The sequence below is a fragment of the Bufo bufo genome, chromosome 1 (genome assembly GCF_905171765.1).
Source record: "Bufo bufo chromosome 1, aBufBuf1.1, whole genome shotgun sequence".
Lineage (NCBI taxonomy): Eukaryota > Metazoa > Chordata > Amphibia > Anura > Bufonidae > Bufo > Bufo bufo.
In genome coordinates, this window is record NC_053389.1 from 144,164,905 (window position 1) to 144,236,993 (window position 72,089).

The window sequence follows — 72,089 nt, forward strand, 5'->3', positions numbered from 1 at the left end:
GGAAAGTTTGGTGTGGAACGGAGGCATGAAACCCCACAGAAGCACTACGGAATGCTTCCGAGTGGTCTCTCTCCGTGCTTCCGCACCACAAAAAAGTAGGGCATGCGCTATTTTTTTGCGGTATAAATGGATCACGGACCCGTTCGAGTTGAATGAGTCTGGATCCGCCTGAAGAATCCGCACAGATGTTGGCTGTGCATTGGGGACTGCAAATTGCGGTCCCCAATGTACGGAATGGCTGAGCAAAGGCCATGTGCATGAGGCCTTATTCACACAGCGTTCAGTTAGTGATTTACATCTGTGATTTTTGACCCAAATCCAGGTGCGGCTCTGAACACAGAACAGGTGCAGATCTTTCCCTTATACCTTATGTCTGTGGAGGCTCCAATCCTGGTTTTAGATCACATCTACTTTTGTAAATCACTGACCAAAACACTGACGTGTGAATGAGGCCTTAGGCTGCGTTCACATGGGCGAGATTTCCGCGCGGGTGCAATGCGGTAGGTGAACGCATTGCACCCGCACTGAATCTGGACCCATTCATTTCAATGGGGCTGTTCAGATGAGCGATGATTTTCACGCATCACTTATGCGTTGCGTGAAAATCGCAGCATGCTCTATATTCTGCATTTTTCGCGCAACGCAGGCCCCATAGAAGTGAATGGGGTTGCGTGAAAATCGCAAGCATCCGCAAGCAAGTGCGGATGCGGTGCGATTTTCACGCATGGTTGCTAGGTGACAGTCTATAAACTGTATTATTTTCCCTTATAACATGGTTATAAGGGAAAATAATAGCATTCTGAATACAGAATGCATAGTAGGTGGTCAATTGAGGGTTAAAAAAAATTAAAAAAATTAACTCACCTTCTCCTCTTGTTCGCGTAGTTCTCCCGGTCTTTAGTTCTTTAAAAGATGAACTATGGGCTAAAGGACCTTTGGTGACGTCAGATCACATGCTCCAATCACATGGTACATCACCGTGGTGATGGACCATGTGATTGGAGCATGTGATCTGACATCACCAAAGGTCCTTTAGCCCATAGTTCATCTTTTAAAGAACTAAAGACTGGGAGAACCACGCGAACAAGAGGAGAAGGTGAGTTAATTTTTTTTATTTTTTTTAACCCTCAATTGACCACCTACTAAGCATTCTGTTTTCAGAATGCTATTATTTTCCCTTATAGCTATGTTATAAGGGAAAATAATAACATCTACACAACACCGAACCCAAACCTGAACTTCTGTGAAGAAGTTCGGGTCTGGGTACCACAGTCGGTTTTTTATTACGCGCGTGCAAAACACATTGCACCCGCGCGATAAAAACTGAACATCGGAACGCAATCGCAGTCAAAACTGACTGCAATTGCATTCCTACTCGCGCGGGTTTGCCGCAACACACCGGGACGCATCCGGAACTAATCCGGACACGCTCGTGTGAACCCAGCCTTACTCGTAGCTGCTGTTTAGGAAATCAAAGCCAACTGAATTTACCGTACTTCAAAACAAATTTCAGGACAAATTCAATTTGCTGCGAAGCTGAATTTCCTCGCATTTCATGGTAAAGAATCTATTTTTCCTGAAATGGTGGTGAAAAAAAAAAAACATTCTCACCTCACCCAATCAATTTGTTTGCATAGAGGCTGAGGCAATATTGATTGAGGATATAGCACAAAATCTTGTGCGAGGTGACATTACTACACTAGCGTGCTGGCCAAGTGCTCACAGTAGCACCATCTGAGGATTTTAAAGGCAAAGTTCCAAAGAAATACAACTTCTGGGATCTATAGTAACTAGACTGTGAGTGCAACAATGTTAAAAGTGCATGATATTATATGTTGTTTGAGTAATAACTTCCTCTTAAAATTATATTCATCTGTCATCTTTAGCCTTGAGATAGTCTGCAGAGCATCTGCAGACTATCTAGTCATGATTCTGGGAAGCACACCAGTTCTGGACCTGCAGCCAAAGAGTGAACAAGGAGACAACATAGATTAGGATGAGGGGAGTACAAGGGATCACCCCCCTTCTTTACCAATCAGTGTAAGGCTCCATTCACACATCCGCAATTTCATTCCGCATTTTGCGGAACGGAATTGCGGACCCATTCATTTCGCGGCCCCGATCCGGAATTGCGGACCCACACTTCCGGGTCCGCAATTCCGATCCTGAAAAAAATAGAACATGTCCTATTCTTGTCCGCAATAGCGGACAAGAATAGGCATATTCTATCAGTGCCAGCAATGTGCGGTCCGCAAAATGAGGAACACACATAGCCGCTGTATCCGTGGATCCGCAAAACACACACAGATGTGTGAATGGACCCTAAGGCTCCATTCACACGTCCGCAAAATGGGTCCGCATCCTTTCCGCAATTTTGCGGAAAGGGTGCGGACCCATTCATTCTCTATGGGGACGGAATGGTTGCGGACAGCACACAGTGTGCTGTCTGCAGCCGCAATTGCGGAGCGCGGCCCCGATTTTGGGTCCACAGCTCCGCAAAAAGATAGAGCATGTCCTATTCTTGTCCGCAGCTTGCGGACAAGAATAGGCATTTCTATGGGGGTGACGGGCTGGTGTGTTGCGGACCCGCAATTTGCGGGTCCGCAACACACCACAGACGTGTGAATGGATCCTAAATGTCAAATGTTATATTTATGGTTTATGAAGGTTGGCATGTATCTGCCAACGTTATCTGTAAGTATTATGTAATTTTACACCCTGCTTCATTAAAGTGGAATCATCTTGTTGGACACATACTGATTATGCCTCAAGTTATTCTCCGAGCTCGTAACTCTACTAATTAGAATTTCACATAATAATCAGTGGAACCTGATTAAGGTTTGATAACATGGACTCTACTCAAGCAAAAGGTTTCTCTATAAATTATTTTGGTAAATAAGATTATAGAAGAAATCCTGGTTCATTAATAAAGAGAATCTGTCACCTTGTTGCTATTTGGGAATAGCAAAAGCTGGTAAAATGTTTGGTCATTTAATTTGTTTAACCAAATAATTTTCAAAAAATTAAAAGAACCTCCATATGTGACAAGTGCTGGAAACTTGATATTCTTCTGCTCTACCTGGCCTGTCCCCTGCCCACAATTGATTGCTCTCTTTATATAGTGTGAATAGGAAAAACGCTGTCAACTAGTGGTGGTTGATGAGGAGAGCTGAGAGGTCCTCCTGAATACAAGGACTCCTTAAACTGTCTAAAGGAGACTTCATCACTTGACTTGCACTGAAGACGTCTAATAGACATTTTAAGAAAAACACATGCTGAAAACAAGTAAGTGCCCCATCGTTTAAACTAACATCTCTGTCGGCAGTTAATGCTTCTCTCAGAAAGGCCAGCATAAAATTGGTGACAGATTCTTTTTAATCCTGGTTTAAAGCTTTACATACACTGTATGCTCTTGACATAAAGACTTAAGCCTCATTCACACGTCAGTATTTCGATCAGTGATTTCCATCAGTGAATGTGAGCCAAAACAAGGATTGGAGCCTCCACAGATATAAGGTATAAGGGCTTATTCATACGGCCGTAGTGTTTTGTGTTCCGCAAATTGCGGATCCGCAAAACAAGGATATCGGCCGTGTGCGTTCCGAATTTTGCGGACCCCACATGGCCAACACTATGATAGAAATGCCTATTATTGTCTGCAGTAGGACATGCTCTATCTGTTTTGCCTGAGAGCGGAACAGAACTACGGATGTGGACCGCACATGGTTCAGTCCCCATCTTTTGTGGCCCCATTGAAATGAATGGGTATGGGTACGCACCCCTTCCACAAAATTGGGGAACAGATGCCGACCCATTCATATGGTTGTCTGAATGAGGCCTAAGGGAAAGATCTGCACCTGCTCTGTGTTTAGAGCTGCACCTGGTTTTGGCTCACAATCACTGACCAAAACACTGAAACGTGAATGAGGCATTAGGAGCACAGCCTCTACATAATTTCGTCCTATCCACCACCTGATTCTAAATGTAAGGCAGTTTCCTTGCAGTCTTTCATTTAAACCATTTTCTATGACTAAACCAGGCGTAGAAAATGATAAATGAGACAGGCCGGCCTTCCTACCCACATCATGCCCACTTTTTGAGACCTGGCGTGAATGGGGAAGAAGTTGCAGATTCTGTTGCAGCAAGGCGTGCGACAGAATCTGCACAAGATATACGCCACAAAAGTCGTTTATTTCGGTTCCTTAAATCGTACGTTTCTACTCAGCTCTACTGCTCCTTGTGAGCTACAATGAATATTGTGCCCTTATAGTCAGTAAGGTCACTAACAGCTGTTCTTTCCTTAACCTTACAACAATCAATAACAAAGCCTGCTCCCTCTACAGCCTCCCTGGCAAACCTCTCATTAGAGTTGAATATATGGAACCTGTCTTTGTTATTTGTGAAAAATGTTGCATCTACAATCCCAAATAATATGAGGTGTCCTCCAGGTTTTAGTAAACCCGACAACTTCGAGAGACATCTGATGTAATCTTCTTGCTCTTTGCAGACAACATCCAGGAGCCAAGCGCTGATGATACAATCTGCTGGTGGTAAGACTATCAGACCTGTGATATTTGGCTTCTCAAGGTCACATTTTACTATTTGATGAATTGCTGATTTCAAGTTTTCATTCATCTCCTGTAATTCATCACTGCAAAAAATGTGAGAAAGTAAGACATTTAATAGCCCAGGGCCTAAATTAATAGGACATCATTTAAGTAGTTTAATGGTTATTCCCATCTGTACATTTAGGGCATATGCACATGATATGTCATAAATGTCCAATAGGTGCGGGTTCTTCCTTTTGAAACCACACCTATCACTAGAAAAGGACCTCATGTACATTGCACCAAATGGAGTCATAGCCGCTCTTGTATGTTTCTTTCTAACTGCTATGGAATTTCTGAAAATAGCTGGGTATGCTTAGGCTACTTTCACACTCACCTTTGGTGCGGATCCGTCATGGATCTGCACAAACGCGTTCAGATAATACAACCGCATGCATCCGTCCAGAACGGATCCGTTTGTATTATCTTTAACATAGCCAAATGGATCTGTCTTGAACACCTTTGATAGTCATTTGGGGACGGATCCGTTTTCTATTGTGCAATATTGTGTCAGTGAAAACGGATCTGTCCCCATTGACTTACATTGTGTGTCAGTGAAATCCGTTTGGCTCAGTTTCGTCAGACGGACACCAAAACGCTGCAAGCAGCGTTTTGGTGTCCGCCTCCAAAGTGGAATGGAGGCGGAACGGAGCCAAACTGATGCATTCTGAGCGGATCCTTATACATTCAGAATGCATTAAGGGAAAAACCGTTTTGAACCGCTTGTGAGATCCCTGAACGGATCTCACAAACTGAAGCCAAAACGCCAGTGTGAAAGTAGCCTTACTCGGTTATATTTGGAAGTACTGTAGTACTGAATGGAGAGAGCAATGCATGCATGTGGTGGGGTCCTGTTCTTGAGATAGGAGCTAAACATTTAAGGCATATCTTGTGGATATTCAATAAATGTCCAGATGAGTCAACCCTTTTAAATATGAATTATTGTTTTCCAGTCCAAGGGAAAGACTTGAATCCATGCCTGGCTTATGTACTTATGCTCAATTTGCATCAGCTTTGGCCATTTATGACTGAAATATATATTTTTTTAACAAGGAATGCATGCAGGACTTTAATGGCCTCTTTCAAATGGTCGCTATTTAGTCAGTATTTTGCATCAGTATTTGTAAGTCAAAAACTGGAGTGGGTCCAAAACAAAGGTGAAATGTAATGGAAATATTTGCATCTCATCTGTGTCTTGAACCCACTCCCTTTTGGCCTGTATAAGTCTGACCAAATACTGATACAAAATACTGACTGTGTGAAAGAGGACCTACAGATGCTCAAAATACAGGATCCTTTCATTAATTAATTTTTTTCTGCTACTTTCACACTAGCGTTTTAGTTTTCCGGTATTGAGATCTGTCATAGGGGCTCAATACCGGAAAAAAACGCTTCAGTTTTGTCCCCATTCATTGACAAACCTGAACAGAACGGAATGCACCAAAATGCATTCCGTTCCGTTTCGTTGCTTTCCCATACTGGACCGCAAAATGCAAAATGTTGTAGTTTGCTTTCCGTCCTGGGATGCGGAGCAAGACGAATCCGGCATGACCCCCAATGCAAGTCAATGGGGACAGATCTGTTTTCTCTGCCACAATAGAAAACGGATCCGTCCTCCGCTGACTTTCAATTGAGTTCATGATGGATCCGTCTTGGCAATGTGAAGATAATACAACCGGATCCGTTCATAACGGATGCAGATGGTTGTATTATCAGTAACGGAAGTGTTTTTGCTGAACCCGGCCAGATCCAGTAAAAACACTAGTGTGAAAGTAGCCTAAGAAGAACAGAAAAATAAACGGTAATGTAACAGGGACAATAGTGTACCCATAACAGAGTGGGGATGAGGGCCAACAGCAGTGGCAGTAACCGGGACAATAGTGGCCCCATAACAGAGTGGGGATGAGGGCCAACAGCAGTGGCAGTAACCGGGACAATAGTGGCCCCATAACAGAGTGGGGATGAGGGCCAACAGCAGTGGCAGGTACAGGAACAATAGTGGCCCCATAACAGAGTGGGGATGAGGGCCAACAGCAGTGGCAGTAACCGGGACAATAGTGGCCCCATAACAGAGTGGGGATGAGGGCCAACAGCAGTGGCAGTAACAGGGACAATAGTGTACCCATAACAGAGTGGGGATGAGGGCCAACAGCAGTGGCAGTAACCGGGACAATAGTGGCCCCATAACAGAGTGGGGATGAGGGCCAACAGCAGTGGCAGTAACTGGGACAATAGAGGCCCCATAGAGTGGGGATAGGGATCAACAGCAGTGGCAGTAACAGGGACAATAGTGGCCCCAAAACAGAATAGGGAGTGGGGGCAACAGCAGCAGCATACAGCACAAGATGGTGGCAAATAACAGTAGTAGAAAAATCCAAAAAAAGCTGTGAGATAACAAGGCCCATTGGCATGCATATCCTTTAAACATTTAACATGTACATATTAGTAGGCCAAGAAGCCCAATTGTAAGAATGGCAGTAGAGGTATCAGGCGGGTGGCAGCTTCAGAATAGTGGCTGCAGGATGTGGCCAGTAGAGATGGCCCATTTTGCAGAATATAACGGTGTGGCAGCACACTACAGTATGATCATTAGTCATCAAAGAATTATTTATTTTGTTGCATCAGGCATCGGCGTCTAGAAATCCTGGTTGATCCACACCTGATTCATCCCCCTGCCACACTGAACACCTTCTCTGATGCCACGCTAGTGGCCGGGCAGGAAAGCATGCCCATGGCAATCTTGGCCAATTGCGGCCACATTTAAAGTTTTCATGTATAGGACATCTTGAATCATGGTGGACAGGGTGCAGTCCAAGTATGCCACCACCTGCTGGTTGAGGATCTGCTGCATCTCCTGTTGCTGCTGGGTGGTTTCTTCAGTAGGCGGCTAAAGAAAACGTCTCATCATAGAATCCAGACTGAAGTCGCTGCGTTTGTAGCTGGTACTGCTCCTGCCCTCCACCCCAGTCATGACCTTGGAGTATGAACGCAGAGGGTCCCTCCAGTCAGACCTTCATGAGGACGGGTGATGGTGCTTGTAGGCATTAGTGTTGAGCGGCATAGGCAATATTCGTTTTCGCAATATTTCGCTCATTTTTTGCATAACATTCACAATAAATTCGCGAATTATAGAAGTCGTGTTCTCCAGTCATTATTTTCGCGATTGCGCAAATCAGTACCAAAGATGCGCATATTTTTTGTGTAATACATGCAAATTCACATTTCATCAGGTCTGAGTAGATATTACTGATTGGTGCAATAAGTATTGTGACATCACAGCACTATGTCTGTAGCATGTGTGTATGGAGAGTAGAGAAACAGTAATTTCCACTTCACCACCATGACGGCCCAGAGAGATTGACCCCTGACCTCTGTAGGGGCAGGAACAGAGATAGGTTTAAAAGGACCCCTCCCACCACCATTCACCAGTGTGTTCCTGCCCCTATAGCGGCCAGGACAGAGAAAAGTCCTCTCTGGCTTCAGGGAGGTGAAGTGGACCTCATTTTTTATTTTCTAAGGTACCTGGGTGACCGCATCGGCTGTCCTTGTGGCCTCCCTTACAGGTCCATCATCCTGGAAAGCGTCCCCTGCTCTCCGGCGGACTAGTTCCAAAGCTGGCAGGGTGATGCCGGGGTCACGCTCCCTACGGAGGGAAGCCTGCCCTGAGCTGCCGCAGGTCGCCTACCTCCCTGTGGGGGAGCCGACCGGAAGGACGTTCTGCGCAGCCGCGCGCGTCTGACGTCACTTCCGGGTTGCCGGCAAAACCCGGAAGTAGACGGGGCCTCTACAAAAATGCTCCCTGCACTCTTCCCCGCTGCGCTCTCTGCATCGCTCGCCCACCGGACATGTCGGACCAGGAGAGGGAGAAAGAGCCGCAGCAAAAGGAGCCGCAGCTGAAGGAGCAGACCGCTTCAGAGCGCCCCTGCGTGAGTAGCCCACCTGGGCAGCCGGCAGCTTCACAGACAGGGGGAGGGGGGGGGTGTATGTAGGTGTGCACACCCTAGTGTATTCACTGTTCCCTCCCCCTGGGGGTCTGCGGGTATGCTCCTATACCTGACTGGCATAATTTAATGGACTGCCTCTCTCACTTTAGGCCAAATTACCTTTAAAAAAGTCAAAGAAGACCACCAGATGCATCCAGTGCTCCATCCGGCCTCCTGATGACTATACAAAAAAAAACTTTGCATGGATTGCATCGCTAAATTAGTGAGAGGAACAGCCCTCAATTATGCAGGAGTTCAGATCCATGATTCAGGAAGAGGTTAAGTCTTCCCTGGCCTCCCTCCGTGAGGATATCCGGGGGTCTCGCCCACCTAAACGGCCCAGGATGGCGGATATTTCTGACTCCGAGGATTTAGAAGACGATGCCTCATCCTCTAAAAATGAGGACGACGACCCCCTATCTGAGGGCGAGATCGTCGAGGACACTAGGAAATATTTCTTTACCTCCAGTGAGATGAGTGACCATTTAAAGGCTGTCAGGGATACCATGGGGGTGGAGGATATCCAGCGACCCCATACGGTTCAGGAGGAGATGTTTGGTGGATTGAAGATCAAACGCTCCAGGGTCTTCCCCATAAATGAAAACATTAAGGAAATGGTGATGGATGAATGGGCCCATCCTGAAAAGAAACTGGGTATTTCCAAAGAGTTCAGGAACTGCCTTGTGTTTGACCCGTCAGATTTTAAGATTTTTGATGAGGTTCCTAGAATTGACGTCCAGCTGGCCAAGGTCAATAAAAAAACCTCGCTTCCATTTGAGGATTCCTGTCAGTTAAGGGACACTATGGAAAGGAAGGCTGACAGTTTATTAAAAAAGTCTTGGGAGGCTGCCATGTTTAGCGTCAAGACAAACATAGCTGCTACTTCAGTCGCCAGGTCTATGTACCTATGGCTGAATGAATTAGAAGGTCATATAGTTAACAAGACATCTAGGGACCAGATACTCGATACTATTCCCCTACTAAAATCCGCCACAGGTTTTCTAGCGGACGCCTCTGCAGAGACAATTAGGTTCTCAGCCAAGGACGCCGCTTTGTCCAATGCTGCCCGACGGGCATTTTGGATGAAATCTTGGTCGGGCGACATCTCTTCCAAGATGAAGTTATGTTCTATAGCCTTCTCAGGGGAATATGTGTTTGGTCCTGTACTGGACAGGATCCTTGAGAAGGCTACAGATAAAAAGAAAGGGTTCCCTGAAGAGAAGACCGCTAAAAGGAAAACTTCCTTTCGTAGTCAATTTTCCCAAAATAGCTCCTTTCGTGGTAGGGGTAAATCCGGACGTTGGAGTTACCCAAAAGGGGGGAGGGGTAGAGGTTTCCTCCTTAATCCCCAAAACAAGGGAGGTGACAAACAGTGACGCTAGGATGGGGGGGAAGACTATCCCAGTTTTTTGCTCAGTGGCAACAGACTTCTCCCAGCCTCTGGGCTCAAAATCTTGTCAGAAACGGTTACAGGATAGAGTTATCTTCCCCCCCTCCAAATGTGTTTCTGGTTTCTCACCACCCATCTCCTTGTCAGCACAGCCAGATCTGGAGGGAGGTTCAGAACCTCCGGGACTTGGGAGTGGTAATTCCTGTTCCCTCCCGGGGGCAGGGTTTCTACTCCAGCCTTTTCTTAGTAAAGAAACCGGGGGGTTCCTTCCGTATGATCATAAACCTCAAAAGGCTAAACAAATTTGTTACCTACAAAAAATTCAAGATAGAATCTCTAAATTCCACCATTCCTTTAATTCAAAAGGATGCGTCCCTCTGTACAATCGACCTAAAGGACGCATACTATCATGTTCCTATTCACTTCCAGTCTCAAAGGTTCCTGCGGTTTGCAATAAGAGATCACAGAGGGTCTGTTCACCACTTCCAGTTCGTGGCTCTCCGCTTCGGGCTGGCCTCAGCCCCAAGGATTTTCACAAAGCTGGTGGTAGAGATGGTCGCCTCCCTGAGGTCTCGGGGTGTGACGGTCGTTCCTTACCTAGACTACTTTCTACTAATTTCCAACTCGGTAGATCAGTCTATAGCAGACAGAGACATCTTCTGCTCCCTTCTGACATCTCTGGGGTGGGTGATAAATCTAAAAAAGTCATCCCTAGTTCCAAATACCAGGGTAAAATTCCTGGGGGTTCTGTTAGATTCAGAAAAATTAACAACCTTTCTTCCAGCAGAAAGACTTCAGAGCCTGCAGTCAGCTATCAGGGCCTTCCTGGGACGTCGATCCTTCTCGTGCAGAGAAGCGATGAGTCTCTTAGGTCAGATGACAGCCTGCATAGTAGCAGTCCCTTGGTGCCAGGCCCATTACAGAGCCCTTCAGTCCTGGCTTTTAAGGAAGTGGGACAAAAATCTATCCTCTTTGGACAGGAAAATCCTGATCCCGGGCCACATAAAATCCTCAGTACGGTGGTGGCTTCAAACAAAAAACTTAACGAAGGGCATGGTCTGGTTCAGATCCCCAGCAGTGCTTATTCATACCGACGCCAGCGTGAAGGGGTGGGGCACAAAAATTTCTTCCGATCCCTACCAGGGAGACTGGCCTCAAAGTATTGCAGCTCAGTCTTCAAACTACAGGGAGCTCAGGGCAGTTTGACAATACAGGTAGCCGCTCCAAAATTAAGAAACCAACATATAAAAGGTCTATTCAGACAATGTAACGACCGTGTCCTACCTCAAACTTCAGGGGGCACACGGTCTCAGAAACTAGAGGGTCTGTCCAAAAAGAACGTAAGGTGGATATCTGCGATTCATTTAAAAGGAAGCCTAAACTGTGCAGCGGACTTCCTCAGCAGGACTACCATAGACTAGGGGGATGGTCTTTAAACAGGGACGTCTTCAATCTGATCGTCCAGAGGTGGGGCCTCCCTCTGGTAGACCTATTTGCTACAAGAATAAACGCAAAGGTATCAACCCTTTGCTCCCTAAACCCAAGGGACAGGCCCCTAGCGATCGACGCCTTCTCCCTACACTGGAACTGGGACATTGCATATACCTTCCCTCCGTTCCCATTAATCCCAAGGGTTCTCCAGAAAATCATCAGGGACAGAGCCCAGGGGCGTTGCTAGGGTCTAAAGACATCCGGGGCACGAGCCCACATGAAGCCACGTCCCCGCCCCACGAAGCCATGCCCTTATCGGCATCGGGGGCCTTCACAGTAGTTATTAACCCCTTTCCTTGGGTAACTGCTGAAAGGGATTAATAACTACTGTGAAGGGCCTAGCCGTCTGGGCAACCCCACAGATCATCCTAACCTATGGTCAGCCTAATTTAAAATGAAGCAAACCCCCCCAACTATAAACTAATCACAGAAGTTGTAACCCATCAACCCCCCCTTGTACTTGTTCCGCTACTTGCATGCTGCGCGGGAATGAGTTCAGATTTTCAGACCGAAGTGACAGAAGTTTTGAACTCATTTTCAAACTTACCCGTATTTTTCGCCCTATAAGACGCTCCGGCCCATAAGATGCACCTAGGTTTTAGAGGGGGACGATAAGAAAAAAAAATTTTTCATTACACCCGAGGTCAGACCACCAATTAGACCCCCACTGTTAATTAGACCTCAGCTGACAGCCCCAATAAGACCCCCAATGTTAATAAGACCACAATAAGACCTCAGATCAGACCCCAATGTGAATGACCCCCAATCAAACCTCAGATAAGAGCCCCAGTGCCTCATATTAGCCCCCCAGTGCCTCATATCAGCCCCCCAGTGCCTCATATCAGCCCCCCAGTGCCTCATATCAGCCCCCCAGTGCCTCATATCAGCCCCCCAGTGCCTCATATCAGCCCCCCAGTGCCTCATATCAGCCCCCCAGTGCCTCATATCAGCCCCCCAGTGCCTCATATCAGCCCCCCAGTGCCTCATATCAGCCCCCCAGTGCCTCATATCAGCCCCCCAGTGCCTCATATCAGCCCCCCAGTGCCTCATATCAGCCCCCCAGTGCCTCATATCAGCCCCCCAGTGCCTCATATCAGCTCCCAGCAGCCTCTCTTAAACCACCCAGTGCCTCACATCAGCCTTCAATGCCCCTATTCAGCCCCCCAGTGCCTCATATCTGCCCCCAGCAGCCTCTCTTCAGCCCCCCAGCAGCCTCACATCAGCCCCCAAGTGCCTCACATCAGCCCCCCAATGCCCCATATCAGCCCCCCAGCAGCCTCTTTTCAGCCCCCAGTGCCCCTCTTCATCCCCCAGTGCCTCCATCAGCCCCTAAATAAAATAAAATAAACAAACACTTACAGTTCCTGCTCCGGATGCTGCTGCTCTTCACCACTCGGTAATCCTCCTGTATAGTCTGCTGTGCAGCCTTCACAGTGGAGCGCCGAGGACCAGGAAGTAAAAGGTGAGTATAGCTCTTCCCGGCCAGCATAAACATTCGGGGCACTGGAAAAAACATTCGGGGCTCCAGCCCCGAATGTTTTGACCTAACGACGCCCCTGACAGAGACAGAGTAATCTTGGTCACTCCGTACTGGCCCAAGAGGAGCTGGTTCTCGATTCTAACCAAACTCTCCTCTCAGGAAGCTTTTATTCTCCCAAGGACGAAGGATATCCTGATCCAGGGGCCGGTTCTCCATCCCCATCCGGAAATCTTCAGTCTCTGCTTGGATCCTGAGTCCAACCTTCTAAGACGTAGAGGTCTCTCTGAGGGGGTTATTTCTACCTTGAAGGCCAGCAGAAAGAAGGTGACAAACGCCATTTATTTTAAGATCTGGAAAAAGTTCTGTACCTGGTCAGGCGACGAAGCCGCAGACCAAACCAGACCGAATATACTGAAGATTTTGGATTTCCTGCAGAAGGGCCTAGAGTCTGGGTTAAGTCCTTCTACCCTTAGAGTCCAGGTCTCAGCACTTAGTGCATATTTCAATTCCGAACTAGCCAGCCATAGATGGATCCAAAGATTCCTGAGATCTGCAGCCAGACTAAGACCTTCTCTCAAATCAAAGGTGCCTACCTGGGACTTAAACACGGTCCTTAACAAACTCACAGGTCCGCCTTATGAACCCTTGGACTCAAGTTCTCTGAAGCATCTTTCCCAGAAGGCGGCTTTTCTTATTGCTATAACATCAGCAAAAAGATTGAGCGAGATCCAAGCATTGTCAATAAGACAACCATACCTCACAATACAGGACGACCGTGTCACCTTGAGGCTAGACCCGAAGTTTTTACCAAAAGTAGTAACTGACTTCCATAGGAACCAGGAGATCATCCTTCCCTCCTTCTGTGAAAACCCTAAGAATTCTGGAGAAGAACGTTTCCATACCCTGGACGTTAAACGAACAGTGCTAAAATACCTAGAGGTCACTAGAGACCTGAGGAAAGTGGACAACTTACTAGTGCTCTTTTGTGGTAAAAATAAGGGGAAGGCAGCTTCCAGATCTACCATTGCCCGATGGGTAAAACAGGCTATTACAGACTGCTACAAGATCGAAGGCATCAGTTGTCCAGAGGTCATTCGGGCTCACTCTACGAGAGCCATGTCGGCCTCTTTTGCTGAAAGAGCAGGAGCTCCCTAGATCAAATATGCCGGGCTGCAACCTGGTCTAGTGTAAATACCTTCTCTAAACATTACAGACTTGACTTATCCAGGTCCTCAGACCTGGCTTTTGGTCGCAAGGTCCTACAGGCCATTGCCCCACCCTAAGACGTATATAATTTTTTATGTCTCTCTGGGCCGTCATGGTGGTGAAGTGGAAAGCCGGAATTAGACTTACCGGTAATTCATTTTCCACGAATCCACCATGACGGCATGATATCCCACCCCGAAAATACATTTTACTCCAAAATTTGGTATGACTTAATACCAAAAAAAAAAAAACACTTTGTGGTTTCACTTGTTAACTGGTGATTGTGGCACTATAATCTGGAACTCACTGGTGAATGGTGGTGGGAGGGGTGCTTTTAAACCTATCTCTGTTCCTGCCCCTACAGAGGTCAGGGGTCAATCTCTCTGGGCCGTCATGGTGGATTCGTGGAAAATGAATTACCGGTAAGTCTAATTCCGGCTTTCTATCACACTACCTAAACACCCTGCACTGGAACCTATCATCTACACTATATCACTATCTAACCTACACTGACTATCTCCCACTAACTATCTTGTAATTGAATAAGGAATAGGATCCAGATGAAGGCACAGAGCACAGCAATGTCACTGGTGTGGAGTTTCTTATATAGTAAAGGGGTAGGCAACTTTCCTATTGGTTGCTAGGGATGTTGCTAAGCTCTGACAAAGATATTGCAGCCTTGTCATTGGCCCACAAGAAAGAAGAAAGGTTACTGATAAGAAAAAAAAAAAATCGAGAATATTCACGATTACGAAGATATAGCACCATATTCTACATCATCGCGAATTCTCAAAGTGCTGATATTCGCGATAAAAATTTGCGATTAGAATATTTGCAATCAAAACTAGTAGGCATCAACCAACTGACTACATAGCATGTCTCTATAGTAGTCCATTTTTGCATCCCTCTCAGAAGGTCTAAATGCCCCCATTTTTGACCAGTAGCGAGGATCTAGTAATGTGGACACCCAGTAGTCATCCCTCTGCTGAGTCCTGACAATGTGGATGTCACTACATAAACATGAAAGCATCCATCTGGCCAGGGGCTTAAATACCATAGCGGCAGACCAGGTGACTGCTATGGGGCCCAGGGCAAGAGTCATAGTTGGGATTATCTCCTCTTCTACTGGAGGGGAAAACTTGGTCAGGACTCTACCCTCTAAAGCAGGCATCCTCAAACTGCGGCCCTCCAGCTGTTGCAAAACTACAACTCCCAGCATGCCCGAACAGCCTACAGGTATCAGCCTACAGCAGGGCATTGTGGGAGTTGTAGTTTTACAACAGCTGGAGGGCCGCAGTTTGAGGATGCCTGCTCTAAAGGAACAACTTTTAGTAAATGAGGGAGTGGAAAAAGGGCTCAAGGGTCATTAAAAAGGGTTTAGGCAGAAACCATTCAGTCCAGTGTGGGGGGCCTGGTTTGATCCTTGCTATTGGGCCCTTACTTCTCTATGTACGCCACTGCATCTAGCCATTTGTGCAAGTGACTCAGAGGGCCTCCCTGCCTCCATCTTTACTGCATACTGCCACGGTCTGTCAAGTGTCATTTTCGTTGTCACCCTCCAGCTCCTCCTGCTCCACTTCTGTTGTTTGGGCAGATAAACCACCTAGTTGTGTGTAAAATTCCTACATGTGTTGACGCAGGACCGTTGGGCCAACAGTAGCATTCTGGCCGCAGCCACCATTTTAGAAAAAAATATTTATTACCACGAAGCAAGAGGAAATTTGGATTTATGGCGAAATTTTTCCTAAATTTCGGATTGAATTCCACTTCAGATGCTTTGATTCGCTCAACACTAGTTATATTGCTTCCCTTCAGCAGAACCCATTGTTATGCTGGTACCTATGGGTGAGAATACTGGGGGAAATTTATCAAAGTGGTGTAAAGCCAATAGCAACCAATCAGATTCCACCTTTCATTTTCCAAAGGAGCTGTGAAAAATGAAAGGAAAAATCTGATTGGTTGCTATGGGCAACTAAGCCAGGTCTACTTTATACCACTTTGATAAATCTTCCCCACTGACTAAATTTGAACTGAAACAGAGTAGCAGTGCAAGAATAAAGTAGATAAAGATATACTGCCTAAACATTTTCTACATCTGCTTCATATCTTTAGTGCAGTAGAAATTACAAGTAGTGATGAGCGGGAGGTGCCATATTCGATTTCGCGATATTTCGCGAAGATTCGAATGAATATTCGTATTATTTTCGGCGAAATCGAAAATTCGTAATTATTCAATTTTTCGCGAATAATATGCGATTAAAATAATCGTGCGATTTTTATATTTTATTTTATCCTAGCCATAGTCATAGGAAAAAAAAAAAAATCATAAGATTAAAATAATCGTACGATTATTTTAATCTTATGATTTATTTATTTTTCCTATGACTATGGCTAGGCTAATATGTGTATTTTACGAAATTTCTTAATATTGCTCTAACTTCGTCTTTTAGAATATTCGGAATATTGCTCTAACTCCGTCTTTTAGAATATTACGAATATTCTAAAAGACGAAGTTAGAGCAATATTAAGAAATTTCGTGAAATACACATATTAGCCTAGCCATAGTCATAGGAAAAAAATAAAATAAAAATCGTACGATTATTTTAATCTTATGATTTTTTTTTTTTTCCTATGACTATGGCTAGGCTAATATGTGTATTTTACGAAATTTCTTAATATTGCTCTAACTTCGTCTTTTAGAATATTCGGAATATTGCTCTAACTCCATCTTTTAGAATATTACGAATATTCTAAAAGACGAAGTTAGAGCAATATTAAGAAATTTCGTGAAATACACATATTAGCCTAGCCATAGTCATAGGAAAAAAATAAATAAATCATAAGATTAAAATAATCGTACGATTTTTTTTTTTATTTTTTTTTTTCCGAAAAAAAAAAATGCGAATATTCGATTTCGCGAATATTTGGAACTATATTCTAAATATTCGCGAAATCTCGAAATTGCGATATTCGAGAAAAAAATTCGAAATTCGAATATTCGCGCTCAACACTAATTACGAGAATGACAGTAGGTTTCCCCCAATATGTGGACAAATCCTTTACCTGTTTCCTTCTGTGTCTACATGAAGTTTTGCTGCATGGCTCCAATCAAATGCTCCTGTACGTGCGTCCACCCATCTTTTCAGCTCCATGATGCATCGGTCACTGACCTTGAGCACTATGATGTCTTTGAAAAACTCACAGCATGAATACAGATGATAAGGTATAGAACCAATGCTGAGGTCAATCAAGATATCTCCTTTAATATGACCTGCAGGAAAAAAATTCAAAATATTGAAATTTCTAACAATTTCAAACCTGAAACATATTGTAAATTAACAATGACTTACTGTCTATGTGTCTACATTACATCTATATTCCAGAAAATATACAAACAAGAATTTCCTAAATGTCCAAAAATAAGGACAGCAGCAAAATCTTTAAATGTTCTTGTAGATTTGGTGGTATTATTATTTATTATTATTATTATTATTATTATTGTTAACGTTGTTTTTCCACATTTGGCCCCCTTGAAAAATACACAGATCCCAAAGTTACCTTTTGCGGGGACACTTAAATATAATCTATAATCTCTTTGGAACTCGAAGGGTACATCCACACTTCAAGGTTTCCTAAAGCAGTTTAGGAAGACATATTAAAGAGTGGACCGTAACAGAAGAGAAAGAAAGATACTAAGCTGTATAATACACCTAGCAAGCAATGCTGTACGCCTTGCTCTTAAGCCTGTACTGTATCATCCCTGCACCGTACTCTTACTGCTCTGAGTGTTAACCCTTTCAGGACCTCTGCTGTAGATATATGGCAGAAGTCCTGTCTTCAAAGGCATTGATTCACTATTTATTTGTCCCTTCACCTCACAAAAAAATTAACAAAAATAGAGTTGAGCGAACCAGAACTGTAGGTTTTTCGGCACCCGAACATTTACGTAAAAGTTCGGGTTCGGTGTTCGGCGATTTTTATGTCGTTTTTTGAAAGGCTGCAAAAGCAGCCAATCAACAAGCGTCATATTACTTGCCCCAAAAAGCCATCACAGCCATGCCTACTATTGGCATGGCTGTGATTGGCCAACTGCAGCATGTGACCCAGCCTTTATTTAAGCTGGAGTCAAGTAGCGCCGCCCATCACTCTGCTCGGATTAGTGTAGGGAGAGGCTGCAGCTGCTGTGAGGGAGAGATCAGGGAGGAATCTTATGAAGAACTGCTTCTTTACTCAGCGATCTACAGCAAATGTGTTTTGTGGGTGCAGTGCACAATTGTTTTAAGCCTGCCCTGAGCCAACTACTACTGAAAACAAACTTTTTTCCCTTCAGTTAGTCAATACCAATACATAATCGGCAGCCATTTTATGCAACGATAGTGCACCAGCACAGGCTATCTGCATGTCTGCAAGTCAAGAAATACTGCTTTGAGACACTGGGGTTAAAAAAAAACTTTGTACGCCCCAGCTCGAGCTCTCTTGTTGGCTGACAGCCCTCTTCCAGTTCCTAGCTCTATCCCTAACTCCATGATCCGTAACACTCTGAAGGTCTGGAAGTCGGTCTCAGCTGACAGGGGAGTTCTGACGCTTCCCTCCCCTTTGCTACTGATTGAGGACATTCTGGCCCTCGCTCCTAAGGAACTGAGACAAAGTTGTCCTTCTACCTTAAAGGGCTTCTGTCACCCCACTAAACCTTTTTTTTTTTTTTGCTTACTTATAATCCCCACACTGCGATTTATGCCTACATAATCGAATTAATCATTTTGGTCCTGTAGATTTTGTTTAAAACATGCTTTTAAAATATGCAAATTACCTTGCTACCAGCAAGTAGGGCGGCTACTTTGTTTGCATTCAAAATCTGGCGCCTGCGCCGCGGCCGTACCTGTCTTCAATCGGCGCAGGCGCACTGAGAGGCGGCCGCTCCATCCTCAATGCGCCTGCGCCGGGTGTAGATGTGACGTCGAGTGCTTCCGTGGGGTTACATCCCGTACTTCAATTCCGCAAAATGATAAAACATGTCCTATCTTTTAGCGGAACGGGCGGATCGCAGACCCATTAAAGTGAATGGGTCCGCGATCTGATGCGGCTGACCTACTCGGCCTAAGTAGCAGGACATGTAGGGCATGCATGGGGGGGGATCTCCCTGCACTTACTACTAATACTGGGCGCTGCTCCGGCACCCGTTACATTCTCCCATGCTGTATGCTAAGTAACAGCATCGGGAAACCAGGGAGGAGACATCATCTTTTTTCTGCGGGCGTTCCTTCTCCCTGGCTGTAGAGCTGTCCAATCGCAGCGCAGAACATCACAACCAGGGAGAAAAAAAAAAATCACCTTCTCCCTGGCTGTGACGTTCTGCGCTGCGATTGGACAGCGCTACAGCCAGGGAGAACGAACGCCCAGGGAGAAGAGCTAATGTCTCCTCCCTGGTGTTTGTACAGTGGCGCCCGTTCACCATACAGTTCCATAGTAGAAAAAAAAAATTACGTTCATGTATGCATTTTTTTTTTATGGACTCTACTCTGCAGGATAAAAAAAAGTGGAGTGCTGCACATTTGTATACATCAAACCGATAGGAAATAAAAAACAATTCTAGGCTCCAGCAGGGAGAAAAAAACCTCACCTTCTCCCTGGCTGTGACGCTTTGCACTGCGACTGGACAGGGCTACAGCCAGGGAGAACGAACACCCAGGGAGAAAAGCTGATGTCTCCTCCCTGGTGTTCCGATGCTGTTACTTAGCATACAGCGCGGGAGAATGTAATGGGGGCCACAGCGGCGCAACGGAGCGGCGCCCTGAAATAATAGTAAGTGCAGGGACATCCCCCATGTATGCCCTACCTGTCCTGCTACTTAGTTAATAAAGTATGGACCCAGCGGGGCCCAAGAGGCAACTGCCTTGGGCCCCCTAGGAGCAACTGGGCCCGGGGCAGCTGCCCCTTTTGCCCTACGGTAAAGACAGCCCTCGCCAAAGTGCAGATGCCATGGAAAATGCAGAGTGAGAAGAGTCCCCGTTGGTCCTAGGCCAGTTTCATAGGTACAAATCTACTGACAGACGCCCTTTAATAGCAAGTACACCAAAACTGTAACATATGTAGTATGGCAACGTTTTCTCAGAAAGTGAAAGGCATTGTCTCACTTCAGCAAATGGCTTTTATTATGTAGACAAAGTTAATACAAGGCACTCACTAATGTATTGTGATTGTTCATATTGCCTCCTTTGCTGACTTCAGATTTCCATCACATCATGCACTGCTCGTGAGAAGCTCATGCATGCCTATGCACTGCCATGGTCTCAGCCACTGGAGAGGCCAGCACTTTTTCCTATAGTATGAGAGCATGGCCACAACTGCTGGATTGCAGCAGTAGCCGTGATACCTGGAAACAAGCAGTGTATAATGTGACAGAAAAACTAATCAAGCCAGCAAAGGAGGCAATATGGAAAACCCCAATACATTAGTAAGTGCCTGGTAGTGAAGGACGAACATTGGCCGGGACAATTCAAATGTTCGCGAACCGTGCGTTCGCAGTGGGCCCCATTCACTTTAATGGCAGGCGAACCGGAAAAACCTTCAGGTCATATTTGCAGCCAGCAAACACTTACTAGAAGTATACAAATGGTCCCACAACATGGATAGTGATATACCAGAGGGGCAATTGGCAAAAATTCCCACAAAAAAAAGATGTATTTTAATCAGGGGCCAATTTATACGTCTTAAAGGGAAACTCTCAAAAATGTGCCCTGCTGGAGCCTAGAAGAATTTTATTTCCTATCAGTTTGATGTATACAAATGTGCAGAGCTCCACGTTTTTGTATCCTGCAGAGTCCAGAAAAAAAAAAGCATACATTAACGTAATTTTTTTTTTTTACCATGGAACTGTATGGTGAAAGGACACCACTGTACGGCATCAGTCTGAGGCATCTGTTAACGCATACATTTTTGGTATGCATTAAATGGATGGCAAAAATACGATGTGAACCCAGCCCTAGTGTCAGAATAAGCACCAGTACACAGCGGAGCAGCGCGGCGGAGAGGGGAGGCCGCCATGTACTGACAGAGTGCTACCTGGTCCTGGTGGTCGGACTGTGTTTCCCAAGGATCATTTTCTACTGGGAAATACAGGGCACAGTATAATACACTAGAATCTATATAATATAAAGATATTAGCCCTACCCCCGAATAATAATACAATTAGGTGGTCCTTTATTCTATAGAAATACGTCTATGTTAGGCGTATTTCTGACACAGATTGTGGCGCAAAGGTCCTTAGCACCGCAATCTGCATATTTTTTTCCCGCTCATGCCAGGTCTAAAAAAGGATGGCGTAGGCAGGGAAAGGGATACAGTTATGGCCATCCAGTTATTGGATACCACCGCCATACATTGACCGGATAACACCTCTGTACATTGACAGGATAACACCGCCATACCGTGACCGTATAAAAGGGTATTAAGAGGGCACAGTACAAGTTATGACTAGGGGCACTGCACAGGGTGTGATAAGAGGGCACAATGCAGGGTATAAAGGGGCACAGTATGGGGTGGGGGGCACAGTCACATGACCCTGTAACATTAAAAGGTCCTTATGGTGAATGCGGTTCATACGCCACCATAATGAGAGGCAGAGGAGCGAGACAGGAGTGTGATTATGTGGCTAGAGATAAAAAATGTAACTGTCGGCCAGTACAGGCCCCAAAAATTAGGAAATAGGCATTCACCTGACAGCAAAGAACTTTGGATTCTGTGGCTGAAGGTGCATTAGGTGGTCACAGGATAAATATGTAACTTTTGGCCAGTACTGGCCCCAAAAATTAGGCAATAGGCATTCACCTGACATAAAAGGCCTTTTATGCCGCTGTATATACATTAGGCAAGGACCATTCTTTGTTCTGGGTTGTGGCGGATATATGTGGGCTGGCATGAGGAAATTCAATTACACGTGGTGATCACAGGTGTTGATTCTTCTGAGATCCATGCCTCATTCATTTTTCAAGATGGGTGGTGACCATGGCGGCCATTTTGAAGTCGGCCATTTTGAATCCAACTTTTGTTTTTTCAATAGGAAGAGGGTCATGTGACACATCAAACTTATTGGGAATTTCACAAGAAAAACAATGGTGTGCTTGGTTTTAACGTAACTTTATTCTTTCATGAGTTATTTACAAGTTTCTGAAAACTTATAAAATGTGTTCAATGTGCTGCCCATTGTGTTGGATTGTCAATGCAACCCTCTTCTCCCACTCTTCACACACTGATAGCAACACCGCAGGAGAAATGCTAGCACAGGCTTCCAGTATCCGTAGTTTCAGGTGCTGCACATCTCGTATCTTGACAGCATAGACGATTGCCTTCAGATGATACAAGATGTGCAGCACCTGAAACTACGGATACTGGAAGCCTGTGCTAGCATTTCTCCTGCGGTGTTGCTATCAGTGTGTGAAGAGTGGGAGAAAAGGGTTGCATTCACAATCCAACACAATGGGCAGCACATTGAACACATTTTGTAAGTGGTCAGAAACTTGTAAATAACTCATGAAAGAATAAAGTTACGTTAAAACCAAGCACACCATTGTTTTTCTTGTGAAATTCCCAATAATTTTCATGTGTCAAATGACCCTCTTCCTATTGAAAAAACAAAAGTTGGATTCAAAATGGCTGACTTCAAAATGGCCGCCATGGTCACCACCCATCTTGAAAAGCTTCCCCCCTCACATATACTAATGTGCCACAAACAGGAAGTTAATATCGCCAACCATTTCCATTTTATTAAGGTGTATCCATATAAATGGCCCACCCTGTAGAACCCCTTAATGAATATTTTTCAGAAATTTTCAAAAACCCAATTTTTAGGGACCAGTTCAGGTCTGAAGTCACTTTGCAAGGCTTACATAATAGAAACCACCCAAAAATGACCCCATTCTAGAAACTACACCCCTCAAGGTATTCAAAACTGATTTTACAAACGTCGTTAACCCTTTAGATGTTCCACAAGAGTTATTGGCAAATGGAGATGAAATTTCAGAATTTCAATTTTTTTGCAAATTTTCCATTTTAATCCATTTTTTCCAGTAACAAAGCAAGGGTTAACAGCCAAACAAAACTCAATATTTATGGCCCTGATTCTTTAGTTTACAGAAACACCCCATATGTGTTCGTAAACGGCAGGACGCAGGAGGAAAGGAATGCCATACGGTTTTTGGAAGGCAGATTTTGCTGGACTGTTTTTTTTGACACCATGTCCCATTTGAAGCCCCCCTGATGCACCCCTAGAGTAGAAACTCCAAAAAAGTGACCCCATTTTAGAAACTACGGGATAGGGTGGAAGTTTTGTTGGTACTAGTTTAGGGTACATATGATTTTTGGTTGCTCTATATTACACTTTTTGTGAGGCAAGATAACAAGAAATAGCTGTTTTGGCACCGTTTTTATTTTTTGTTATTTACAACATTCATCTGACAGGTTAGATCATGTGGTATTTTTATAGACCAGGTTGTCACGGCACCTAAGGCTACTTTCACACTTGCGTTCGGAGCGGATCCGTCTGATGTTTCATCAGACGGATCCGCTCCGATAATGCAGACGTTCGCATCCGTTCAGAACGGATGCGTCTGCATTAAAACTTAGAAAATTTTCTAAGTGTGAAAGTTGTCTGAGCGGATCCGTTCAGACTTTACATTGAAAGTCAATGGGGAACGGATCCGCTTGAAGATTGAGCCATATAGTGTCATCTTCAAGCGGATCCGTCCCCATTGACTTACATTGTAAGTGTGGACGGATCCGCTCGCCTCCGCACGGCCAGGCGGACACCCGAACGCTGCAAGCAGCATTCAGGTGTCCGCTCACTAAGCGGAGCGGAGGCTGAACGCTGGCAGGCGGAGGCATTCTCAGTGGATCCGCCTCCACTGAGAATGCATTGGGGCCAGACGGATGCGTTCGGGGCCGCTCGTGAGCCCCTTCAAACGGTGCGCACGAGCGGACACCCGAACGCTAGTGTGAAAGTAGCCTAATATGTATACTTTTTTTTTTATTTCAAAAGTTTTACACAATTATTTCTTTTTTTAAACAAAAAAAACATGAGGGGTTAGGTCATGTGATATATTTATAGATACGGTGGATACGGACGTGGCGATACCTAATATGAATTTTTTTTTTTTATGTAAGTTTTACACAATAACAGCTTTTTTAAAACAAAAAAAAATTATGTTTTAGAATCTCCATATTCTGAGCCATAGTTTTTTTTATTTTTTGGGCGATTGTCTCAGGAAGGGGCTCATTTTTTGAGGGATGAGGTGATGGTTAGATTGGTACTATTTTGGTGGGTAAACTCCTTTTTTATCGCTTGCTGTTGTACTTTTTGTGATGTAAGGTGACAAAAAAAATGTTTGTTTAGCACAGTTTTTATTTTATATTTTTTACGGTGTTCATCTGAGGGGTTAGGGCATGTGATATGTTTATAGAGCCAGTCAATGCGGACATGGCGATACCTAATATGTATACTTTTTTTTTCCCCTCTATTTTTTAATAATTTTTTAAACTTTATTTGGGGAAAATGACGTTTTTTTGTTTATTTTTACTTGAAACTTAAAATTTTTGTGGGGGAAAACTTTATTTTTTGTCCCACTTTGGGACTTGAACTTTTGGGGGTCTAATCCCTTTACAATGCATTCCAATACTTCTGTATTGGAATGCATTAGCTGTATGAGTAATACAGTGAGTATTACTCATACAGCTTCCTGCCTGTGAGATCCAGGGGGCTGGATCAGCTACTGCAAGGAATTACGCACCTTCCTGACATCCACTATTTTAGACACCACATACTCGACAGCATCATTAACAAGAACCGGCGGAGGCGAGGCTTTTGATGGTACTACCGGTTCAAAATATTTTTTAAGCAGAGATTTATGGAACACATTATGAATGTGGAATGACTCGGGCAGCTCCAACCTAAAAGATACCGGGTTAATCACCTCCGTGATCTTATATGGTCCAATAAAACGAGGAGCAAATTCTTTAGAAGTTACCTTGAGAGATAGATTCTTGGAGGACAACCATACTTTATCCCCAACCTGAAAGTTTACCCCCCTTGAACGTCTCCTATCGGCCTTGAGTTTTTGAGAACATTGAGCATTTTCTAGGTTCGATTAAACCCGGGCCCAAACTGTGCACAGTTCGGAGGAGAGTTTATCGGCTTCAGGGTTAGAGGAGGAGACGGACGACCCAGAATGAAAACGGGGATGAAAACCGTGGTTACAAAAGAAAGGGGAGACCCCAGCGGAAGAATTGACACGGTTATTCAAAGCAAATTCAGCCAACGGAAGGAATTTGACCCATAATTGCTGGTCATCAGCAACATACAACCTCAAGAATTGTTCCACAGACTGATTAAGGCGTTCAGTCTTCCTATTACTCTCAGGATGGTAGGCAGAAGAAAAAGACAATGAAATTTTACATCTTTGACAGAAGGCCCTCCAGAATTTGGACACAAACTGCACACCCCTGTCAGAAACAATATTTTCCGGGATGCCATGTAAACGAACAATCTCTCTCACAAAAATAGACGCCAGGGTTTTAGCATTCGGAAGTTTAGACAGGGGAATGAAATGAACCATCTTGCTAAACCTATCGACCACTACCCAAACCACAGTCTTACCCTCCGCCAGCGGTAGGTCAGTTATAAAGTCCATCAAGATATGGGACCAGGGTCTACTGGGAATGGGTAGGGGTCGTAGGTTACCAGCAGGGCGAGTCCTAGGTGTCTTAGACCTGGCACAAACCTCACAGGCTGACATGTAGGACTTAACATCCCTGGTCAGAGTGGGCCACCAATAAGATCTAGAAACCAGATCCTTAGTGCCCTCAACACCCGGATGTCCACAAAAGGCAGAATCGTGACACTCCCCCAACAGCTGGAGACAAAATTGTACGGGAACAAACAACTTATCTGTTGGGGTGGATGCCGGTGCCAGATGTTGTTCAGCCTTAATGCGAGCCGAGATATCCTGGGATAGAGCTGCTAAGAAGATGTTTGTTGGTAGGATGGATTCAGGCGGCGTCTCAGTGGGTTGAAAAGCATGGAAGCTCCGAGATAATGCGTCTGCTTTCACATTTTTACTTCCCGGCCTGAACGTAATGGAGAAATCAAAATGGGGTAAAAAACAGAGCCCATCGGGCTTGTCGGGGATTCAACCTCTTAGCTGACTCGAGAAGCATTAGGTTTTTATGATCAGTGACAACAGTTACTCGATGCCTTGCCCCCTCCAAAAAATGCCTCCACTCCTCAAATGCCCATTTAATAGCCAGCAGCTCCCTATTCCCTATGTCGTAGTTTCTCTCCGTGGGAGAGAATTTCCTGGAGAAGAAGGCACACGGTCTTAGGTTAGTGAGGCTAGCAGGACCTTGTGAAAGGACTGCTCCTGCGCCATCCTCGGACGCATCCACCTCCACAATAAAAGGTTTCTCCTGATCAGGCTGGATCAGAATGGGAGCGCTACTAAATGCCTTTTTTAAGGTTTCAAATGAAGAGATGGCCTTGGTAGACCAATTCTCCAAATCCGCCCCTTTTTTCGTAAGGTCGGTCAATGGCTTAGCAATTGCAGAAAAATTCATGATAAATTTACGATAGTAATTAGCGAAACCCAAAAACCGTTGTAAAGCCTTTAAGGATGAAGGTCTTACCCATTCATTAATTGCTAAAACCTTACCAGGATCCATCTTAAAGGCGTGAGGAGTCAAAACATGCCCTAGAAACAGTATCTCCTGTACACCAAAGACACATTTCTCTTGCTTAGCGGATAGCTGGTTCTCCCTCAACACCTCTAATACTTGTTTGACATGAGACACATGAGATTCGAAATCTGGAGAGAATATCAAAATGTAGTCAAGATAGACAATAATAAATTTACCTAAGAACTCCCTGAGAATATCGTTCATTAAGTTTTGGAACACAGCTGGGGCATTGCTGAGTCCAAAAGGCATTACCTGATATTCAAAGTGTCCTATCGGAGTATTGAACGCTGTCTTCCATTCGTCTCCCTCCTTGATTCGGATTAGATTGTATGCCCCTTTCAGGTCAATCTTGGAAAACCAGGTTGCCCCCAGAACCTGGTTAAATAAATCCGGAATCAATGGGAGAGAGTATCTATTTTGGACAGTGATCTTATTCAATCTCCGGTAATCAATACAAGGCCTAAGACCACCATCCTTCTTTTTAACAAAGAAAAACCCTGCTCCCATAGGAGAGACTGAAGGTCTAATATGCCCTTTAGCAAGGCTCTCCTTAATATAATCTTCCATAGCCTTGCGTTCGGGCCCTGAAAGATTATAAATTCGCCCTTTAGGAAATTCGGCACCCTCTATTAGCTCTATGGAGCAATCATAAGGTCTATGGGGGGGTAGAACCTCTGGAGTAGGGGATGAGAATACATCAGAAAATTCTTTGATAACTGAGGGTAATGTATTAGACCTTACTGAAACCCCAGCCTGGACCACGGACAAGCATGAGTCACACTTAGGTCCCCATTTCACCAACTCTCCTTTGGACCAATCAATTGTGGGGTTATGTAAACGGAGCCAAGGCAACCCTAGTACCACCTCAACCGGTAGGTTCTCCAGGACTAAAAGAGAACATCTCTCGGAGTGGCACACACCCACGGTCAGAGAAATTTCAGAGGTACATGACCTCACCGTACCACCAATCAGGGGAGTAGCATCAATAGCCATGACATGGATAGGTGTAAGTAAAGCAAACATTGGAATACCCAATTTACTAGCAAATTCAAAGTCAATAAAGCTGGCCGCTGAACCAGAATCAATAAAGGCCTTACCCGGCCACTTATTAACCCCCAGATAAATTGTTATGGGTACCAAAAGCTTATATTTAGAAAAATCAGGGTGTACCTGGTCTTTAGGTTGTCTTGCCTTCGGAGATTTGTCAGAGAGGACCCTCTTAGAACACTTGTTGATCCAATGGCCAGGATCTCCACAGTAGAAGCACTCTCCGCGTCTGCGACGAAGATTACCCCGGGTCATGCCAACCTGCATGGGTTCCTCGGTGGAGGCCTCAGTGTTGTCCCTGGAAAAGGCCTCTGGCTGGAACACCATCTGAGAACAGAACTGTCGCTCTTGTCATCTCTCTCTAACTCGTCGGTCAAGTCGGACAACTAGGGTCATCATCTCCTCTAAGGTCTCTGGAATTTGATAACTGACTAATAGATCTTTTAAATTATCAGACAGACCAGAACTAAACTGACTCTTCAGGGCTAGTTCATTCCATCCTGAGGGGACACACCACCGTCTGAACTGGGTGCAATACTCCTCTGCAGGGAGATGGCCCTGAACCAGTGCCCTAAGAGCCGTCTCGGCTACCAGGGCCCTGTCTGGTTCGTCATAGAGGGTACCCAGGGCCTGAAAAAAAAACAGACAACTGGCCCCTGGAGGTAACGAGAATGCCCAGGCCTGGGGATCACCCTGTAGAAGAGAAATGATAATCCCCACACGTTGGCTCTCGGGACCGGAGGACAAGGGGCGCAAACTGAAGTAGAGTTTGCAACTCTCCTTAAAGGAGAGAAACCTCTTCCAGTCTCCAGAAAAGGGTTCTGGGAGCTTGATCTGGGGTTCAAAATGTGGACTGGAGGGCAGAGGAGTGGAAGAACCTTGCCCTAACTCAAAAGAACGGAGTTTCTCTCCTAGCTCCTGCACCACCTGTGTCAAACTAGAGACATGGTCAGTCAGGGTAGTAAGCGGATTCATGATACAGTGGTTATTGGGCCTGTTAATCTGTAACGGTCACGTCCACACACACACACACACAGGGGGAAGGATAGTGACCACTGCGCTCCACCCTCACCCCTGGCCCTGCCTACTTGCCTCACGAGTCCTGATGACAGGGGACAACTGGACGACAGTTCCTAACTTAGGATATGTGCATGGAAGACAGACAAGACAAAATACGGAACATGAACGGACCGGGTCAGAACCAAGAGAGCTACGCAGTACAAAGGATTAAGCAAAGAATGGTCAGGAGAAGCCGGGGTCAAATACCAGGAGAGCAGAGAAGTACAAGAGGAGTCCTAAGAGAGTAGTCAGGTGGGAGCCGAGGTCACAATACCAGGACGGATGCGCAGTACAGGAGGAGCAGGCAAAAGGATGGTCAGGGAACAGGATCAGGTAAGTATTCAGCAGTCCAACAAATAGCCAGGAACCTAGAAATTAACAGGCAACCTGTAGCCAGCAGGCTGCCTGTTTTATAGTGGGGAGTGAGGGTCATGTGACGTGGCCAGCGTCACATGACCGACAGACCAACCAGTCGAGCACCGAGTGATCAGCTCGGCGCTCAAGGCAGACTAGGAGCAGGGATCCATCCAGCTAGTAAAGCTGCCCTGGGAATGAGGTCAAACACAGATCCTCATTCCCAAAGCTAAGCAGGTCTGCGGGCAATGGGGGACCGAGTGCACCTTCGGAACCCCATGACAGTCACAGTGAAATACACGATTTAAATACTGCAATTATATTTTGGTTTTAAAAAAACACCCATTTTGGGCAAGTTAATACATTTGCAGCCTTTGCTGCATTTCTGACAGTCTAATACAAGATACTGCTGTTATATTTTGGGCAAGACATTTTAGATGGGGACCGAAATTTAAAAAAATCGTCTTTTCCATTGGTGGGTGACATTAACCCATTTTTGCAGATGAAAAACCCCTGCTCTGCATAGGTGACAGGGACTTAAATTTCTAAAATTCGTCTTTAATTGACGCGCGCCACCTCCTTTCATTCGATCCTTCCGCTTTAATAATTTGTCCCACATTTCAGCTCGATCACATTGCAGCCATTGACCTCCCTTGAATGTGGTATCCCTTTTTCACGCTCCCTCTCCAGCGTGGAACTTGATTCGCCGCTAACCGTGATCAACATGGTAGGCACAGAGATGAACGGGGACGTTCAATCAGGCAGGAGTTATCTAGAGTCAACATAGCGGCAGCAGGGCCTCTCCTGTCTAACGTTTCCAAATCCAAAATACCCCAGTGACATTCCCTGGAATTTTTTATTAATCATTCAAATAACAGTGCATCTTAAGAGTCCTGTATTGTTATTTATCGTCCCTACCTCCCCGAGTCAGGAGTGGGTAATTTCCGCGCGCCCCCTCCTTTACCTGGAAGCTTCTGCTTTAATAAGTTGTCCCACATTTCCGCTCTATCACATTTAATTTCATCCATTGACCTCCCTTGGATGTGGTTTCCCTTTCTCAGGCTACCTCTCCGGCCTGGAACCCTGATTCCCCGATACCTGTGATTACCATGGTAGTCACATAAAAGAACATCGAAAGTTGATAGAGAAGATATCCAATTGGATTGTGTACGTCATGGGGACGTGCGACATGGTTGAGCAGTATGTGTGCACACGCCTACACGTACTGACTGATGTGTCTGCCCCCTTCAACTTCTTGGTCTCCAAATTGGGCAAATGGCCTGAGCTTGTACTTTACGCCTTGGAGGTGCTGGCCTGCCCTGCAGCCAGTGTATTTTCTGAACGTTTGTTTAGCACGGCAGGAGGGGGTTATCACAGGTTATATTTCCCAATGTTTTGGGGTTTACCCAAATTTGAAAAAAATAAAATAATAAAATCAAATATAAAACAAAAACCAGTGTTGGCTACCTCCTACTCCACCACCGCCGCTTCCACATCCACCGCCTCCTCAACCTCTTACTTCATATGAACCTCCTCCTCCTAGATCAAGATTATTATTTTTTATTTTTACGTATTTTATGTTATTTGAAGTAATTTCCCTATCCACATTTGTTTGCAGAGCACTTGCCGTGTTCTTAACCACATTTTGATGCCATTTGCAGCCCTCTAGCCCTTTCCATGACTTTTTTACAGACATTTTAGTGTTCCAAAGTTCAGGTTCCCATTGACTTCAATGGTGTTTGGGTTCAGGTCAAGTTCGGGTCCCGAACTTTTTTTGAAGTTCGGCCAAACCCATTGAACCCGAATATCCAGTTGTCCGCTCAACTCTAGTGAGCACGCTTTTTCTTTTTCCCTAAGGGGTTTTCCCTCCAACATGGACTGGATTCGTCCCAAACAAACCTGAAAAAGATTAAGGTCGTCTACTGTCCGAAAAGTTTATTATGAACTGGTTCGCTTATCTTTAATGAATTAAAACTTCTCAGCAATGCAGGCATATGTGAACATGGGACCAACACAATTGCCTTCAGCTGCCAAGTGCACATGTAGAAGGTCAGACAGTTTTATAGGTACAAACCTCCAGACTGATGCTCTTTAAAGGGGTTGTGTCACTTCAGCAAATAACATTTATTATGTAGAGAAAGTTATTACAAGGAACTTAATAATGTATTGTGATTGTCCATATTGCTTACTTTGCTGGTTTAATCATTTTTTCCATCACATTATACACTGATCATTTCCATTGTTACGACCACACTGCAATCTTTTAGCGGTTGTCGTGCTTGTACACTATAGGAAAAAGCACAAGCCTATGGGAGCCATGGTCCCGGAAACCAGAGAGACACTTTTTCCTATAGTGTGCAAGCATGGGCAGTGCTGTTGGATTTCAGGGTGGTTGTAACAATGGAAACAAGCAGTGTATAATGTGATGGAAAAATTAATCAAGACAGCAAAGGAAGCAATATAAATAATACATTGGTAAGTGGCTTGTATTAACTTTCTCAACATAATAAATGCCACTTGCTCAAGTAACACAACCACTTTACTGGGCCAAAACTGACCAAATAACTGAAGTTATTATTATAAGTCAATGTTAGCGTCAGGTATAAAGAACCGCGCAGTGGCCCAAGATTATACTATGGAGTGAAAAGGTGCACTCCTTTTACACCGTCGTCAGCTGACTCAACATAGATTTCTACAGAACCTGTTCTGTTACATGGTGATACAAGTATTGCCTCCATGACAGAGTGGTGTAGCTGGCCAGCTAAGACCTGTCCTAGATTACTAATATGGCTTATATGTGTATACGGCTAGACCTGCCAAAAACCTTAATACAGGTCATATGTTTATGTTAAAAACAAAAGCAGTTCAAAACAAAAGCGGTTAAAAACAAAAGAGTTATTTACTGTGACTTCATGTATTTGGATGTCATGTAACAGTTATATATTGTGTTCACAGAAGCAGAAAAGATAATATGCCTTTAAGATTCATTATATGAATGTAAGGTAAGCTCAATGACACAACAGAAAGCATAGAGTTAAACTGTTACTGCCCAGGAGTCTTGAACAATTACAGACAGCCTCACACACAGCCTGTGTGGGAAATTTCCCTGCTAGAATCATTACACCAGAGGAGAAGAGCTGAACAGACACACAGTTCCAGTCAGAGCTGAGTTTTATGGGAACAAGAGGCCAAAATAGGTACTTAGAACAGTCATATAATGTCCCTATTGTTAATGTAGTGACTAGAACTGTATACTGAACTAGTTATGTGTTTACTTACAGTTCCACCAAATTGCAAATTACGAACTACAAATTGCGACCAAACTGGTCAAAGCAAATGTATAGAGAAAACTGAAAACCAAGTTGAGCAAGTAGAACTATTGGTTAACCTCAGATATACCTCTCAGAGAGCTCATAAAGTGCTTAAATAACTTAAAATGAGAGTACAGATACTGAAGAGCGAAATATATTCACCATTTTATGTTAAATGACAAGATTGAACAGTTTAACCACCATGTTATGCATACTGCCATTTTGTGATACTTTATTCAACACGTGTTTTTGTACATGGACTATCTGCTGCAGAGGCGGCAGTGTTGTATATGAAGAAAAGTTGAAGTTAATAAAGAAGTTATTTAAGGCATTTGGTGTGCTATCTAAACCTACTGTTTCCATAGAACGGCGCTAGAAGAATTACAGAGTAACAGACAGTCTGGTTGGACTAAAAAGTTAGAGATATCAAAATTCTTCTAATTCCACAGCGCAAAAGGCACTTCATAGTGCTGCGCCTGCCACAAGTGGAGAAAGTTTCAGCAGTAAGTTTGTGTTGATGTCACTGTTTATTTTGCCCTTCTTCTGATCCGTTATAAGAACAACACCAAAAAGACGGATCCTGTCTTTTGAGCATCCACCTTCACATGGTCAGCATTTGGTCAGTAATACATCAGTATTGCTAAGGACAAAAAAAAAACAGGAGTGGATCCAAAACAGAGATAACACGTGATTGGAATATTTGCATGTCTTCTGTGTTTTGTACACACTCCTACTTTTAGCCTTACGGATTCTCCAAAGACAGGATCCATTATGTTTTTCATTTTTTCCTCCTTCTGACAGATCAGAAGAAGGGTAAAAATAATGGTGATGTCAACAAGGCCAAACAGTGACACTAGTGGCCCTGTGACAGAGTGGGGATGGTGGTAACTGCATGAGGAGTCAACACAGTAGCCCAGTCTCAGAGTAGGGAGGGTGGCAACCTCATGAGGAATCAACATAATGGCCCAGTCACAGAGTAATGAGGTGGCACCTGCATAAGGAGTCAACATAGTGGTCAGTTACAGAGTGGGGCGAGAGACAACCGCATGAGGAGTCAACATAGGGGCACACAGAGGGGTGAGGGTGGCAAACACATGAGGAGTTAACAGACTTGGAGGTGTGAGTCAACAGCAGTGGCAGTAACAGCACAAGATGGTGGTTGGTAGAGATGAGCGTATTTCTCAAAAATTCGATTTTGTTGGTTAATCAAATTTTCCAAAAAGATTTGGTCTGTTCTGAATTTATTTGTGACAAATTGCATTTAAAAAACAGCTATTTTCTGGCTACTGAGAGCCTGCATAGTAGTGTAGAACACTGTGCATTGCATAAACATGCATAGGGAGCCCACTGTGCTTATGAAACAGTACTGTGAGTCAGTAAGACACGCAGGTGATAGGTGTTACTGTTAGAATCACTTTACACTTCACTTATTTGGTAAGTTACCGAGCAAAACTGACCAAATAACTCAAGTGTGAACTTAGCCTTACAGGTTAGTGTTAGCGCCAAGAAGAAGCGCACTGCTTTTACCATCTCCTCCTCCTCCTCCTCCTCTCTATCCAGTTCAGCCATCACAGGGCTCGAGTGGCCGTGAGATGTAGTCACCACTTCTCCTGTAGCCTGGCCAGATAGATTTAGCAGCATCTGTTCCAGGACCTGAAGCAGTGGAATGATGTTGCTCATCCCAAAATCCTGCAGGATGGCTAATAAAGTGGCCTCCTCAAAGGGCCCGAGCAAACGGCAGGTGTCACACATGAGTTCCCACTGGTTAACATCAAAGTTACACAAGGAAGTACCTCTATCCGCTTGTATCAACAAGAAATCGTTTATGGCCTTTCTTTGTTCATATAGTCGGTCCAACATATGTAGGGTGGAGCTCCAACGGGTGGAAACGTCGCATATCAGTTGATGTTGGGGAACACCATTCTGCCTTTGCAGGTCAAAGAGGGTGTGCTTTGCGGTGTAAGTGTAGCTGAAGTGCATGCACAGTTTCCTGGCTATTTTCAGGATGTCTTGCAGAGGGGTGGAAGACTTTAGGAACCTCTTTACAATCAGATTAAACACATGTGCTATGTAGGGCACATGGCTCAGCCCTCCTTGACGCAGCGCTGGCACCATGTCCTTCCCATTGTCGTGACCATGGTTCCAATTTTGAGTTGGCGAGGAGAAAGCCAGGATTCGATTTCTTGATGGAGGCCGCAGAGCAGTTCCTCCCCAGTTTAACTCTACACATAGATCTATATAATGAATCTTAAAGGGACATTATCTTTTCTACTTCTGTGAAAACAATATATAAAACCGTTATATGACATCCAAACATGAAGTCACTGTAAATAACTCTGCTTTTGTCTTTAACACACAAACATAGGAACTGTATTAAGGTTATTGGCAGGTTTAGCTATATAAACATATAAGCTATATTAGCAACCTAGGACAGGTCTTAGCTGGCCAGCTACAACACCAAGGACTGCATCAACAAAGCGGTGATCCGCATGAAAGCGAATGCAGACAAGAGAAGAAGAAAACCTCCTCGGTTCTCTTCTGGAGATAAGATATGGCTCTCCGCTAAAACATCCGCTTAAGGGGTCCCAGTTTCAAGTTTGTTCCTAGGTTTCTTGGACTCTTTGAAGTATTGAGGAGGATCAATGAAGTGACATATAAGTTATGTCTGCCTCTCTCTGTGTGTATTTCTAATGTCTTCCACGTGTCCTTACTAAAACCAGTAGTCCTTAATCGCTTCTCGACGGCTCCTTCTACTCCAACTCCGGTATCTGAAGATTCTGACAAGATATTTGGGGTCAAAGACATCCTGGACATCAAGAAGCGTGGCATAAAGACCTACTATCTTGTGGACTGGAAGGGCTTTGGTCCTGAGGAAAGGTTTTGGGAACCAGAAAAGAACATTCATGTTCCGAACTTTATAAAAAGATTTCTGTCTAGTCGTGGACTCAAGAAGAGGGGGCATAGGGGAAGGGGGGGTACTGTAACAGCGGCTGCTGTGCTCCACTGTTCCGTTGCTTACCGCCATGGTCCCAGGCACCATGTTCAGCGGTGATCTGCTGCCAGTGCCTCCCATTCACCGCTGCAGTCCTAGGCTCTGTCTGTGTAGGTACTGTTGTTCTGGGATCCGCTCCACAGTTTCCTCTCAACCCTGGCCACAGCATGCTTGCTGCTTGTTTCCTGCAGCCCTTCTTCACTTCCTGTGCTTTTATGGGTTAGGTCATGTGACCTTGCTGACCAACCCTAGCCCTCCTGCACATATATAAGTGGCACAGCCCCCTTCCCAGATGCCTCAGTGTCAAGGTCCTTGCGTCCTGCTAAGGTATCTGATATCTGCTTATGTTCTTGACTCGTACTTGTATTCCTGGACTCTGATACCTGTTTGATCCCTGCCTGCTTGCCTTGACTCTCCTGTTGCAGACCCGGATTGCCTGACCTGTACCTGTGCCATCTGCCCAGACCTATTGCCTGTCTAACTTCGCCTCTGCCTCATCCTTTGGTCCTGCACTGTTGCTCCTGGTTATGACTCAGCCTGCTGACGCCTGTACCTTTGGTACCTTTCTCAGGTACCTCCTGGTCTGCCTGGAACAGCTGCCTCGTGTGCCTATCCTCCTCAAGAGGTAGCGACCTGATGTTCCCCTCAGGAAAGTCTATCCCCACCATCAGGGGTACTGTGAAGATCGAGGGGTTCACTTAGACAACGCCCTTAGAGGAGGTAGGACACGTGGCCCAGTGGGTTCACATCCGTTGGTTCATGACACCAAAAAAGGCTATTACAATCTATTAGTGCACCCAAAAAAATAGCTGCATCACACAGAACTTTCACCTCAATACCAAAGTTTGCTGAAATTACTGAGCTATCATATAGTGCAATTTGGATCCCCAATTAGTGCAACAAGGTGTAATAGTAATCTCTCCTATTACCCAGGCTTTACACTCCCCTATTTGTTCCTGCTCTCTCTCTATAGTATGGATAATTCCTTCCTATCCTTTCCTTATACTTTGAATGATTTTCCCTGAATTTGTAATTTTTATTTTTTTTGCAGAATAAATTATTTTATAACACAGCCGCTAGCACATGTCACGTCTCTACCTGCACTCCCTCCCAAGTACACTGGAAAATGGCAGCAACCAAGATGGCTAAGGCTATTTATAGGGCTGTGACGTCACAGGGGCTGGCTGCTGATTGGCTGCATGCATGGCATTGTTGGTGATCCCTCATTCTCAGAGTTCTTAGCTCCATGTTCTAGCATGTGCAGGAGCCATTTTAGGAAAAAATACAATTCGCTACCATGAAGTGTGTGGAAATTCGACTTCGGTGCAATTCAAATTTTTCCTGAAATTCGGATTAAGCTCCACTTCATCAACTTCGATTCGCTCATCTCTAGTGGGTGGCAGTAGGAGAAGATGGCAGCAGAGGAAGGTAGTCTGTGGCATCAGGCAGGTAGCAGCATCAGAATAGTGTCTGAAGCAGGTGGCCAGAAGAAACAGATCTTTTTTCACAAAGTTTGGGAGTGGCACCCAGAATGATCTAGTCTGATGCATCAGGCACTGGAGTGTAGAAATCCTGGCTGATCTATGCCTGATTCATCTTTACAAAGGTTAGTCTAGTAACATTTTGTGTTGAAAGGTGAGTTCTCTTTGGGGTAACTATGCCCCTGCGCACAAAACACCTGCTCTGAGGCCACACTACTGACTGATTAGGAAAGCTTGTCCAGGGCAAACTCTGCCAGTTTCGAATGCAAATGAAGTTTGGCTGCCCAGTAGTCCAGGGGCTCTTGGATCTGAGCTGGCAGGGTGCAGCCCAAGTATGCCATCAGCTGCTGGTTCAGGTTTTGCTCCATGTCTTGCTGCTGCTCTGTGTTTTTTCAGTAGGCGGGTGAAAAAAAGTGCTCATTAGAGACTCAAAACTTAAGTTGCTTCTGATACAGCTGGTGCTGCTCCTGCACCCCCACCCACTCCAGAAGTCATGACTGTGCAGCGTAAGCCAGAGTGTCCCCTGGTCAGACCTTTGTGAGGATGAGCGATGGTGCACATACAGTGGACAACTGACTACATAGGATGTTTCGATAGTAGTTGAGTTTATTCTCCCTCTTAGTGGAAAAAAGGCCCTCATTTTGGAGAGGAACAGGGGTCTAAGATGGTGCAGAGCCAATAGTCATCCGTTTGCCGAATGGTTATAATACGTATTTCACTAAGCAAGCAACTCAGCATGCATCTGGCCATTTGCGCAATGAACTCAGAGGGACTCCCTGCCTCCATATCTACTGCATACTGCCACGGTGCGTCAGGGTCATCTGCCTGGTCTTTCTCTTCACCCTCTAGCTTTTCCTGCTCCTCCTCTCCTGTCACTTGTTCAGATAAAACACCCATTTCTGTATACATTTCTTGTGCGTGAATGTCCTCCTCCTCCGCCAGTTCAGCCCCCAAAGGGTTCAGGTGTCCTTGAGATGTAATTGCCACATCTCTTGTCCATTGGCCAGCCAGATTTATCAGCATCTGCTCCAGTACATAAGGAATAGGAAAAGAGAAATGTAGCAGCTCTCACCTGCCCTTCCTTTAGTTGTGAGCACGGATGGCCCGTGTCAGGTGCGGGCAGCAAATGCAGAAAGAAGTTGAGAAAAATCCAGCTCCACATTAAAGGAATTGCGTTTATTCAGCTTGCGGTTAAAAACTCATCCAAGAAATACAAAATTTAGCAGTCTTGTCTTGTCTACATGTTTCGGGCTATCAGAGACATTTCCAGCCCTTCTTCATGACACAGAAAGACATTAAAAGTGAGACCTTTTAAAGGGGAGGGTGCACCTGTGTTCACTGATTGTTTCCACAGGCCTGTAACCGCCCCCAGGAAAAGGTGCCACACTTCCAGTTAACTCTTCTCATGAAAATTAAATGAAAGAAAAAACAAAAATATATAACCATATGTATGCATAGAGAAAATAAAAGTATAATCACTACGAAAAAAACTATGTCATACAAGGGTATACATATATAGAGGATACAAATCCTCTATATATGTATACCCTTGTATGACATAGTTTTTTTCGTAGTGATTATACTTTTATTTTCTCTATGCATACATATGGTTATATATTTTTGTTTTTTCTTTCATTTAATTTTCATGAGAAGAGTTAACTGGAAGTGTGGCACCTTTTCCTGGGGGCGGTTACAGGCCTGTGGAAACAATCAGTGAACACAGGTGCACCCTCCCCTTTAAAAGGTCTCACTTTTAATGTCTTTCTGTGTCATGAAGAAGGGCTGGAAATGTCTCTGATAGCCCGAAACATGTAGACAAGACAAGACTGCTAAATTTTGTATTTCTTGGATGAGTTTTTAACCGCAAGCTGAATAAACGCAATTCCTTTAATGTGGAGCTGGATTTTTCTCAACTTCTTTCTGCAGTACATAAGGAATGGAATGCACAGTGCTTAAGTGCATGCACAGTTTCCTGGCCATTTTCAGGATGTCTTGCAGTTGGGTGGAAGACTTCAGGAACCACTTTACAACCAGATTAAAGATGTGCGCCAGGCCGGGAACATGGGTCAGCCCTCTTGATGAAGTGCTGGCACGATGTTCTTCGCATTGTCGGTGACCATGATTCCAATTTACAGTTGGCGAGGAAGAAGCCAGAATTCAATTTCCTCTTGAAGGAAGCAGAGGAGTTCCTCCCCAGTGTGGCTCAGGCACAGGCACAGGCACACCAAGTGCAGAACAACATGACACCACCGTGTTCTGCATCGGTGGTATCCTGGAGGAACTCTCCGAATTGTGCCTGCAGTGGAGGCTGAGGACAAGTTTGAGGACGAGGAGGCAGAGGAGGAAATTGGGGCAGGACTCACAGCTTGAGAACGTGGAGCCGGCAGTACCATCACCTGGCCAGGTTGCTGGTGTGGCTGAGCAGGATCCACATTTACCCAGTTGTCCATATAGGAAATACACTGCCTATCCAAAAAAAAAGTTGCCACCAAAAAAAAAAGGTCACACACTCTAATATTTTGTTGGACCGCCTTTAGCTTTGATTACGGCATGCATTCGCTGTGGCATTGTTTCAATAAGCTTCTGGAAAGTCATAAGATTTTTTTCCATCCAGTGTTGCATTAATTTTTCACCAAGATCTTGCATTGATGATGGACTCTGGTGGCAAATCCATGTGTGAAAATGATAAAGAGGGTCAGTCAGCACATCCCAATGCGCAGGGGCACGTTGCTATGGCTGAGAACAACACTGTAAAACAAAACATGCAATGCAACAGCTCTCTGCAAACCAAATAGAGTACAAAAATGCATAATAATTGCTAGTGCTATACTATAAATTAGAGATGCTTGGCAAATAATTTTGTACAAAATTATTTGAGCCCGTCTGCCGCACGTCAAGGCGATCTCTGTAAGATGGGTTCCTAACACTAAATTCTACCTGTTATGTGCCATGACGGCTACCATACAATTCAGGGAGTGTAGGTTCCACATGCAATTATTATGCATTTTTGTACTTTATTTTCAGAGAGCTGTTGCATTGCATTTTTTGTTTTACAATGTGTGAAAATGATGTCTCATGCTCCCTGAACCACTTTTTTTTACAATTTGAGCCCGATGAATCCTGGCATTGTCATCTTGGAATATGTCTGCGCCATCAGGGAAGAAAAAAATCAATTGATGGAATAACCTGGTCATTTAGTATGTTCAGGTAGTCAGCTGACCTCATTCTTGGAGCACATACTGTTGCTGAACCTAGACCTGACCAACTGCATCAACCCCAGATCATAGCACTGCCCCTACAGGCTTGTACAGTAGGCACTAGGCATGATGGGTGCTAGCCTGATCTCCTGACGATAATGATGAAGCCCCCTCTTAATCGTGCTCCCATGTGCGATCAGCTACATAATCATCTACTACTGTCTGCACGTCACTGATGTCACCCTCACCAGTCTCAGGGCCACGTGCCTGACTGCTCGCAACACCTACTCCCTTGAAACTCTCATCGTCTCTCTACTTTCCCGCCTACCAGAGAAAGGAGCGGATCTCTCTTCGACATCTTGGCTGGGCCGTAGCAGCTGCTGACTGTCCTCAATAACCTTTTCTTTGCTGAAAAACAGAGCCGACGGCAGACAATACTTCTCGAGCAGAAGGAACCGAAAATGAAAGAGGCAGGTTCAGGACAGGTAGGGCACAGAGCTTCTTCCTGCGCCATGCCAACTAAGTGTGGTGTCAGAGGAGCCCACCTACTCCTGGCTGGCGGTGTCTGATGTCACTTGAGATGATGTTGAGAAGACTAAGTCAACCATTGAAGGACAGCTGGGTTGCTGTTCGAAACACAACCGCTGGCTGACACTGGTAGCTCTGGCCTGTCGCTGCGACTGTTGCTACCATCCCTTCTTCTGCTGCTGCTTCTGCCAGCTCCAGAAACATTTTGCCCACTACCTGTTCCCTTAGAAGGGACATACTTTACTGTAACAGTAATTGTAAGTGTAAAATAGCAGTAGGGCCAGGGTGCAATTTCACCCCGAAAGGATGAATGGATTTACTTATGTATAAAAGAATGTGACACCCTAAAATCTGTAGTATCAGGCCGCAATTTCACCCCAATTACACAATTAGGGATTAAAGCATTGAATTATGTGAAAAAGAACGTGAACACAGTCAAGTTTGTAGTATCATGCCCCAATTTCAATCCAGAATCAAGGATGAATGGATGTGCTTATATTTAAAGAATGTAAACCAACCAAAATTTGTAGTATCAGAAGGTTTGTACACAAACATAGAAGAGAATTCTTTATAGTAAGAGAAGTGAGACCCTGGAAATCTCTGCCTGAGGAGTTGCTGATAGTGTATTCACTAAAAGAGTTCAAGAGGGACCTGGATGTATTTCTGAAGTGTAATAATATTATAGGTTATAGTTATCACAAATCTAGTGACATCGATGATCCATGGAATTATTCTGACTTCCTGATTGGAGTCGGGAAGGAGTTTTTTCCCCCTAAAATGAGAAAAATTGGCTTCTACCTCACAGGTGTTTTTTTTTTTTGCATTCCTCTGGATCAACTTGCAGGATATCAGGCTGAGCGGGATGGACAAATGTCTTCTTTCAGCCTTACAAACTATGCTACTATGTATATTTGGGCCCTAATTTGGTGATTTACAAAGTAATGGCTGAAAATTGCTGAAGCTCTGATGTGAAATAAAAAATACCCCCCCCCCCCCCCCGCCCAAGAAGTGACACATTTTGGAAACTACACCCCTCAAGGAATTTTTCAAGCAGTCTAGTGAGCATTTTGACCATAAAGACATTTCATAAAATTTAGAAACACTTGTCATAGAATTTAAACACACTTGGCTGTGAAAATTAAACATTACATAAAATACTGCTTTAGGCACATTTTTCATTTTCACAAGGGATAACAATTTTTATTTTTTTTACCCATTTTTTTTACTCCTGAATACAGCAGGTGAGAATCAACTGTCCCATGTGATGAACTCTCATTGTTTACACAATACCTCTGATGAGGAGAGACTTTACCTAGGGGTGTACCAGGTGCTACCTCAGAGGGGAATTGGAACTCACTGGACTGACCTCCAGGTGACACAATACACCCAGTGAATGCTGGGAGGCCAGAGGCTGATCAGACAGAAGGTAGTCGGGGTACGAAGGCAGACGTCAGGGCATGTGGAAAGCAGGCAAAGTCCATAAAAGTACACCAGGGTCAGGGTAGGCAACAATCAGGTAAAGTTCATAAAACGTAATCCAAAGTCTGTTATACAGAATGACAAGAAACAGCAGAACACCTTAGCTCAAACGGGAAACTAGACTAGCTAGGGACCTAATTGTTCAGGCTCCTCCCCAGTTGAAGGAGGTGCCTTTTAAGTACACATTGCAGACTAGCCAGAAGCTAAGGAAGATAGAGGGCGTGCACAGGCTTCCTCACAAAAGAAGGAGACACGTCCGTGCACGCCCTAACAAAGAGTACAGGACTCTGAGCCGAAGCACAAGCTCCACTCCTACGTGGAAGGAGGATGCCAGAGACTACTTAGCTGCACCCGTGCCAGCAAGGAAGGATGCACCGGTACAGGACATATACAATAATAATCTTTATTTACATAGTACAACCGTAATCCGCAGGACTTTACAATTCAGAGGGTTCATGTACAAAACAAAATACAGTCAGGTCCATAAATATTAGAACATCGACACAATTCTAACATTTTTGGCTCTATACACCACCACAATGGATCTGAAATGAAATGAACAAGATGTGCTTTAACTGCAGACTGTCAGCTTTAATTTGAGGGTATTTACATCCAAATCAGGTGAACAGTGTAGGAATTACAACAGTTTGCATATGTGCCTCCAAATTATTAAGGGACCAAAAGTAATGGGACAATTGGCTTCACAGCTGTTCCATGGCCAGGTGTGTGCTATTCCCTCATTATCCCAATTACAATGAGCAGGTAAAAGGTCTAGAGTTCATTTCAAGTGTGCTATTTTCATTTGGAATCTATTGCTGTCAACTCTCAAGATGAGATCCAAAGAGCTGTCACTATCAGTGAATCAAGCCATCATTAGGCTGAAAAAACACAACAAACCCATCAGAGATAGCAAAAACATTAGGTGTGGCCAAAACAACTATTTGGAACATTCTTAAAAAGAAGGAACACACTGGTGAGCTCAGCAACACCAAAAGACCCGGAAGACCACGGAAAACAACTGTGGTGAACGATCGAATAATTATTTCCCTGGTGAAGAAAACACCCTTCACAACAGTTGGCCAGATCAAGAACACTCTCCAGGAGGTAGGTGTATGTGTGTCAAAGTCAACAATCAAGAGAAGACTTCAGCAGCGTGAATACAGAGGGTTCACCACAAGATGTAAACCATTGGTGAGCCTCAAAAACATGAAGGCCAGATTAGAGTTTGCCAAACGACATCTAAAAAAAGCCTTCACATCTCTGGAACAACATCCTATGGACAGAGGAGACCAAGATCAACTTGTACCAGAGTGATGGGAAGAGAAGAGTATGGAGAAGGAAAGGAACTGCTCTTGATCCTAAGCATACCACCTCATCAGTGAAGCATGGTGGTGGTAGTGTCATGGCGTGGGCATGTATGGCTGCCAATGGAACTGGTTCTCTTGTATTTATTGATGATGTGACTGCTGACAAAAGCAGCAGGATGAATTCTGAAGTGTTTCGGGCAATATTATCTGCTCATATTCAGCCAAATGCTTCAGAACTCATTGGACGGCACTTCACAGTGCAGATGGACAATGACCCAAAGCATACTGCAAAAGCAACCAAAGAGTTTTTTTAAGGGAAAGAAGTGAAATGTTATGCAATGGCCAAGTCAATCACCTGACCTGAATCCGATTGAACATGCATTTCACTTGCTGAAGACAAAACTGAAGGGAAACTGCCCCAAGAACAAGCAGGAACTGAAGACAGTTGCAGTAGAGGCCTGGCAGAGCATCACCAGGGATGAAACCCAGCGTCTGGTAATGTCTATGCATTCCAGACTTCAGGCTGTAATTGACTGCAAAGTATTTGCAACCAAGTATTAAAAAGTAAAAGTTTGATTTATGATTATTATTCTGTCCCATTACTTTTGGTTCCTTAACAAGTGGGAGGCACATATGCAAACTGTTGTAATTCCTACACCGTTTACCTGATTTGGATGTAAATGCCCTCAAATTAAAGCTGACAGTCTGCAGTTAAAGCACGTCTTGTTCGTTTAATTTCAAATCCATTGTGGTGGTGTATAGAGCCAAAAATGTTAGAATTGTGTTGATGTCCCAATATTTATGGACCTGACTGTACATCACAAAGTTACTGGCTAATATAGAACTGAAATACTAGGAGTGAGGTCTCTGCTCGCAAAAGCTTACAATCTATGAGTTAGTGGGGGTGACACAGAAGGTAGTTGATTGTTATATTAAGTAGTCCAGCCATCTTTGTACTAAAACGGCTGGTGTAGGATGATCTGTGTGTGCTGGTGCTTTGAATGAAGGACTATCAAAAAAATTGAAGAAGAGCTGGGGTGGGAGGGAAGTGTGTGTGTGTGTGTGGGGGGGGGGGGGGGGTTACTGGAGGAAGAGTGATTTTAAGAAGCATGATAAGCCTGCCTGAAAAGATGTGTTTTAAGGCACATTTGAAGGTAGAGAAGTTGAAAATTAACTTGATACAGTATTCTAACTCAGAACATTCCAGAGAGCAGGTGCAGCTCGAGAAGAGTCTAAAAAAATGGGAGTGAGAGGTACGAATTATAGAGTATGTTTATCTTAGATCATTGGCAGAAAGGAGAGCACGAGTAGGGTGGTAGACGGAAATGAGGGAGGAGCTATATGGAGGTTCAGCACTGTGGAGAGTTTTGTGTGTGAGGGTGAGAAGATTGAATTGTATTCTGTGGTGGAACGGTGTTAAGGGAAATATTAATTGAAATTTAGGGTAATCTCAATAATTAATATTCATAAATAGGCGTAAGTCGTCAATTGATGACTCCGCCTATTTATACCTAAAATAGAAATGCTCTCTAGCTAATTAGCTAATTGTCTAACTAACTAGCTACCTCTGTTGCCTTTACACTACACTGAACTAAACTACGTGCGACTTACTACTACTATACTACGGCGGTAACTAAAAACAGTATACACTGTATGTTATGAAAAAATATTTATTACAAAATACAAGTATACAGTCCAAGTATACGCTATATTTATAGATTAATAGTTATAAATATATATACATAGAGACGCACACACCACAGTACAGTAATATCACTATAATAAACACAATACAATTCCCAATTCCACCCCACACACTATCTATACATTACACTCACTTACACATGTATATTTCAGCCCAACTTATCTATACACTGTCCCTACGGGCACAAGGGGTTAAGCAGCTGTGCAGCAGTAAAGTGGTTACTTCTGCAGGGGTGCAGGGAGCAGTGAATGGGTAAAATCCTGGGGTAATCAAGGCAGAGTACTTGGGTTCAGGGACTCTGCAGGATCAGACCAGCAAGGGGTTAATCAAGCAATCAGGGCAGGGGAGAAAGGCTGGGGTCTGCAGCAGGGGTCTGAAGGGTTGATGCTGCAAGGTTTCAACTTGGATTGTAGGCAGGGGTAGGGAAGGGTTAATTCAGCCCAACAAGGGAGGTGCAGCGGGGGTTAATGCTGGGGCTGCACACAGGGAATGCAGGGTAAGGAGCAGGGGACTGGGGGCAGGGCAGCAGGGGTAATAGGCAGCAGGAGTTAATCCAAGAAGGGGTTAACACCTGACTGCAGGGCAAGGGTTTATAAAGGGTGAGCAGTAGAGTTGAGCGAACCCGAACTGTAAAGTTCGGGTTCGTACCAAGCTTTAAGTTTTTTGGTACACTGACCCTAACACGGACTTTTTCACTAAAGTCTAGGTTCGCATTCGGTGTTCGGGTTATTTTATTCTAATACAGAGGCGTTCCCATGGTGATGGGGATGCTTGAAGTTAAAATATACCATCGGTTTGGAGAAAACTACAATCCGATGGTATATTCTAAACCCGAGGTGTTCCCATGGTGATGGGGGCGTACCTCTGACAGGGCGCTGCCATCCGCTGCACCTGCGGGGTATTTGCGCGGACGGCAGCTCCCTGTCAGAGGTCGGGTGCCGGGAATGTTTCTACAATGTTTGCATAAAAAATTTTCAGTTTTCTAATTGTCCTAATATTAGTTTCAATAACCTTTCTATACTGTTTTGTCATGTAAACTAATTTGCATACATTTGCATATGGGAAAGACATGCAAATTAGCAGAATCTGCCTTGTTTTTCAGCTGAAACACTATTGCACTGGCAACTAAGCCAGTGTTGCTTTACACCAGTTTTGATAAATGCCCCCCAGTGTCCTGTCTGTCTCATTGTTTTGTCTGTGAAAGGCATGTCCTATCAGAAGCTGAGCTGAGAATAGAGTCTCTGCTTGGGACGTTACATAATGCTTAATAGACAAGTCAATATCCTCCCTCCTGATTGGCTGTCAAGCTGCAAGGCATTATGAGCAAGCCTGCTGGCCATTGCCCTGCCCAGGGTCATGTGATCCTTCATCTTTATCTGCCCTGCCCTGTTTTCCTCACTAGTCTGCTTAATTTAATATATAAAATGGTGGTTGGTGTATTGTGCAAATCATCTGAATCAAATCACTGAAATTTCAGCTTTTTTTAGAAGTAGAAGTTTTTTTGATAATTCATAAGGAACTTGATTTCTTTATATTGACATATCTTTTGGTTACCTGTTGCTAAACAGCTGTTACTACAGCTTTAGGACTCTTGCACATGACTGTATGTATTTTGGGGTCGACAAAGCACGGATCCACAAAAAATACGGATGACATCTGTGTGCATTCCTTATTTTGCGGAACGGAATAGCTGGCCCTAATAGAACAGTACAAGTCTTAGGCAGCCAATAATAGGACATGTTCTATTTTTTTGCAGAACGGACATGCAAACATACGGAAAGAAAATACGATTGTGCATGAGCCCTTAGTTGGGGCACTCATGGAATCTCATTTTTATACCGTTTACTGGCAAAAATACATACTTTTGCCCTCTGTGTGATCTCTATTTTCTAATTCTTCTTCTTCTGTATACTAAGTTTTTCCCCTTTTAGCATTTCAGTTCTTATAAGTTGACCCGTCTCTGTAGAAACTCCCAATCAACACAACACAATGGCAACATTTTCTAGATTTCTAGACACTTAAACTTCTTCAATAGCTGTCAGCAATGCATTTTCAGTAGGGAGGACGCTACGACCAGATTGCTATAGCTTTTAAGTAGAGTTGAGTGGACACCTGGATGTTCGGGTTCGGCTGAACTTGAGAAAAAAGTTTGAGTTCGGGACCTGAAGTTTACCCGAACTTGACCCCGAACCCGAACCCCATTGAAGTCAATGGGGACCCGAACTTATAAGCACTAAAATGGCTGTAAAAATGTCATGGAAAGGGCTAGAGGGCTGAAAATTGCATCAAAATGTGGTTAGGAGCATGGCAAGTGCTCTGCAAACAAATGTGGATAGGGAAATGACTTTAAATAACATAAAATAGGTCAAAAAATAAAATAAAAATTTTGATCTAGGAGGACGAGGTCCATATGGAGTAGGAGGTTGAGGAGGCGGTGGATGAGGCGGTGTAGGTGGAAGCGGCGGTGGAGGAGGAGGTAGCCTACACTGCTTTTTGGTTTTAAATTTTATTTTGAAAATTAGGGTACACCCCAAAACATTGGGAAATATAACTTGTGATAACCCCTTCCAGTCATGCTAAACACACGTTCAGACAATACACTGGCTGCAGGGCAGGCAAGCTCAGGCCATGCGCCCAATTTGGAGACCCAGAAGTTGCAGGGGCTGACCCCTGTCAGTCAGTTCGTGTAGGCATGTGCACACTTACTGCCCCACCATGTCGCACGTTCCCGTGATGTTCACTATCCAATTTGATATCTGCTCTATCAACTTTCGATGTTCTTTTATGTGCATATCATGGTGATCACGGGTGGCGGGGAATCGGGGTTCCAGGCCAGAGAGGGAGCGTGAGAAAGAGAGACCACATCCAAGGGAGGATTCATTTTTTCTAATTAAAATTATAGAGTTTAAATATGGGAGAAATTATTAAAGCATAAAAGTGTGACAACTTTTCAAAGTTTAAGCATTGAATGAAAGGATATGGCGCACATTAATTACTGAATGATTTATTAAATTTTATTCCCTGTCACCTATGCATAGAAGGTGTTTATTCACGTCTAAAATTGTATAATGTCAACCCAAGAATGTAACAGAAAAATTATTGAAATTTATTAAGCTATCAACTAGGTAGAGGAGGGGCATATTACGCCCAAAAATTTGTGAATTTCACCAGAATATATAACGGACAATTTTATTTATTTTTTAACGGTCTACTAGGTATAGAAGTGGTACTATAGACCCCAAAATTGGTGAATTTCACCAGAATATAGAATTGACAATTTTTTTTTTTTAACCGGCCTACTAGGTATAGCAGTGGTACTATACATCCAAAAATTGGTGAAATTCACCCGAAAATGTAACTGACAAAGTAGTGAAATTATATAAAATAAAATACGTAAATAAAAGAAAAAATTTGATTTATGAGGTGGAGTTCCATATGGAGTAGGAGTTTGAGGAGGCAGTGGACGCAGCGGTGTTGGTGGAAGTGGCGGTGGAGGAGGACGAGGTAGCCAAAACAGGTTTTTGGTTAAATATATATTTTTTTAAATTAGGCTACACTGTAAAAGAGTGTGAAATATCCAAAATACAAGAATGAGCAATTGCGCTGCAATATAACAATGGCTGGTTAGTGTCGGTATACATGTCTATTCTGCACAAGGTACGGACAAGTCCTGAGGGATCCAGGCCTGGTTCATTTTCATGAACGTGAGCTTGTCCACATTGGCTGTGGACAGGTGGCTGCGCTTGTCTGTGATGACGCCCCCTGCCGTGCTAAACACACGTTCAAATAATACAGTGGCTGCAGGGCAGGCCAGCACCTCCAAGGCGTAAAGGGCAAGCTCAGGCCATGTGCCCAATTGGAGACCCAGAAGTTGAAGGGGGCAGACCCGTCATTCAGTACATGTAGGCATGTGCACACATACTGCTCCACCATGTTGGTGAAATGCTGCCTCCTGCTAAGACGTTCCACATCAGCTGGTGGTGCTGGTTGTTGTGGCATGCTGACAAAGCTTTTCCACATTTCGGACATGCTAACCCTGCCTTCTGTGGGGCTGGTGGTGCCCCAGCTGCGTTGGCGACCTCGTCCTCTGCCTTTGCCTTGTGCTTCCACTGTGCCCTCGCTGTCAGATGGGAATGCCACCAGCAGCGCGTCTACCAGCGTGCGCTTGTACTCGTGCATCTTACGATCACGCTCCAGTGACAGAATTATGGACGGTACGTTGTCCATGTAACGGGGATCCAGCAGCGTGGCCACCCAGTATAAAGCACAAGTTAGAATGTGGGCAACTCGGCGGTCGTTGCGGAGACACTGCAGCATGTAATCGCTCATGTGTGCCAGGCTGCCCAGAGGCAAAGAAAAGCTGTCCTCTGTGGGAGGTGTATCGTCTTTGTCCTCTGTATCCCCCTATCCATACACCAGTGATGGCCATGAGCTGGTCTGGGTGCCACCCTGCTGTGAACATGGTTCCTCCTCCTCCATCTCCTCATCCTCCACCTCGTCATCCTCCAGAACTGTGCCCTGGCTGGACAATTGTGTACCTTGGGTTTGTGGGTGCAGGAACCTACCCTCTGAGCCACTTGGGAGTGACTGGCCGGAAAACCTATGAAATGATCCCTCTTCCTCCTCCTCCTCCTGTGCCACATCCTCTTCCATCATCACTAGGAGCGATTTTTTAAGGAGGCATAGAAGTAGGATAGTAACGCTGATAACGGCGTTATCGGCACTGGCCATGTTGTTGGAGTACTTGAAACAGCGCAACAAGGAACACAGGTCTCGCATGGAGGCCCAGTCATTGGTGGTGAAGTGGTGCTGTTCCGCAGAGCGATTCACCCGTGCGTGCTGCAGGTGAAACTCCACTATCGCCTGCTGCTGCTCGCACAGTCTGGCCAGCATGTGCAAGGTGGAGTTTCACCTTATGGGCATGTCTCATATGAGGAAGAGCGGGAAGGCTGACGTTAAGCTGCAGCGCTGACAGGCGAGCAGCAGCAGGGTGAGAACGCCGGAAGCGCGCACAGACTGCCCACACTTTATGTAGCAGCTCTGACGTATCAGGGTAATTTTTAAGGAACCTTTGCACTACCAAATTCAGCACATGCGCCAGGCAAGGGATGTGCGTCAAACCGGCTAGTCCCAGAGCTGCTACGAGATTTCACCCATTATTGCACACCACCAGGCCGGGCTTGAGGCTGACTGACACAAACCACTCATCGATCTGTTGTTCAAGGCCCGTCCACAGCTCCTGAGCGGTGTGGGGTTTGTCCCCCAAACAGATAAGTTTTAAAACTGCCATCTATCGTTTCGCCTGGCTGTGCTGAAGTTGGTGGTGAAGGTGTTAGGCTGACTGGATGAGGAGCTGGTAGAGGATGAGGAAGCAGAGTAGGAGGAGGAAGCAACAGGAGGCAAACTGAAGTGCCCTGTATTCCTCGGTGGTGGAAGGACATGCGCCAAACTGCTATCCGCCTCAGGCCTAGCCACCACTGCATTTACCCAGTGTGCTGTTATGGGGATATATAAACCCCCTGACCGTGCTTACTGGTCCACGTATCTGTAGTCAGGTGCACCTTGCCACAGATGTCGTTGCGCAGTGCACACCTGATTTTGTCCCCTTACTTGGTTGTGCAGAGAGGGGATGGCTCGCCTTGAAAAGTAGTGGCAGCTGGGCATGACGTACTGTGGGACAGCCACCGCCATAAGGTCTTTAAAACTATTCGTCTCCACCAGACGGAATGACAGCATTTCAAAGGCCAGTAATTTAGAAATGCTGGCATTCAGGGCTAGGGATCGCGGGTGGGTAGGGGGGTACTTCCTCTTCCTCTCCAGTGTTTGGAAGATGGAGAGCTGAACGCTTCCGTGAGACATTGTGGAGATGCTTGGTGACCCAGGTGTTGGTGTTGCTGGCAGATCCTCTGTTTGAGGGGTGGCAGGTGGCACTGTAACTCCAGATGAAAAGGCAGACTGCAGCAGAAGAGGAAGCAGGAGGAGCCAGAGACCTTTCTTGGTTTTTGAGGTGTCTACTCCACTGCAGCTCGTACTTAGCACTTAAATGCCAGGTCATGCAGGTTGTGCTCAGGTTGAGAACGTTTATGCCTCGCTTCAGGCTCTGATTGCACAGCATGCAAATCACTCGTGTCTTGTCGTCAGCACATTGTCTGAAGAACTGTCACGCCAGGGAACTCCTTGGAGCTGGCTTTGGTGTGCTCGATCCCTTGCTGCAGTAGCAGGCGTACTGTCTACTCTAGAGGATGGCCGCTCCGCTTTTGCACCCTGTTCCCTCTTCTGCTGTGCTGGTGGCTCTGTGCTACATAGGTCACTCGCATGACCTTGATTCCATGTGGGGTCGAGGACCTCATCATCCTCCACATCATCTTACACTCAGTCTTCACACCTGCCTTCCTTGTCGGTCTGCACACTTTCGAAAGCCCCAGCAGTTGGCACCTGTGTTTCGTCATCATCCGAGTCATGCTGCGATTGTTCTCCCATGTACTCATCTTGAAAGATAAGTGGTTGGGCATCGGTGCACTCAATCTCTTCCACTTCTGGGGCAGGGCTATTTGGATGGCCCTGAGAAACCCTGCTAACAGAGTCATCAAAAATCAGAAGAGACTGCTGCATGACTTGGGGCTCAGACTGCTTGGCTGATTTGCAAGGGGGTGAGGTGAAAGACTGATGGACATCGGCTGCAGGTGCCAACTGTGGTCTTTCAGCAGGAGACTGGGTGGGAGACAATGTGAAGGAACTGGATCCACTGTCAGAAACCCAATCTACTATCGCCTGTACTTGTTCAGGCCTCACCATTCGTAGAGCCGCATTAGGCCCGACCAAATTCCGCTGCAGGTTCTGTCACCTACTCACACCTGAGGAAGGGGTTTCACTTGTGCGTGTAGCTGGCACAGGTCGACCACGTCCTCTCCCTGCAACAGGAGCTCCACCAGCAGCACCACAACCTGGGCCACGTCGCTTATTTGACGCTCTCCTCATATTTCTCGAACTTAGGTTCTTCCCCTAAATGGGTGTTTAATTAATAGTAGAATAGAACGACAGTATGTAAAGGTTGTATCTCACACGGCCTGAACCAGACTAGGCCTCAATTAAAGATTTCTTTGCCCAAAATGGCTGTATTTCAAATGCCTGAATCAAACCCCTGTATGTAAAGGGTGTATCTCACACGGCCTGAACCACTGTAGGTCTGAATTAAATATTTGGTGCACCAAATGGCGTAATTTCAAATCTCTGAATCTAACCCAAATGTATTAAGGGTGTATCTCACAATGACCTCTGCATCAAAGGCTGGCAACTAATTTTTTTTTTGCCCAAACGAGTGTTTAACAACTGAATTTGACAGCCGTATATAAGCCTGTAATTTCAGACGTGGTGATGCTGCAAGGCCTGAAAATAGTGGGTTTTTTTGGCAAAAAAGTGTGTTTTTAAATCCCTAGAAAATGATGGGTGTATTTCTAGCTTAAATTGCACACTGACTAATCCAGATGTTGTAGTTTGCCAAAAAAGTGTTTTTTTGGTAACAGAATATGAAAGCTGTATATATTAAACTTGAATCGAACACTTGCAGATCAGGAAAATACTGTTTTTTTGGCAAAAAAGTGTGTTTTTAAAACCCCTGAAAATGATGGGTATATTTCTAGCTTAAATTGCACACTGACTAATCCAGATGTGGTAGATTGCCCAAAAAATTGTGATTTTCAATGTCCCAAAAGCTCAGATGCAGTGCTGGTGCACTGAGCTTGCATAAAATGGCCGCCGCCACCCACCTAACTGACTTATTAAAGTTATTTTTTTCTCGGTCACTGGGCTCAGGGCAGGATAAAAAAATTGGGCCCTGCACTCACAAAACACAATGTATGTAAATCGCTGACTTAGATTCTGATTTTGAGCAAAGTCTCTCCTATTCTCTCCCTGAAATCACCAGCAGCATCCTCTCCCTACACTAAGCACAGCAGAGTGACGTGATGTGCTACGTGACTCCAGCTTATATAGAGGCTGGGTCACATGCTACACTGGCGAATCACAGCCATGCCATTAGTAGGCATGGCTGTGATGGCTTCTAAGGTCAGACAGTTAACCGCTTGTTGATTGGCTGCTCTGCAGCCTTTCGAAAAGCGCCAAGAAAGCACCGAACCCGAACTTTTACTGAAATGTTCGGTTCCGGGGTCCATAAATCCTAAAGTTCGGTACGAACCCGATCGTTACAGTTCGGGTTCGCTCAACCCTACTTATAGGGTATTGAGCTTTAAAATTTTTCCTTTTTTGCCCCAACTTTATATGTTAGGGGAAAGTCAAGAGCTTCCCATAAACGTTAGACAGTTTATCAGTCCCATAAAAGATGGCAGATTCAACTGGCTATGGTATAATTTCTATAATTGGCCTTTAGACATATGTGTTTAGTTGAAAAATATTAATATACAGTACTTGTCATTAGTGGTAACCAGAGAGTAAAGTAATTGTTGGTTCATTTTGTTTTTAAGAACAGATGTCTTTCAGTGAACAGTAGATGCTGGAAAATAAGTTCTAGTTTATCAAAAGCAGTGCTTGTAAAATCAGGATACTCTATTATTTAATTTATTTATAAATGATATTGAGGACAGTATGAATAGCACAATTTCTATTTTTGCAGATGACACTAAGCTGTGTAGAACTGTACAATCTATGGAAGATGTCCATAAACTACAAGCTGACTTTAACACTCTGAGTGATTTGGCATAAACTTGGCAAAGGAGGTTCAATGTGGATAAATGTAAAGTTATGCATCTTGTTAGTAATAATCTCCGTGCATCATATGTCCTAGGGGATGTAACACTGGGAGAGTTACTTATAGAGAAGGATTTGGGTGTCCTTGTAGACCGTAGATTAAATAACAACAGCATACAATGTCAATCAGCTGCTTCTAAGGCTACCAGGATATTGTCATGCATTAAACAAGACATGGACTCGCGGGGCAGAGATGTAATATTACCGCTTTAAAGAGCATTGCTGCGACCTCATCTGGAATATGCAGTTCAGTTCTGGGCACCAGTCCATAGAAAGGACTCACTGCAGCTGGAAAAAGTACAGAGGAGAGCGACTAAACTGATGAGGGGCGTGGTGGGTCTTAGTTATGAAGAAAGATTAAAGGAATAAAATGTATTTAGTCTTGAAGAGACGTCTAAGGTAAGACATGATTAACCTATACAAATATATAAATGGGCCATACAAAAAATATGGTGAAAAACTGCCCTTTAAAAGACAAGGGGGCACTGCCTCCGACTGGAGAAGAATAAGTTCAGTCTCCAGAAGCGTCAAAACTTCTTTACTGTAAGAACTGTGAATCTGTGAAATAGATTTCCTCAGGACGTGGTCACAGCAGGAACAGTGGACAGTTTTAAAAAGGGTTTAGATGAATTCTTAAAAGTAAATGACATTAATGCTTATGCAGCAAGCTATGGGTAAGACGAGTCGGCCAGAGGGTCCCTTTAAGATGTTCATATATTTCAATAGACTTCATGTCGTCGGGACAGGTACATTTGTGATACATTTAGTGAGAATAATAAATATAGACTTAAGAAAAAAAAAAGATGTTATAAGGGTTAAAAGTTTGTTGTGACACCAGTTGCATTTCAGCAACAAGGGACTAGGTCCCACTAAGTAGATGGTAGTGGTGGTACCCAGGTGTAGGAATGCCAGAATGGTGTAAGGGTTGCCTAAAATGTCCCTTTAGGTGTTGTGGCCTGCACTTGTCACCGTGCTCTAGCTCTGCCATCTGCTGGAAAGCCAGGCACATTACACTTAAACAGTAATTTGCAAGGAAAATACAAGCATACATTGTGCAGGACATGGAAGTAAATACATATGATGACACAGGATCAACTATTAAAGATAGTGAAGGGGCGCAAAAGGTGGTAACGCCCCCTAGCGGGGTGTTACACTTATGAAAATGTCTAGAAATCTGAGTCTCCCTCCATTCTGGGATTCGCGTCCCCACCTATCCCTTGGTTGAACTTGATGGACTTATGTCATTTTTTTCAATTGTATTAACTATGTAACTATGTAACAAAGCAGCAAACCACCAATTGCTAGATGATAGAAAATTTAAAAGTAACATCCCCTAAAATTGAAAGGCCTAGTTTAATCCTTCATTGTCCTACACAAGTTTTCCAAGTTTCTGAAGATTAGAGAGTAGGAAAAATAACTCTAGTAAAAGATATTCTTCATTACATTCTAGGACCAAGGTTTTGACTTGTTCCTTTTAGTTGATATGGCTGAACTGTGGTATTTTTCCCCCCACTTATATTCCATACTCCTAAAAACGTTTGTCCAGTTTGCGTTTAGTTATCTACTATTTATTAAAATCAATTCATTTATATGGTCAGTACTGACCGGCCTTTCACATAATTATGCAAAATCAATAGAACCACAGCACAGACTGTATCAGAAACCGTTTTACATAAATCATCAGTTAATAGATGTAAGCAGCATTTTTTTAACAGGCTCCTTCCACCCACTTCCTAAATTAGCATTTTCTCTGAATTATTTGCTAAATCAATCAGACGCATAAAAAAAATTGAAACAAATATGGACAGTAGAGGTGGATGAGTAATGAATATCTATTATGGGGAACAAAGTCATACTTCAGCAGCTATTGATTTTCTCTACTGCTTAAGAATTAATTCTCTAATGTTTTCAGCATGCCTCTGCTTCTTTGCATAATAAAGATAGTAAAAGTGAAGCAGAATTTCCTCTAGCTTCTGTGAGCTGTAAATGGGAGACCTTATGGCAGATAGTCTCCACAAATTATCTCAGGAAGAACTAAGAATTAGGAAAGGGTGGAGTGTAAGAAAAAGGTGAAAACTGCTACACATGCAGGATACAAGTAATATAATTAGAGATGAGCGAATTTTTCAATAATTCGATTTGGCCGGTTCGAATTTTTTTTTAAAAAAACAGCTATTTCCTGGCTGCAGAGATCCTTTATAGTGGTGTAGAACACTGTGCCTTGCAGTAACACGCATAGGGAGTCTGCTGTGGTAGTGAAATTATACTGTGAGTCAGTATGACAGGCGTTGCTCTTAGAATCACTGCACACTTCACTTATTTTGGCAGTCACGGGGCCAAAACTGACCAAGTATGAACTCAGGCTTACTGGTCGATGTTAGTGTTGAACCTGTTCTATTAAACGCTTATACAAGTAGAGCCCCCAGACAGAGTGGAGAGGGTGTCAGCAGTAAGTTTGTGTTGACGTCACGGTTTATTTTGCCCTTCCTCTGATCCGTCACAACAATAACCCACAAAAAACATATGCTGTATGTTGAGCATCTGCCTTCACTCGGTCAGCATTTGGTCTGTAATCTATCAGTATTGCTAATGCCCAAAAAAAACAGGAGTGGATCCAAAACAGAGATGACTGAGTCAACCATTCAAGTACCTCTGGATTGCTGGTCAAGACACGACCGCTAGATGACACCGGGAGCTCAGGCCTCTCGCTGCGACTCCTGCTGCCACGCCCCCTTACTCTTCTGCGACCTGTGTTTGCGCCAGAAATATTTAGGCCTTTGCCACTCCCCTGTGCAGGGCCTGAAACTTCTCGGTCTTACATACTGTTAGATCAAATAAATAAATAAAAAGGAAATTAAAACACCCCAAAAAAGTCTATAATTTTCTCACTTTACCACACAACAGCTAATAAGCCCTTTCTTTCCCCACTAATACACACAAAAAAGGGCTTTAGAGCATGTGACTGCACCGCTGACTGGCAAATAATACATGACAAAAAGGGCTTTACAACTAATAACTGCACCGCTGACCGACAAATATATTTTTTCTTTTACCACTAATACACGACAAAAAGGACTGTAATTTTAGCACTTCACCGCACAATGGCTAATAAGCCCTTTTTTCCCACTAATACAAGCCACTAATACAAGCTTTAGAACATATAACTGCACCGCACAAGGGCAAAAAAGATGTAGAAATATTTACTTGTAATAAACCCTGTTAATGAATGTATCAAACAGCACTTGCACTCTAATAAGAACAGTTTGCTGGAATTACAGAGATGTATAATGGCAATTTGGATGCCCAGTCAGTGCAGCAAGGTGTAATAGGAATGTTCCTATTACCCAGGCTGTAACCTCCCCTACTGAAATGCTGTGGAATGATTCCTCCCTATCCTTTCCCTGCACTTGTAAATCGTTGTTTTAGCACAATGACGTATTTTCTAACACTGTCACTAGCGCCTGCTGACGTCTCTCCCTGCACGAAGTACACTGGAAAATGGCAGAATCCAAGATTGCTGAGGCTATTTATAGGGCTGTGACATCACAGAGCTGGCTGGCTGCTGATTGGCTGCATGCATGGTATTATGGGTGATCCCGCTTTCTCAGAGTTCCTTGCTCCATGTCCTCAACTCCTCACACAGGCAACAGTCATTTTAGGAAAAAATATGATTCGTAATCGTAACCACAAAGCGTGAGGAAATTCGGCTTCGGTGCGAATCAAATTTTTCCTTAAATTCGGATAGAATTGCACTTCGTCAGCTTTGATTCGCTCATCTCTAAATATAATGGTCAAAATACTATATAATAGTATAATCATATGCACATATATCATATTCTAAAAAAATCCTCTGAAGCTGTAGGTACATGTCTCTTCATGGACAGTAGGGTGCTGGGTTGATATTAATAATGAGATACTGTGTTGTAGGGATGAACACTGTTTTATAGTAAAAGTATAGCAACAAATCCAAATAAACACAAAAAATACATACCCAATGCAAAAGTTTTTCTAAGATTTTCAATTGGAGAGAACAAGGAATCCTCCCGAAAGACCATTTCATCTTCATTTGAGAAGTAAACGTCCAGATAATCTCTGGAATCAAAGCAGTCTTTGTGATAGAGCTTGTAGGTTCTGGAATCCATTGTCAACTCTTGTGTTACAGATGGTGACTCTCTCCACAATGGTGTTTATAAAGTCTTTATATAATAGAATGAATTATCAGATCATGAGTTGTTTAATCCACGAGGCAGTCAGGAGACTGTGTGACCATAAACTGACATGAATTGTTAATGATCTTCAAATAAACCGATGTTTTTTGTTTGTCTTTTTTTGTGTAAAAGGTGTGACTTTTCAAAAGATCATGGGGGTCATTTATTATACTGAAATAGGCCTATATCAAGTGCATTTCAGGAGAAAATAGCGGCCCAATAGTTAGTTCCTCCGCTATCTGGGACTTCACCCCGCTCATGCCAGGTCTAAAATTGTGGGCGTCACATCAGTGGGGAAGGGGATGGGCCAGCAGGCCCCTCTAATTTACCATTTGCTACGCCTGTTTCAGGTATAGAAAATGGTCTAAATGTAAGACAGCTAGGAAGCTCTCTTACATTTAGAACTGGCGATGTATGCGCCAAAGTTATGAAGAGGCTGGCGCCTCTTCATAACTTTGACTGAACCACCGCCAGCTTAGGGCTTTATTAAGACCAGCTTCTAAATGCCGGTCTTAATAAATGTGCCCCCATATGCTCAACAATGCAGTAAGTTAAATACAGCCAGGTCCATAAATATTGGGACATCAACACAATTCTAACATTTTTGGCTCTATATACCACCACAATGGATTTGAACTGAAATAAACGAGATGTGCTTTAACTGCAGACTGTCAGCTTTGGTTGCAAATCCTTTGCAGTCAATTACAGCCTGAAGTCTGGAACGCATAGACATCACCAGACGCTAGGTTTCATCCCTGGTGATTCTCTGCCAGGCCTCTACTGCAACTGTCTTCAGTTCCTGCTTGTTCTTGGGGCATTTTCCCTTCAGTTTTGTCTTCAGCAAGTGAAATGCATGCTCAATCGGATTCAGGTCAGGTGATTGACTTGGCCATTGCATAACATTCCACTTCTTTCCCTTTAAAAAAACTATTTGGTTACTTTTGCAGTATGCTTTGGGTCATTGTCCATCTGCACTGTGAATCGCCGTCCAATGAGTTCTGAAGCATTTGGCTGAATATGAGTAGATAATATGGCCCAAAACACTACAGAATTCATCCTGCTGCTTTTGTCAGCAGTCACATCATCAATAAATGCAAGAGAACCAGTTCAATTGGCAGCCATACATGCCCACGCCATGACACTACCACCACCATGCTTCACTGATGAGGTGGTATGCTTAGGATCATGAGCAGTTCCTTTCATTCTCCATACTCTTCTCTTCCCATCACTCTGATACAAGTTGACCTTGGTCTCATCTGTCCATAGGATGTTGTTCCAGAACTGTGAAGGCTTTTTTAGATGTCGTTTGGCAAACTCTAATCTGGCCTTCCTGTTTTTAAGGCTCACCAATGGTTTACATCTTGTGGTGAACCCTCTTTATTCACTCTGGTGAAGTCTTCTCTTGATTGTTGACTTTGACACACATACACCTACCTCCTGGAGAGTGTTCTTGATCTGGCCAACTGTTGTGAAGGGTGTTTTCTTCACCAGGGAAAGAATTCTTCGGTCATTCACCACAGTTGTTTTCCGTGGTCTTCACGGTCTTTTGGTGTTGCTGAGCTTGGCGTTCCTTCTTTTTAAGAATGTTCCAAACAGTTGTTTTGACCACGCCTAATGTTTTTGCTATCTCTCTGATGGGTTTGTTTTGTTTTTTCAGCCTAATGATGGCTAGCTTCACTGATAGTGACAGCTCTTTGGATCTCATCTTGAGAGTTGATAGCAACAGATTCCAAATGCAAATAGCACACTTGAAATAAACTCTAGACCTTTTATCTGCTCATTGTAATTGGGATAACGAGGTAATAACACACACCTGGCCATGGAACAGCTGAGAAGCCAATTGTCCCAGGCACATATGCAAACTGTTGTAATTCCTACACCATTCACCTGATTTGGATGTAAATACCCTCCAATTAAAGCTGACAGTCTGTAGTTAAAACATATCTTGTCTGTTTTATTTAAAATCCATTGTGGTGGTGTATAGAGCCAAAAATTTTAGAATTGTGTCAATGTCCCAATATTTATGGACCTGACTGTAAAATAAATGTTGTCACACCATCATTAACCCCTTCTATCCTAGGACAGTTTTCACCAGGTCTATTTTTGCAAATCTGACGTGCCTTACTTTATAGGGTAATAACTCTGGAATGCCTTTACTTATCTAAATTGTTTTGAGATTGTTTTCTGGTGACACATTGAATTTCATGTTAGTGGTAATTTGGGGTCAATATTTTATTTTTTTACTTTGAATTTCTCTACTTTTAAGATGGTAATAGCTCATAAAATAGTTATCAGTTAACATTCCCCATATGTCTACTTTATGTTGGCATTATTGTCTATTTCTCTTTTTTATATTTTTTAGGACGTTAGAAGTAGGGATGAGCGAACCCGTACTGTATAGTTCGGGTTCGTACCGAATTTTGGGGTGTCCGTGACACGGACCCGAATCCGAACATTTTCGTAAAAGTTCGGGTTCGGCGCTTTCTTGGCGCTTTTTGAAAGGCTGCAAAGCAGCCAATCAACAAGCATCATACTACTTGCCCCAAGAGGCCATCACAGCCATGACTACTATTGCCATGGCTGTGAGTGGCCAGTACAGCATGTGACCCAGCCTCTATTTAAGCTGGAGTCAAGTAGCGCCGCACGTCACTCTGCTCTGATCAGCGTAGGGATAGGATGCAGCTGCTGCTGTTAGGTCGAGATTAGACAGTGATTTACTTACTGAAGTGATCGATATACAGCTGTGTATCATACAACCTCTGCTATTCAATTGCTCACTGTTTTAAGGCTGCCCAGAGCGTTTTTCAGTCACTTTTTACTGGGGTGATCGGCGGCCATTTTGTGTCTTGTGGTGCGCCAGCACAAGCTGCCACCAAGTCCATTTTTAACCATCAATAGTGTGTTGTTTTTTTTTGCTATATCCTACATCAGGGGCTTGGCTGTGCTTGCTATTTTATTGAGGGGTAAAATATAATTGCCAAAATAGCAGTACCCTAAATCTGGTGTTTCAGCTGTGGCTAGCCAATTGTAATACTGTCTGCTGTCTGCCGAAGCACAGTTTTTGTTCTGGGTTGAAATACAATTCCCAACTTAGCAATTCCCTAAATCAGTGGTTTCTGCTGTATCAGGCCAAGTTTAAATCTATCCATAAAAGGGTATATTAGATTGAAGGTGCTGATAGGGTCATCCTCAATAACTTCACACGCTACCGTGCATTTCCAAGTCTAATTCTGTCCGTAAACGTATACCTGTCATCCATCGCCTAAATAATAGGCCTACAATTTATATTCAGCTAAATCTGTTGTTACTGCTGTGCCTGTATTAGTGTAATACGGTACCTAAATAGATAGCCAGATAGTGTTAGGTGCCTGTAAAAAAAGGCCTGAATTTGAATTCAATACATTGGGCCAAATAATTTTTTTCTTATTGTGGTGAATGGTAACAATGAGGAAAACATCTATTAAGGGACGCGGACATGGGCGTGGTGGTGTTAGTGGACCCTCTGGTGCTGGGAGAGGACGTGGCCGTTCTGCCACAGCCACACGTCCTAGTGAACCAACTACCTAAGGTCCCAGTAGCCGCCAGAATTTACAGCGATATTTGGTGGGGCCCAATGCTGTTCTAAGGATGGTAAGGCCTGAGCAGGTACAGGCATTAGTCAATTGGGTGGCCGACAGTGGATCCAGCACGTTCACATTATCTCCCACCCAGTCTTCTGCAGAAAGCGCACAGATGGCGCCTGAAAACCAAGCCCATCAGTCTGTCACATCACCCCCATGCATATCAGGGAAACTGTCTGAGCCTTAACTTATGCAGCAGTCTCTTATGCTGTTTGAAGACTCTGCTGGCAGGGTTTCCAAAGGGCATCCACCTAGCCCTTCCCGACGGTGGAAGACATAGAATGCACTGACGCACAACCACTTATGTTTCCTGATGATGAGGACATGGGAATACCACCTCAGCACGTCTCTGATGATGACGAAACACAGGTGCCAACTGCTGCGTCTTTCTGCAGTGTGAAGACTAATCAGGAGGTCAGGGAGGAAGACTGGGTGGAAGACTATGCAGGGGACGATGAGGTCCTAGACCCCACATGGAATGAAGGTCGTGCCACTGACTTTCAGAATTCGGAGGAAGAGGCAGTGGTAAGACCGAGCCAACAGCGTAGCAAAAGAGGGAGCAGTGGGCAAAAGCAGAACACCCTCCGCCAAGAGAGTCCGTCTGCTACTGGCCACCGCCATCTGGGACCGAGCACCCCAAAGGCAGCTTCAAGGAGTTCCCTGGCGTGGCAGTTCTTCAAACAATGTGCTGACGACAAGACCCGAGTGGTTTGCACGCTGTGCCATCAGAGCCTGAAGCGAGGCATTAACGTTCTGAACCTTAGCACAACCTGCATGACCAAGCACCTGCATGCAAAGCATGAACTGCAGTGGAGTAAACACCTTAAAAACAAGGAACTCACTCAAGCTCCCCCTGCTACCTCTTCTGCTGCTGCCGCCTCGGCCTCTTCCTCCGCCTCTGGAGGAACGTTGGCACCTGCCGCCCAGCAAACAGAGGATGTACCACCAACACCACCACCACCTCCGTCACCAAGTATCTCAACCATGTCACATGGCAGCGTTCAGCTCTCCATCTCACAAACATTTGAGAGAAAGCGTAAATTCCCACCTAGCCACCCTCGATCCCTGGCCCTGAATGCCAGCATTTCTAAACTACTGGCCTATGAAATGCTGTCATTCAGGCTGGTGGACACAGACAGCTTCAAACAGCTCATGTCGCTTGCTGTCCCACAGTATGTTATTCCCAGCCGGCACTTCTCCAAGAGAGCCGTGCCTTCCCTGCACAACCAAGTATCCGATAAAATCAAGTGTGCACTGCGCAACGCCATCTGTGGCAAGGTCCACCTAACCACAGATACATGGACCAGTAAGCACGGCCAGGGACGCTATATCTCCCTAACTTCACACTGGGTAAATGTCGTGGCGGCTGGGCCCCAGGCGAAGAGCTGTTTGGCGCACGTCCTTCCGCCGCCAAGGATCGCAGGGCAGCATTCTTTGCCTCCTGTTGCCTCCTCCTCCTACTCGGCTTCCTCCTCCTCTTCTTCCACCTTCTCATCCAGTCAGCCACACACCTTCACCACCAACTTCAGCACAGCCCGGGGTAAACGTCAGCAGGCCATTCTGAAACTCAAATGTTTGGGGGACAGGCCCCACACCGCACAGGAGTTGTGGCGGGGTATAGAACAACAGACCGATGAGTGCATGCTGCCAGTGAGCCTCAAGCCTGGCCTGGTGGTGTGCGATAATGGGCGAAATCTCGTTGCAGCTCTGGGACTAGCCGGTTTGACGCACATCCCTTGCCTGGCGCATGTGCTGAATTTGGTGGTTCAGAAGTTCATTCACAACTACTCCGACATGTCAGAGCTGCTGCATAAAGTGCGGGCCGTCTGTGCGCGCTTCCGGCGTTCACATCCTGCCGCTGCTCGCCTGTCTGCGCTACAGCGTAACTTCGGCCTTCCCGCTCACCGCCTCATATGCGAAGTGCCCACCAGGTGGAACTCCACCTTGCACATGCTGGACCGACTGTGCGAGCAACAGCAGGCCATAGTCGAGTTTCAGCTGCAGCACGCACAGGTCAGTCGCACTGCGGAACAACACCACTTCACCACCAATGACAGGGCCTCCATGCGAGACCTGTGTGCCCTGTTGCGCTGTTTCGAGTACTCCACCAACATGGCCAGTGGCGATGACGCCGTTATCAGCGTTACAATACCACTTCTATGTCTCCTTGAGAAAACACTTAGGGTGATGATGGAAGAAGAGGTGACCCAGGAGGAGGAGGAAGAGGGGACATTTTTAGCACTTTCAGGCCAGTCTCTTAGAAGTGACTCAGAGGGAGGTTTTTTGCAACAGCAGAGGCCAGGTACAAATGTGGCCAGACAGGGCCCACTACTGGAGGATGAGGAGGACGAGGAGGAGGTGGAGGAGGATGAGGATGAAGCATGTTCACAGCGGGGTGGCACCCAACGCAGCTCGGGCCCATCACTGGTGCGTGGCTGGGGGGAAACGCAGGACGATGACGATACGCCTCCCACAGAGGACAGCTTGTCCTTACCTCTGGGCAGCCTGGCACACATGAGCGACTACATGCTGCAGTGCCTGCGCAACGACAGCAGAGTTGCCCACATTTTAACGTGTGCGGACTACTGGGTTGCCACCCTGCTGGATCCACACTACAAAGACAATGTGCCCACCTTACTTCCTGCACTGGAGCGTGATAGGAAGATGCGCGAGTACAAGCGCACATTTGTAGACTCGCTACTGAGAGCATTCCCAAATGTCACAGGGGAACAAGTGGAAGCCCAAGGCGAAGGCAGAGGAGGAGCAAGAGGTCGCCAACGCAGCTGTGTCACGGCCAGCTCCTCTGAGGGCAGGGTTAGCATGGCAGAGATGTGGAAAAGTTTTGTCACCACGCCACAGCTAACTGCACCACCACCTGATATGGAACGTGTTAGCAGGAGGCAACATTTCTCTAACATGGTGGAACAGTACGTGTGCACACCCCTCCACGTACTGACTGATGGTTCGGCCCCATTTAACTTCTTGGTCTCCAAATTGTCCACGTGGCCAGACCTAGCCTTTTATGCCTTGGAGGTGCTGGCCTGCCCGGCGGCCAGCGTTTTGTCTGAACGTGTATACAGCACGGCAGGGGGCGTCATTACAGACAAACGCAGCCGCCTGTCTACAGCCAATGTGGACAAGCTGACCTTCATAAAAATGAACCAGGCATGGATCCCACAGGACCTGTCCATCCCTTGTGCAGATTAGACATTAACTACCTCCCCTTAACCATATATTATTGTACTCCAGAACACTTCCTCATTCAATCCTATTTTTATTTTCATTTTACCATTATATTGGAGGGCAACCCAAAGTTGAATGAACCTCTCCTCTGTCTGGGTGCCGGGGCCTAAAAATATCTGACAGTGGCCTGTTCCAGTGTTGGGTGACGTGAAGCATGATTCTCTGCTATGACATGAAGCCTGAATCTCTGCTATGGGACCTCTCTCCTCTTTCTGGGTGCCGGGGCCTAAATATATGACAATGGACTGTTCCAGTTTTGGCTGACGTGAAGACTGATTCTCTGCTATGACATGAAGACTGATTCTCTGCTGACATGAAGCCTGAATCTCTGTTATGGGACCTCTCTCCTCTGTCTGGGTGCCGGGGCCTAAATATATGACAATGGACTGTTCCAGTTTTGGCTGACGTGAAGCCTGATTCTCTGCTATGACATGAAGACTGATTCTCTGCTGACATGAAGCCTGAATCTCTGTTATGGGACCTCTCTCCTCTGTCTGGGTGCCGGGGCCTAAATATATGACAATGGACTGTTCCAGTTTTGGCTGACGTGAAGCCTGATTCTCTGCTATGACATGAAGACTGATTCTCTGCTGACATGAAGCCCGAATCTCTGTTATGGGAACTCTTTTTTTATTATAAAATTACAAAACGTTACATGAATAATTACAAGTACAGACAAACAAAACTTAAACATAGACAGCATTCCAGCTGCCCCAGCCACATTCACACACACATTCATACCTACACATAAAACTACAAACCTACAATCTACAATAAATAATCTAAAATAAATAAAACTTACCCATCCGGTTCGGCCGAAATAACCTAACCCAAAGAAATTGAAATAAAACACAGGATAAAAATCAAACTCAAACAAAAATATGGCTACTTCGCCATAACTTAACTCCAGGCAACTTGCCCTAAAGCAAAAAAAAAACAATATTTTTTTTTATACATAATTTATTTTAATTTTTTTATTATTTTACTATTTATTTTATTTATTTATTTTTTTAAATATATAAACAACAATACAAACTACAAACTTACCCTAACCTAACCTGTCCCTAGCCATTCCCTATCCCTATATTATAAACTAAAACTAAGACCACCAGGACTGACCTCCGCCTCATGCCCTCTGCATGTCTGCATAGTCTGAGGCCAGCCCTACCTCCACCACCCACATCCAGCCCTCGCCCCATATCCTCCCATGTCCGCGTAGTCCAGGACTGGATGTAGGCCTCCCCACACTTTGTAAGTGTCCCCCCCCTCACCCTAACCCACCCAACCTAACTAACTAACCCCCGCTTACCCTATCCTTCAACATAATATACACAATATATACAATATACCATACAATAACATACAATAAACATTGCTATAACCACACATAACCACTCCCGAAGGACCAAGTTCAGCCTTTGCAAGCCTTTCAAAACTATACACTTTATCCAAAACAAAAATCTAGGGTGAGAGTATCAGCACACCACCAGGAAGAGTACTACTAGGCTATGGTACACTAAAAGCAAAACCTCTCCAGAGGAGAGAGGCCCTGCTGTTACCCAGTATTTCGTACTCGAGAGAACGTACCTTCACCAGCTCCCCCAGGATGTTCCTACACACCTCATCCACTGGGAGGACTTTCTGCCTTGTTGAAACTAAACACCGTGCGTTCCACGTGTAGTACCTAACCACTATGCTAACTAAAAAACATGTGCACAGGTCCCTTCTGCCCAGGTCTCTGAGCACTCCATAGGCCCACTCCGCATAGGAGAGGCTGGCTAGCCTAGGCCAGCCAATGGAAGCTCCCACCCGTTTGTACACCTCTGTATTAAAGGGACACTGAAGCAGGAAGTGCTCCATACTTTCCCGTATGGAGCCGCATTCCTCTCGGGGAACACCCCTTTCATCAGAGTTCCTGTACTTTCGATTGTCCCTTACATACAGCCTCCCGTGAAAGCAGCGCCAAGCCAAGTCCCAAAACTTCAAGGGGATCCTTGCAGAATTTAGCAACTGTAACCCCTTGTCTAGATCCCGGCTTGGGCAATCCTTGAGGGCCAGGGGCTTCTGGAAGTGGGACAACAAGACCCTCTCGTCAAGGGACCTCCTTGATAGAGTCCTGATTTCCCCTACCTCCAAACCCCACCGGCGGATTACCTTCAGAATCTGGGTGACGTAAGCCGGAAGATATCCGTGAGGCGTACGCAAGTCCTTCACTTGTCCTCCTGTCTCCCATTCCTGGAAGAACGGCCGAAACCACCCCCGGCAGGAGACTACCCACGGAGAAGCCCTCTCCATCCAGAGGTTCGCCAGATTTACTTTAACAAATGTGTTTACAAGAAACACCACTGGGTTGACCATAAATAACCCCCCTAGTCTCCTTGTGCGGTAAGTCACCTCCCTCTTGATCAGGTTCAGTCTATTCCCCCATAAGAGCTGGAAGAACAGACTGTAAACCCGAGTCCAGAGAGGCTCTGGCAAGATACACACACTGCCCAAATAGATAAGCAAAGGGAGTAGGAAAGCCTTGATCAGGTGCACCCTTTCCCTGAGGGTCAAAGACCAGCCCTTCCACTGGTCGACCTTCTGAGTGGCGATTTTAAGCCTGTCGTCCCAATTTTGAGTGGGATAATCCCCATGACCGAAATGGATGCCTAGGACTTTGGCTGACGACTGCTGCCCTGGGAGGGTGTCCGGGAGATCAAAAGCTGGATCACCCCCTCCCAGCCAGAGACTCTCACACTTATCCCGGTTGATCATGGACCCTGATGCCTCCGAGTAGCGATCCACCTCAGACATCACGTATTCCGCCTCCCCTTTCGAGGACACGAAAATGGTGACATCGTCGGCGTATGCTACTGTCCTCAGAGTGGCTTCCGGCACCGCCCGATCCATCCTGACTCCCGCCAACGGTCCACGATTGACCCTCTTAAGAAAGGGATCAATCGCGAACACGTATAAAAGCGGGCTCAAAGGACAACCCTGGCGAACGCCGGACCCAACCTCAAAAGGGCAGCCAGTCCAACCGTTCACAAGTGGGAAACTCTCTGCCCCCGCATACAAGATCTTTAACCAATCGACAAACCCCCCCGGCAGGTCATACTTCAAAAGGACCGACCAGAGGTACTTGTGGTTCACCCGATCAAACGCCTTTGCTTGATCTAAGGACAGCATGTACCCCCCCCAGTGGCCTGCTCTACTCTGTTCCACTGCCTCTCGGACACCGAGTACAGCACTAAAAGTGCTGCGGCCTGGAACCGAGCAATGCTGAGCCACCGAAAGGAGTTGAGGCGCAAATTTCACCAGCCTGTTAAACAGTATCTTGGCCAGAATCTTTCTGTCTGTATTGAGAAGTGCTATGGGACGCCAGTTCTCAATACGGCTCGGATCTTTACCCTTTGATAGAAGGATCAGGGCTGACCTCCTCATTGACCGAGGCAGAGTGCCCGAGGATAGACACTCATTGAATACCTCAGTCAAGAGGGGACATAAAGAGTCCTTAAAGGTCTTATAAATTCGGATGTTAAGCCATCCGGGCCTGGCGACTTCTTCAGAGCTAACCCTTCCACCGCCAGGATAACTTCCTACTTCCTGATCTCTTCTACCAAAACGTCAAAAGAGAGGTGAGCTTCTGACTCAGGGGTGATTTCAGCCAGGAAAGCCAACATCTTGTCCCGATCCAGATCCCCCTTTCCCAAGAGGCACGAGTAAAAGGATCTGACGACTTCCAGGATCCCTGATCTGGAACTCTTCAGAGATCCCGTACTATCAACCAGTCCTGTTATTAACTTACTCTTCACCGACATCTTACAGTTTCTGTAGGGGTCGGGCGAGCGGTACCTCCCGAAGTCCCTCTCAAAAACTAAAGATGTGTGCCTATCATACTGGCACCTCTTGAGCAAAGATTTCACCCTGGAGATATCCTCGCGGCTACCTCCAGTCGAGACCAGATCTTCGAGTTTCCTCCTCAGACCCTGATACAGGCGGTACCTGTCCAGGGACCTGAGGCTCGAGAGCTGGCGGAAGAACTTTGCGGCCCGGTCTTTGAATACCACCCACCACTCTGACTTAGTGTCACAGAGATCCAGCAAAGCTACCTGACTCTGAAGAAAGTCCTCAAAGGATTGTCTTACCTCTGCTTCCTCCAGGACTCCCGCATTCAGCTTCCAGTAACCTCTTCCCATTTGGGGGGATTCTGAAATATTCAGAGAGAACATAATCAGACAGTGGTCAGAGAATTCTACCTCCACAACCCTTAAGGGCGAGAAAGTAGCCTCCTCCTTCAAAAAAAACCTGTCTATTCTAGACCTAATCCTATCTCCTCTATAGAAAGTGAAACCCCCGTGGTCTGGGGTGTGCCTAATGTGGACATCCACCAGACGAGCCTCACTAGCTATGCTATTTAAAGCTATACTATCATAAGCCAGCCGGACTCTGGTGCCTCCCCTATCTTGGGACCTTATGATGGTGTTAAAGTCCCCACCAAAGACCACTGCCGGCTTGTAAAAAGGAAAGGCTTGATCCTCATAAAGAGACATCTCCTGTCCCACCTGGACTGGGGCCCATAGATATTGATCAGGCGCAGTTCCTGTCCCTTCATGAGGATATCCCAGATCAAACACCTCCCCATTTCCAGCTCAACCACCCGTCGGCATTCTACCGGTACGGTGAAAAGAACCGCCACTCCGCTATACGACTCAGCCGCAAGAGACCAGAAGGAGGGCCCAGATCTCCACTCCCTCTTCGCCTTGTGGACTTCTGCCAAGTTTGACAGTCTGGTCTCCTGCAAAAAAAAAACATCAGCTTCAACTCGGCTGAAAAAAATCAAAGGCTGTGTAGCGAGCCGCATCAGATTTAACGCTGGCGACATTAATGGTCGCCAGTGTCAGCTGAGTGGGTACCGCCATACTTGGTGTTTAAGCTGAATGTCCTCCATCCTTCCCGACCCTCTTACCCCTCCCGGGGCTATCCTCTAAGGCGGCGCGTCCTCTTTTGAGAGAGACGGTGGTGTCCATTCCATCTGTCACCACCGCTCCCTCTTGCGTACCGCCCCTGTCTTTCTCAGTTCCAGGAATTAGATTTGCCTCCTCTTCTGGGGACCTTACATCCACACCAGAGAGGGGCACGGGGCCTCCTGGAAGCCCTCCCACCTTCGCCCCCGGTACCCCACTTCTTACCTCCTCCTTCCCTGATGAAGAGGAGGCGGAGGTCTCATCCAAAGTGAGATACCGGTTGGAGAGCTCAAGAGGGGAGACAGTTACGCCTTCCCTGGCTACTTTGGTCGGGCTCTTTTTTTTTTGAGAACCGTTTCTGTCTATTGATATTAGACCCAGTCTCACTACCCTCTGCACTTTCGTAGTGTGAAGACTGGGTCTCATCGGCCCGGTCTAGTCTCCTGATCTCCGCACTTAGCTCCCTGTCCCCTAGGGTCTCCGAACTACGGGAGCCCGCCACTTGGGGAGGGGCAGACATCACCCCATTTTGGTCGGGCTCCTTCTGTTCCCTCTCCGCCTGGCGCCTCTCCCTCCGCCTCTGCCGGGACGGACCGCTCTTGGTCTTCACTGACCCCTTAACTCGACTGTCTCCGCCAGCACCCGCCTCAGCCGAAGAGACCTCCCGGGCCCACTCCTGCGTGAGCTCGGGCCGCATTGACCTCTGAGAGGGGACAGCGACTAAATGGGTGTCCGAGCACACCACGCAAGTTGCACCTAATCTCCACACAAGATGCGACAAGGTGACCTGTCCCTCCACACAACGCGCACTTCTGCACTTGGCAGCTGGCGCTGAAGTGTGAAGGGCTGCCGCACTTGTGACAGAACTTAGGCTGCCCCCTGTAGAAACCGAGAATCCTATCCCGGCCGATGAAGGCAGAGGATGGAATATGGGAAACCGTGCTTCCTAGACATTTCAACTTCACATTGAAAGTCCAGGCTCCCGACTAAATGCCAAATTTGTCCAGGTTTTTCGATGGTACACCCTGGACGTCCCCATACCTGCTTAGCCACGTCAGAATATCAACGCAAGAAAGTGATTCGTTACGGGTCAAAACGGTCACTTTCTTGACGTTGTTCTGCCGGGTTATCGCCTGAGCGAAAAAACCCTTCCAATCCGGTAAGTTCTTCACCAGCTCATACCCGGACCAGAAAAGCTCTAGGCCCTCCGGCCGGGCAAAGCTGATGTCAAACTCCCTGGAACCATAGGGATGTATCAGGGCGAAGATGTCAGCCACCCTAAAACCCATCTCAAGCAGGAGCTCCACCACCCTCTTTCTCGTAGGGCAGGCATCATTGCTTCTCCACTTGAGACAGACTACATTCCGTCTGGTCCCAGGGCCGGTTGTGGGCAGGGACCAGGTGGTCTCGCCCCCCCTTTCCTCTCGGAAAGCTCGCAGGCCGTGCCTGTCTATCCATAAGGATAGGTCCACATTCTCACCCTCTACTGTCATTGAACTCTCCCCCTTTTTCAGGGCCTCCAGGAGCCGCCGTTGCAAGTCACCAACCGCGACTCCTGGGAATGAGGAAGCCAACGAGGATAGCCCCTCCCCCCCCACGGCCGCAGCCACACTGGCATAACTTCTGCCAGGTGTTACGGCCGCAGGAGGGGCAACCGAACCGCCCCCCCCCCCCCCCCCCCCCACTACACTAGTACCAGATACCACACCGGACCCCTCCGGAGGGCGGACACCAGGAGCCGCAGCCACCGCTTTCTCAGCGACGGTCCGCTGACCCCCAGCATCCATCCCACCTTTGGGACCAGATGCAGCACCTCCACCAACACCCCTACCACCACCCTGCTCACATGCACCCTTTCTCTCTGCTGGGACAGCTGGTGCAGCAGGTGTCATTTTACCTTTATTTTTTCCTTTTTTATTTCCTTTATTATTATCCTTAACATTACTTATTGCCTTATCATTTTTTA

General features: G+C 45.3%; 1 protein-coding gene across 1 annotated transcript; it reads right to left on the bottom strand.

The window, feature by feature from the left end:
- Positions 1–4,171: 4,171 nt before the first annotated feature.
- On the bottom strand, positions 4,172–58,278 carry LOC120999258 (nicotinamide N-methyltransferase-like). The gene is made up of 3 exons (XM_040430131.1): positions 58,095–58,278; positions 17,221–17,428; positions 4,172–4,651 (listed from the first exon to the last, which is right to left on the bottom strand). Exons 1-3 carry the CDS (start codon positions 58,243–58,245, stop codon positions 4,228–4,230), a joined length of 783 nt encoding a protein of 260 aa, XP_040286065.1. The 5' UTR covers positions 58,246–58,278; the 3' UTR covers positions 4,172–4,227.
- Between the last annotated feature and the right edge of the window lie 13,811 nt (positions 58,279–72,089).

Bases quoted from the DNA above. Each gene is read 5' to 3' on its own strand.
- LOC120999258 (XM_040430131.1), bottom strand. From the start codon at position 58,245: ATGGATTCCAGAACCTACAAGCTCTATCACAAAGACTGCTTTGATTCC. The intron at 17,429-58,094 runs GTATGTATTTTT...TTTTTCCTGCAG, and splicing joins TAGAAAAACTTTTGCATTGG to GTCATATTAAAGGAGATATC. The intron at 4,652-17,220 runs GTAAAGGATTTG...CATTTTTTGCAG, and splicing joins GTAGACACAGAAGGAAACAG to TGATGAATTACAGGAGATGA.